A 62,181-nucleotide genomic window follows, 5' to 3' on the forward strand; every position below is an offset into this window, starting at 1 on the left:
ACATCATCGTCCTCCTCTTATACTTGGAGATTCAAAGTCAGAGAGACATATGTCCAAGGCAGCACTCGTTACACTCGCCTAGTTTCTTAGGTTGATTGCGCCCCTACAGGATATAATGCATCTATCTTCCTTCCCCTCTCCTCCCAGAATTCTGAACTTTTAAAAACAGCTGCTAGGCCTTACCTTTGCTTCGTATATGATCAGACAGAGGATTACTGCAAATGGAGGCCCGAAACCTATGGGGGGGGGGTGCCCCTACTGGTCATGCAATATTCATAACCCACGTGCATGCATCGGGAATTCCTCTGTTGGAAATTTCAGATTGATCTCGGGGGGCTATCAATTGTCTATCATGCACCCTAACCATCCATGCTGAACCTCTAGGGTAAATGCTTCCTTCTACTGTGACATATCCTCTCCCACCCCCTGTGGCTCCATCTCCATCTCCTGAGAGCTTCAACCCTCCCAGCCCTCAGTAGCTATAATCTCTACTGATATAAAGCATTCCGAACAGCAGTTGTTAGACTCCATACAGGATCCATATGAGTCTTATGTCGGGAATTCACCACAGTATTCATGGCTACGACTACTTACTGAAACTGTAACCTTCTTAAATCTAACCCTCCCCGCCATTACACCAACTGATTGCTACTTATGCGCCTCTCTGACTCGACCTTTGCTTGCAGTGGTTCCCTTGAACTTCTTGGCTTCTGACCTCTCAAATTTCTCCACTCCATCTGCCCACTGTTCTCTCTGAACCCTTTCACCCAACGCTCCATTATGAGAACCCAAGGAGTCTAACCATACTGTGATTCCCCGGCGCTGCCTCCTGGGCTTGGGTGTCTCCCAGTCAAAGTTTTGCCATTCTAACATCATCTTTAAATTCACCCTCTATGCACCACCTGGCTCATTCTTCTGGTGTAATGATTCTCTCATCACTATCTTATTCACCAACACCTCTACCCCATGTATACTGGTGATGCTTCTCCCTCAATTGACTCTCTATACCCCAGCTGAAGTGCAGGCCCTCTTGTCTCCCCCAGTGCAGAGTAAGCGGGCTGCTTTCCTTCCAATACTGGTGGGTCTCTCACTGGCTGCATCTGCAGTGGGAGCAGGAAATTCTGGTGGAGCTCCAGGACACTCCTTATGGGCTGTACAGGACTTAAGTTCTAAACTTGAACAAGTGCTCACTTCTACGGCAGAATCTCTAGCATCTTTACAAAGGCAGGTCACATCCTTGGCTCAAGTTACTCTTCAAAATCTATGAGCTATAGACTTACTCACAGCCAAAAAAGTGGAACCTGTCTCTTCTTGAGGGAAGAATGCTGTTACTACATCAATGAATCATGCCTTGTGGAAACTATTGTAGTCAAGCTCACCGACTTGGCTACCTCTTTGAAAAAAATCCACCAAACTAAAACCCATTTGCCACCTTCTTTTTAGCCCACATCCAAACATGGCTGTTGCCTCTTTTAGGGTCCATATGTCTCCTTTTCCTGATGTGTCTGTTCCTGCCCTGTCTACTTCCCTTCCTACAGGGCCAATTACGGAAGATCTCTAACCAAACATTCCGCCAGCTTCTGCTTAGGTACTACCAGCCTCTGATGACCAATTAATCCCCAACATCTTCAAGAGAACAGCTCACTCAGTGCTGAAGCTCACTACCAGGCACAATGGAATGCAACGGACATCAGACAGCGGGAGACAATGAGCCCGGAGAATCTCTTAATCTGCCATCCTGGAATCTTGAGCCTTTATGTCCTTTTAAGCCTCTTCATGGCCCTTGGCCTCTTCTCTGTCAGTCCCCCAACATGGAACTTCTGCCAAAAACTGACATTTGCTTTAATTTTTATCTTCATCCTGTTTTTGTTCGCTCTGATCTTCTTCAGGTGCTGGTGACGCTATGTCAAGGCAATGCTTCCAATATTTCCTAGAGTCTCTGTTACAGGACCAGTGGCTGATACCAACAATCTCCTCCATCCAGGACTGGTTCGATGCCATCGATGACTTGCAGTTTCAGGGAACTTTTATAGACTTCACCCTTACGAAAGTAGCTGTCTATAGCCACTGGGTTTTATTTCTGGTTGCCATGATATCCCCAGACCTGCCCCCCGAAAATTCCTCCACTTCCCCTTCTAGGCCCTACGCCGCCCCCGCACAGCCGGAAGCAGCCAGATCTGACCAACAAGGCCTCAATTACTAAGAAAACAAAAAGGGAGGAATGTTGGGAAAACATATAACAGCAGCAGCACCCCAGAGAAAAACCTCAACATGGCGCCTAACGACCCTCTTTCTCCTCTTTTTTCTTTCACTGGCGCAAAATGTTCCCACCGGCACCAATGTTCAAATCCTGCGGGTAGGAAACCTTAGCCACAATAAGAATTAACTTCTTGGGCTCTGGATCTGACATATGGAAGAGCTTGCCAATAAACAGGTGACCAATTATCTACCTCAGCCCTGCCACCTCTCCTTAGGTCTATATAAACCCACAGCCTTTTGTAATAAAGCAGAACCTCTCCGGTGATATGTGTCATGTGGTATCTTCCATTCGTAGTGCGGTGTGGTGTCTTACAATGGTTAACATGTTTTAATTTATTTCATTATTGATTTATATATAGTACTGGAGATTACTGGAACCAGGGCCTCACATACGCGCTGCAATTGCTCTACCACACCATTGAGCTACATACACCCTCATCCCTTTTTGTTTAATTTTCAGACAAATTCTTGTGAAATTGCCCAGGATGGGCTCCAACTGGTGGTCCTCTTACCTCAGCCCCCGAAGTATCTGGGATACAAGTGTGCACCACCATGCCTAGTATACTAGCACCTTTTGTTAGGACAATAGATGCATACATGACAAATGTAGGAGACTGGACGCAAACCTCAGATCAGCAGTCTTTTGTTTATTCAGTATTCAGTGGTGGAGTCAACTGATAGAACCTTAGCATGATATATATATATATATATATATATATATATATATATATATATATATATATATATATAGTGGTTGGACACAATATCTTTATTTATTTTTATATGATGCTGAGGCTCGAACCCAGTGCCTCACAAATGCATGGCAGGCACTCTACCACTGAGCTACAGCCCCAGCCCTGGCATGGCTCGTTTTTAGGGCAGAAAATGGCAGCAGGCTAAAGCAAGGGTCTGGGTTATATAGGTTTTATTTAGGGTGGGACAGAAGGGCAATTCCTGGGATCCATTGTATTGGGGTCCCACTGACCCATTAGGGTGGGACAATAATGTAAATAGAGAATTACCAGGGGCTTATTGTATTGGCACCAGGTGACCCATTAAGTATTAATGGGTATCTAGGTTGGGGATGAGCTGCCAGTCAAGTGGAGTTTCTTTTGAGTTCATTTACTCTGAATGAGGCCTGGTATTTGTGTGTGTGTGTGTGTGTGTGTGTGTGTGTGTGTGGTGCTGGAGATTGAACACAGGGCCTTGTGTATTGGAGGCAAGAACTCCACCAGCTGAGCTGTTTCCCGAGCCACGTCCTGGGATTTTAAATGACAAAAGCTTAGACTTATTTTTCATATCCTTCATTTCAGACTCTGAAAGCTGTATTATAATAAATTGGGATGAATCGGGCATCAATATCAAGTCTGACTGCTTCTTGCTGAGAAGGGGCAAATTCAGCAACCTCTCCTGACTTTGAGTTCTGGGAAGTTTCAGAGTTCTGGAAGAGAACATGGGGACCCTGTTGGTTGAGGTTGAGGAGTCGTATATATGTGAGAGGAGCTTCAGATTGTCATGAGTGAAGTCCTCCTTTTAAAAAAGTCAGGCAATGGGCATGGGAGGACATATGTCCTGGGAGGTGGATTGGGTTGGGCAAGTCATCTTCCTAAGAAACTGTTTCGTGGAATCATATTATCCAGATGTTTTAATCATTTCCATCCTGCTTGACAGGCTCTGCAAAAGAAGAACAGAGACAAGTTTAACAGTATAGTTATAGCTAGTAAGCCAGCTACATGTATAGAAAAGTATTTAAAAGGTTTAATGGAAGAGATTGCTTCAGCCAAATTGCCCCATATTTTTCATTGTTAAAAGCAGGTATGTTTACATCAACCACAATCAGAACCTGAGATTGTAATTTCAACACATCCAAAGGAACATTATGAAAAGGATCAAGTCCCATTAGGTGATTACTTACATTTTGCCATTGAATCTCAATATCATTCTATGGAACTCTAGTAATACAAAATTGGGTAACATTAATGACATTGAAGTCTCTGAGCACATCATAAATCTTGTACTTGTTCTCCTGGCCAAATAATAGAGTCATTTACTTTTTGAATTTTACTTAAAATTTCCTGATCAATATGTACTTGAGTTTGCAGGTCTCAGTAAAATTCTTTTGAAATTGATGAGTGTAGATGCACAAGGTATTATCCCAGCCAACATAACAATTCCAGCTATTATCAATGAGATAAAACATTTAGCACTTTTTCAAGGAGCAGGTAGCAACTGGCCTTTTGAGAATCATAATATTTTGTTCTGATGTTTGCCATATAGTTTGACACATTTTTATAGCACACAATTCTCACATTCAACATAATACATATTTTGTAAGACATTAAAATGTACTTGAATAGGTCTAGGCAATAAAACATAGGATTTAATACATATGCCATGAGATAGAATTCCTTGTGAAAGGAACTATTAAGGTGGGTATCATTTTTTAAATTGTCATATTGAAAATCAACAATCCAGATTCAAAAAGTCTCCTGAGTTCGATCTACTTTTTGTATTCCAGGTGGTTCTGAAGCTTTTTCACCTAGTCTCATACCACTCCCAATTGGTTTTCATAGAAAGAGCATTCATTCTTCCCTGATTTTGTAGGATGTGAGGGAGTCTAACTGATTTGAAAAGTCAGTACCAAATCAGTGATCTCTTAGATATCTGTAATAACCTGTACTTATGATTCTTGTAGTGAATAGAGGTTCCTAATCCTGTTGCTCCTGTACCAATCCCAGCAGATGTTCTTAGCCCTAGGGGTAAGGCAATATTTGGGGGTTTCCCACATCTGGTGTGTGATATTATTGGAAAGGATAGCCTTTTGTTGTGAGGTAAATCATCAGTTTGAGGAGGAGTAAGGAAGATTAGGGTACAGAAGTCAATCTGAATTTGGTAGACAGGGATAATTATGAGCCTCACAAAGGGAAAAAACTCAGAATTTGGGAAGGCATCAGGGATGTGTGATTGACATAAGTGAACATCTTAAATTCTATTAAAAGTATTATCGTTTTTCTTTTTAAATGCCCAGGTATGGCTGCATTTTGGTTACAAGTGTTTTTGCTAGGTGTTTAAGACCAAGCTAGTCAAATTGTCTCTGTTCCTATCTGCTGTTAAGAGTCAGCTGAGTTCCCACAGGGGTTAGTCTTGGGAAAGTTAAAAGCAGCTTCTTAGCTTTTTAGTGCCATCTGTTAGGTAGGGTCTCTGTGATGAGATGGCTTCCCTTGGAAGCATCAGGGATGTTTTTCTTCTCCCATGACCTTCCTCTTTTGCAGAAGGTGCACTATTTGGCTTTCAGTTCTCCAGTGATCTCATTAATCTCCCAGATTGGGAGGGTATTGTGACCCAGAGTTGCAAAGCTCCCTGGAGAAGGTCTCTTATTCCCTGGGGTTAGGCTGACTCAGAGGGCAGAAGCCAAATATTGGTTTTCTTGGCTCCTTTATTAGCCTGTATCTTTAAGCCTTGGCCTTAAACATCCAGCAAGCCAGTCTCACCAGTCTTAAAGTAAGAGAACTAGGCTTTAACTTGAATGTGTATAACCTTACAGTCATTAAATCCTTTTATTTAATTGGGTCTGTATTACTACTGGAAGTTAGCCTTATAGCCCATCTGTCCGGTAGGTGATGGCTTATTACCTCAAATTAACTCAGGTGGTTTGTTCTTGAAAGAGTGCTTCTGCAAAACATTAACATATAGAGTCTTTCTTACATCTGAAATATGAATCAAAGAAAAGCTTAGAGAGATTTCTACCCTTTTCTGTGGGAAAGTGCCAAAATACTTTTATGTTTCACCATGTCTACCTTTAAACAGATCAGGCTCTCATTCTTTCAAAAATGCATTTAAAGGGCTGGGATTGTGGCTCAGTGGTAAAGCGCTCGCCTAGCATGGGCAGGAACCGGGTTCGATCCTCAGCTCCACATAAAAATAAAGACTTTGTGTTGTGTCCATCTACACCTAAAAAAAAAATTAAAAAAAAAAATAAAAATGCATTTAAATTTCTACCCCAGTGTAAAAAGTAACATAAAATTTTACATACATCTTATTGATAACTGGTCCTGTTACAGAACATTAAATGACATAAATAAATTTCCAATTAAATTTCTTATTTCTTTAAGTTTAAAGTTACCATTTCAGACAACTTTAATTTGGGGAACATTCGCTTGGTAAAGTGCTTTTCTAAGCTTTTATTTTAAAACTTCTATACTAGAAGAAATGAGTATACTTAATACACAAAGATTAATAGTTAGCATCACCATTAAACAAGTGTCCTTATATTAACTAGGTTTAATTTTTTACAGTAAAATTCAGAATTCATAGATCATTACAGGTTTGCAGAGTTTAGCAATACCAGCAAAAATCAAAGGATAGCCTTAAATCTCTTATACATTTAGGGAACAGTGTTAATAATCAGAACTAGACTTAGTTAAAGCAGACAGATATAAACCAGTTTCTCAAATGGCACTGTGGTCCTTTTATGTCAGATGCAATATATAAAAGACAGCACTTGTTGGTTAAACCTGTATGAACTTTTGTTTTATAAACTTTTTTAAACATTTAGATAAGGCTCAAACATATTTAGTTTCAGATGTATACATATATGTCACATATATTCTGGTTATTCGTAAAAAAAATAAGCCTGGTCAAAATTGTAAGTTATCTCTTTCTCTGAAAAAGAAAAATCCTAAAGGTAATGGACATCACAATAGTTATAGTTCTCAAGCCTTGCATAAATTGTCAGTGGGAAGTTTTTCTAACAGGCAGACTAGGAGATCTGGAAAAGTTGACTCAATTCACATTTTAAACAACTGGCCAGAAGAGAATGGATTCCCAGAATCCCCATTAATGTCTCTTTGTTAAGGGGTTGTCCCCTTCCCCCTGGAGACAAGTTATTTTCTCCTAAAATAAAATCTTGGTTAAGATAACAGTGATCACTTTTCCCAGTGTCCCTTTGGACTAAAATGCCTTATTCACTACTAGGAGACCTCCAGCAGAGCAGGTTTGGTTTTCTTTTCCTGGGAGGCACTTGCAAATGAAGTTGCTACTTTTTGGGTGAGCATGTTATCTGTGTGCTTAATTTACATAACAAATTTTCTCCCAGGAGAGGAATCAGACTGTCTGGCATTTTTTTAAAAAAAAAAAAAAACTGTGCCTTAAATCATTTTCCCTTCCAGTTTGCACTCAAGGGGTTGGAACAGGTTATTGTTGTTTGACCAGTCCTCCTTGTCATCATCATAATGTCATCAATTTTATGTGAGTTTCCCACTGTCAATTGTACCCAGAGATTCTGTCTTTATTCTGTATGTATCTAGGGCATTCTGTCCAATGAAGGTCACATTGCCCATACAAAGATTCTTAGGGACCTCTCTTTGCAGAAGTCAGCAGAGCCAAGACATAAGTGCTTGAATCGTGTATTTTAGATTTTGGGGACAAGTAGGGCTGCACCCAGAATATCTGGCCAAATAGAGCTACCTGTGAGATCTTTAAAACGGGAGACTATTTTGTCTCTAGGTTATAATTTTTCTTTTTAGTATTGTAACCTTGACCCATTTCTTGTGACTGGCAGCTTTTATTTTTTACCCCCCATTGAGATAGTCTAGTTAGCCGGGCATGGTGGTGCAAGCCTCTTATCCCAGTAGTTCAGGAGGCTGAGACAGGAGGGTCAGGAGTTCAAAGCCAGCCTCAGAAATGGCAAGGCTCAGCAACTCAGTGAGACACTGTCTCTAATAAAATACAAAATAGGGCTGGGGATGTGACTCAGTGGTTGAGTGCACCTGAGTTCAATTCCCGGTACCCTCCCACCCCCCCAAAAAAAAAGAAAAAGGCTAGTTAATCAACAGACAATAAGGTAATAGGCCACAGATAAGGTTTTATTCATTCTTTCATCATTCATTCATTCATTCATGGACTGAAAGCCTTTATTTTTTTAATGTAGTGCTGATGATCTAATCTAATGCCTCAAGCATGCTAGTCAAGAACTCTGCCACTGAGATACAGCCCCAGCCTCCAGATAAGGTATTTTCCAATGTAAAGGCAACCTTTTAGGTTAAGCATCCCAGTCCACTCCTCTGTCCCCAGAGTGACAGGAAAATGGAAACGGGCGTGTACCCAAAAGTCACGGGCCAAGCCAATAGCTTTTGTACCTTCCCAACATCTGTACAGCATAGATTCCAACAATTAGTTTCAATGCTTTTAATGTCCTGTTCAGCATGGATTTTGATCACTGGTTTTATCCAGAAGCCTTAAGTCTGCAGGCTAGTGTACTCAAGTAGAAAACCTTTCCACAAGTTTTACCCTTACATAATAGGGGATTTCATCTTTTATTTTCCTCTCATTCAAAATTAATTTTTTTTTAATTTTCATCCTCTGCCATCATCCATGGATTTCATTCTTTAAACCCATGAGACAAGAACCTAGAAAGAAACTCAGTGAGACCTATAGCGTACATAAAATTCATTTGTCTACAGAAGCAGCAAACTGAGCCTTGTTCTCAAACTCCAAGTTTACTCCCATGGCCAAAGAGCAACTGAAAAGCAGAGTAGAGGTCAGGTCCGTTTTGCCCACTCCTCTACAGACCAGGCAGCTTTCTGAGTTGCTTTGTTGTTTTTGTTTGTTTGTTTTTTCCTTTATCCCAAGACTGGTATCCCTGATCCACAGCAGGATAATTTGCAGTTGCCTGAGGCCAAGCTGAGAAGCAGTGCTCAGACTGTCAGTACTAGGTGGAAAGGGGAAAAAATATTTTTTTCAATCCCCCTTTAGTGTCCTGTTGTGCTCACATATTAGAGGCAGCATCTTCTGTATCCAACTGCGTTTTTGACATTTTTGATGGTTAAGACTATTTATTATGTAATTATATACATGCCTATACATACAGAACACTTATTTTATCTCTAACAAACCAACTCCCAACTGCAAGATTGTAAAATAGTTCAGAAAAATATTCAAAGACCAGATTGTTACAGTAAAACATCATCTTTTTCTTAGACACATTTTTATCTACTGGTGGCCCATTCAGTACCCCTATAGTGTTGAGAGCCACAGCCGAAGGGACCCCAGCAAACTTCCAGCTGCCAGCAAACTTCCAGCTGCCAGCTGATGATTGGCTCACAGCGACCCCAGCAAACTTCTAGCTGCCAACTGATTGGCTCCTCTGTGGTGAGGCTCATTGGGCTGTTTCCCCGCCCTTTCCGACCACGGAGCTGCTCATTGGGGGACTTTTTTTGGCTCTGCCCACCCGACCCAGCCAATCAGCCTCAAGAGCAGGAGGAGTGGGGGAGGTTGAGAGGCTTATGGGAACCAGACTGCGGCACTATAGTACACTCTTTTAAGGGTTTTCAGGGAATAGTCCGAGAAGGGGAATAGCTGGGTCAAATGGTGGTTCCATTCCAGCTTTCCCAGGAATCTCCAAACTGCTTTCCAAATTGGCCGCACCAATTTGCAGTCCCACCAGCAATGTACAAGTGTACCCTTTTCCCCACATCCTAGCCAGCTCTTGTTGTTGTTTGACTTCATAATGGCTGTCAATCTTACTGGAGTGAGATGGTATCTTAGGGTGGTTTTGATTTGCATTTCTCTGACTACTAGAGATGGTGAGCATTTTTTCATGTACTTGTTGATTGATTGTATGTCCTCCTCTGAGAAGTGTCTGCTCAGGTCCTTGGCCCATTTGTTGACTGGGTTATTTGTTTCTTATTGTTTAATTTTTTGAGTTCTTTGTATACTCTGGATATTAGGGCTCTATCTGAAGTGTGAGGAGTAAAAATTTGTTCCCATGATGTAGGCTCCCTATTTACCTCTTATTGTTCTCTTGCTGAGAAAAAACTTTTTAGTTTGAGTAAGTCCCATTTGTTGATTCTTTTTTTTAAATCTTGTGCTATGGGTGTCCTATTAAGGAATTTGGAGCCCAACCCCACAATATGTAGATTGGAGCCAACTTTTTCTTCTATCAGACTCAGAGTCTCTGTTTTGATATCAAACTCTATGACCCATTTTGAGTTAACTTTGTTCATGGCGAGAGAAAGGGATTCAGATTCATTTTGTTGCATATGGATTTCCAGTTTTCCCAGCACCATTTGTTGAAGATGCTATCCTTCCTCCATTGCATGCTTTTAGCCCCTTTGTCAAATATAAGATAATTGTAGTTTTGTGGATTGGTCTCTGTGTCCTCTATTCTGTACCATTGGTCAACCTGCCTGTTTTGGTCCCAGTAAAAATGCTGTTTTTGTTACTATTGCTCTGTAGTATAGTTTGAAGTCTGGTATCGTTATACCACCTGAATCACTCTTCCTGCTTAGAATTGCTTTTGCTATTCTGGGTCTTTTATTTTTCCATATGAATTTCATGATTGCTTTATCTACTTCTACAAGAAATGCCATTGGGATTTTGATTGGCATTGCATTAAACCTATAGAGAACTTTTGGTAATGTCGCCGTTTTGATGATGTTAGTTCTGCCTATCCATGAACAGGGTATATTTTTCCATCTTCTAAGATCTTCTTCTAATTCTGTCTTTAGGGTTCTGTAGTTTTCATTGTATAAATCTTTCACCTCTTTTCTTAGGTTAATTCCCAAGTATTTTATTTTTTTTGAGGATATTGTGAATGGGTGGTTTTCCTCACTTCCATTTCAGAAGATTTGTCACTAATATACAGGAATGCCTTTGATTTATACATGTTGATTTTATATCCTGCCACTTTGCTGAATTCATTTATTAGCTATATTAGTTTCTTTGTAGACCCTTTTGGGTCTTCTAGGTATAAGACCATGTCTTCTGCAAATAGTGATAATTTAAGTTCCTCTTTTCCTATCTTTATGCCTTTAATTTCTTTCTTCTATCTAATTGCTCTGGCCAGTATTTTGAGAACTATATTGAATAGAAGTGGTGCAAGAGGGCATCCCTGTCTTGTTCCAGATTTTATAGGGAATGCCTTCAATTTTTCTCCATTTAGAATGATACTAGCCTGAGGCTTAGCATAGATAGCTTTTACAATGTTGAGGTGAGTTCCTGTTATCCCTAGTTTTTCTAGTGTTTTGAACGTAAAGGGATGCTGTACTTTGTTGAATGCTTTTTCTGCATCTATCGAAATGATCATATGGTTCTTATCTTTAAGTCTATTTGATGTAGTGAATAACATTTATTGACTTCCAAATATTGAACCAGACTTGCATCCCAGGGATGAATCCTACTTGATCATGGTGCACAATTTTTTTGATATGTTTTTGTATCCGATTCAACAGAATTTTATTGAGGATTTTTCCATCTAGGTTCACTAGAGATATTGGTCTGTTGTTTTCTTTCTTTGAAGTGTCTTTGTCTGGTTTTGGGATCAGGGTGATGTTGGCCTCATAGAATGAATTTGGAAGAGCTCCCTCTTTTTCTATTTCCTGAAATAACTTGAAAAGTGTTAGTATTAATTCTTCTTTAAAGGTTTTGTAAAACTCCACTGTATACCCGTCTGGTCCTGGGCTTTTCTTGGTTGATAGTCTTTTGATGGCTTCTTCTATTTCCTCCATTGTTATTGGTCTGTTTAAATTGTGTGTAGCCTCCTGACTCAATCTGGGCAAATCATATGACTTAAGAAATTTATCAATGTCTTCACTATCTTCTATTTTATTGGAATATACGGTTTCAAAATAATTTCTAATTGTCTTCTGTATTTCTGTAGTGTCTGTTGTGATATTGCCTTTTTCATCCTGTATGTTAGTAATTTGAGTTCTCTTTCTTCTTCTCTTCGTTAGCATGGCTAAGGGTCTGTCGATCTTATTTATTTTTTCAAAGAACCAACTTTTAGTTTTGTCAATATTTTTCAATAGTTTTTTTTTGTTTCAATTTCGTTGATTTCCGCTCTGATTTTAATTATTTCTTGCCTTCTGCTACATTTGCTGTTGTTTTGCTCTTCCTTTTCTAGGGTTTTGAGATGAAGTGTGAGCTCATTTATTTGTTGGTTTTTTGTTTTTTTTTTTTTTTAGGAATGAACTCCTGGCAATGAATTTCCCTCTTAAAACTGCTTTCATTGAGTCCCATAGATTCTGATATGTTGTGTCTGTATTTTCATTTATCTCTAAGAATTTTTTTATTTCCTCCTTTATGTCTTCTGTAACCCATTGATCATTCAGTAACATACTGTTCATTTTCCAGGTGGTGCAGGATTTTTCCTTCCTTCTTTCATCATTGATTTCCAGTTTCATTCCATTATGATCAGATAAGATGCATGGTATTATCTCCACACCTTTATATTTACTAAGAGTTGCCCTGTGGCATAATATATGGACTATTTTTGAGAAGGATCCATGTGCTGCTGAGAAAAACGTATATCCACTTGATGATGGTTGATATATTCTATATATGTCGGTTAAGTCTAGGTTATTGATTGTTATTGAGTTCTATAGTTTCTTTATTCAACTTTTGTTTCGAGGATCTGTCTAATGGTGAGAGAGGTGTGTTGAAGTGACCTATAATTATTGTTTTGTGATCTATTTGATTCTTGAACTTGAGGAGAGTTTGTTTTATGAACGTTGTGGCACCATTATTTGGTGCATACATATTGATAATTGTTATGACTTGTTGGTGAATGGTTCCTTTTAACAGTATATAGTGTCCTTCTTTATCCCTTTTGATTAACTTATGTTTGAAGTTGATTTTATTCCATATGAGTATGGCCACTCCTGCTTTCTTCCGAGGACCATGTGAGTGGTATGATTTGTCCCAACCTTTCACCTTCAGCCTGTGTATGTCTTTTCCTATCATATGAGTGTCCTGAAGGCAGCATATTGTAGGATCTGTTTTTTAATCCAAATTTCTAGCCTATGTCACTTAATTGGTGAGTTTAAGCCATTAACGTTTAGGTTACTATTGATATATGGTTTGTACTGCCAGTCATGTTTGTTTGTTTATTTATTTATTTTAATTTGGCTTGTTTTTCCACTTTGATTATTTTCCCCCCTTTACTGAGTTACCTCTTACTGTTGGTTTTGGGTGCTGTTTTTCATTTCCTCTTCTTGTAGTGTTTTGCTCAAAATGCTTTGCAGTGCTGGTTTTCTGGCTGCAAATTCTTTTAACTTTTGTTTATCATGAAATATTTTAATTTCATTGTCAAACCTGAAGCTTAATTTTGCTGGATACAATATTCTTGGTTGGAATCCATTATCTTTCAGCATTTGAAATACGTTGTTCCAGGATCTTCTCGCTTTCAATGTCTGAGATGAAAAATCAGCCATTAACCTAATTGGTTTACCCCTGAATGTAATCTGCCTCCTTTCTCTTGTAGCTTTTCATATTCTCTCCTTGTTCTGTATGTTGGATATCTTCATAATAATGTGTCTTGGAGTTGGTCTATTACGGTTTTGCATGTTTGGGGTCCTGTAGGCTTCCAGGATTTGGCAATCCATTCCATCTTTCATGTCTGGAAAGTTTTCTAAAATTATTTCATTCAACAGATTGCTTATTACTTTGAGTTGGAACTCTATACCTTCCGCTATCCCAATGACTCTTAAGTTTGGTTTTTTTTATGACATCCCATATCTCTTGGGTGTTTTGCTCGTGGTTTCTTACCATCCTTTCTGCATTGACTATACTCTTTTCGAGTTGATATACTTTGTCTTCATTATCTGATGTTCTGTCTTTTACTTGATCTAGTCTACTTGTAATATTCTCACTTGAGTTTTTGATTTGGTTTATGGTTTCCTGCATTTCTAGGATTGCTGTTTGATTTTTTAAAAATCTCTATCTCCTGGTAGAGTTGATTTTTTGCTTCTTGAATCTGTTTATGTAATTCATTTTCAATGTATTCTTTCATTGTTTGGACTTGTGGTCTAATGACTTCTTTAAGATTCCATTCCATTTGAATCAGGTATGCCTTGAGTTCTTTATCTGTCCATTTTTCTGATATCTCTAGGTTCTCCTGTAAATTTAAGTTATCCTGCATTGTTTGTAATCCTTTTTTCCCTTGTTTTTTCATGGTGCTCACGTTACTTTCCAACTCTGTTTGACTGCTGTGTTTCTGTTTTCTCCTATAAATTTGTTTCAGTTTTGTATAGCTCCAAGATCTCTCCTTTGTGTTGGGAGACAATGTTTAGAGATGTTGGATTTAATTGTGATTTAAGGTAAATTCATTAGTTTCATTAAAGGCCTACAGATTTTGATGGCATATAGAGAATTGAGATTTGAACTTAAAATTTTATGTTAAGGTCGGGAGATATGATGGTATGGAGGTTAGTATATCGTAGCTTCCTTGGGGAGTTGCTCAAATGCAGGCAGATATTAACAAGAGAATAGACAGGAGTACTTGGGGGTAGTTGGGGGCTTAGGCAGACTATAGACCGACTCGTCATGTTCATCTATTTGCATTTAGTAAATTACACGTAACCGGAGTGTTCATGCTTGGGAGGAAAGATATGGAAAAGGTAAGAAAGCAATCCAAGAAAGAGAGAAGAAGAGAACAAAGAAAGAAAAAAAATAGAAAAGAAAAGATGAAATGACAAAAAATAATAAAATAAAGTAAAATAAAAATTACAATTTAAAAAATAAGAGAAAAAAAAAGCACTGTTAGGCTTCTATTTTCTTCGCTTCCAGTAGGTGGAGCTGTGCCTTCCAGACCAAGATTTTGCCCTCAGGCTGTAGGAAACAATCCATATAAGGCCACTCCCTCCTCCCCCACCTGCTGTCTCTCCAATCCTGTTCACTTAGGTTTATTTCTGGCGTCCAGTCTCCTCACATCTCCCGCTAGACAGGCCTTCCCCAGTGTGGTGCCTCTCCGCATTTCAAGCTACACTCTGGGGCTGCAGTTTCCAGGATTTGGAGCGCGGCTATTGGGAACCAGCCCCTTATTCTATGGATTCCCTCCGATTGCCACTCTTCCGAGAGCTGGTGAGACAGATTACGTTTTCGCCGCTGGTGGGAGGGGGTCCAAGGGTCCAAGCAGAAGGAGCTGCTTGTTGTGTGGGGGGGTTATAAGAGCAGGATAATACTAGGCATGGGGGTGCACCATAAATGTCTGGAGACAGGCAGTGATGTCACCCCATGAGTTATCTGTGCTCCACAGGAGGGAGATGTCTGCCAGAGTTTCCAGGAAGAGACTATCTCCCAAATTAACAAGTGAATCCCAACACACTATCCAGATGCCCTGAGACCCCCTCTCAGGCACACCTGGAAAGTAGGTTTTGAAGAGATTCTTTATAAGCCCTCTGTTTTCCCTGATGGGCAGAATCACAGCCTCTGGGACAGGATTCCCCTGTGTTTCACTTTCTTAGCAAACAATAAAATGACTTTTCCTTTTTCTCAAAACAGTGTCCTCATCATTAAATTGGCATAGGGGACAAAGACCAAACTTTGGGTTACATTACTAGTTTCATTTGTGCCAACTGGAGGGAAAAGGAGGTGGGACAGCACAAGGTGGACTTGTTGAGGGACCTGCTTGCTTCTGGCCAAGTCCTCACTCCCTTTCTCATTTCCGCAGGGCTCAGCTCACTGAGCCTCCCTCCACTGACAGCCAGGTCATTCCTGCTTGCTCCAGGACCCCAGCCTGGCTGGCCCATTCCCTGCCTCCCTGGAATAAACTGCTTGGAGTCCACCCCAACCCTCCCTGTTCAGAGTATGCCCTAAACAGCAGAAGTGTGTGAGGGCCTCCTGAGCTTGGTGTTCTGTAACCCTTTTAGAAGCCCTCACTCCCCACTTATTTTTGTCACAGGTACTGAGCTACTAACTTGCACAGGAAATACAGTGGTTCACAAGGTAGATGTGCTCTCCAGGGGTGGAATAGGCAATTTTAAAAGAAGTAGAGGATTATTTCAATTGATGCTTACCACATTTTATTTGGTAATTTCATTATTGACTCATGTTCAATACTGGAGATTATTGAACCCAGGGCCTCACACATGCTCTGCCAGTGCTCTACCACACCATTGAGCTACACACACCCACATCCCTTTTTGTTGAATTTTGGGACAAGGTCTGCTAAATTGCCCAGGCTGGACTCCAATTGGAATCCTACTCTCTCAGCCCCCCAAGTAGGTGGGACACAGTATGCACCACCACACCTAGTTTACTAGCAGCTTTTCATCTCAGCCATTCTTTCTGGCTCTTACTTGCAGAATCCTAGTGATGTCACTGAAAACCTTCCTGAAAAATTCTTCCAAATCCCATAGTAAATATTTCTTCAGAGATCTATCTCTCTCAGTCTTTGGGGTGACATGCTCTCCCCTTGTTTGGAAGAAAAATTTCAGAGCTCCTATAGTTTTTTGAAGTATTACATTATTTTATCCATACAGAGTTGCCTAAAAATAATTTAATGAGTACTTGTGGAAAACACACACACACACAGTTTTTTCTCTCTTGTCCTCAAAAGAAGTAACTTCTTGGGCTGGGGGTATGGCTCAGTGGGAGGGGGCTTGCAAAGTATGCAAAAGAGCTTATATTCAAGGATTCCTGTCCTCAAAGAAGTACCACCCTGCCATGTGCAGTGGTGAAAGGCCATAATTCCAGCAATTCAGGAGGGAAGCTGAGGCAGGAGGGTTGCAAGTTTGAGACCAACTTCAACAACTTAGCAAGACCTAAGCAACATAGCAAGACCCTATCTTAAAATAAAAAATGGAATGAGGATATGGCTCAGTAGTTAAACAGCCCTAGGTTCAATCGAAGAAGAAGAAGGAGAAGGAGAAGGAGAAGAAATAGGAGGAGGAGGAGAAGAAGAAGAAGAACCACCATCTCTCAGACTCAGTAGAGATCAACTTGAAGACAAATATGTGGCCTACTCATGGCCTGCTCTTAGTCCATGAAGACCAAGGGCTGAATCCCCTCTTCAGGTCTACATTGGGAAGGCCCACTATTCAGGACAGGACAGTGGCTCTAGTAGCTCAACATTATTTCTAGTGATCCTGCTCTACCTCTCTTCATTTTCACCTCCCACCCATTCACCCCAGGACCCACATTCTCCATCTCTGCCTCCCAGTCCTCATGCTCCTTCCTCCTGCACTCTTCCTGAATGGCACCTCTCTATGCAATACTCTTGCAGCACCTTTGGATCATTTGTAGTTTCTACTGCCTCATGGCTTTTTTCTACTGCCTTCATCATACATTTCTCAGTCTGGGGACTCCCTCTTCTCTAATGTCTCTCTCAGTTTATCTGACAGACATATTTCCCATGAATGAAGATCCAGGTAGTTGCTGAGTGATCATGCACACAGGGTACCTCTGTTCAGCAGGGCTCTCACCTTCAGCAATATCCTAAGTCTCTGGCTACATGCTTTCCTGCCATGGATCAGCTACGTTTATCATTCAGTCAGCTGTGGCCTGCATAGTAGAGTTTGTCCTGGGCAGCTATTTCTGTGTGAGGAAAACTCCCAAACAGTATTAGTAGCATACAAATATAAGCATTTATTTCACTTATCTGTGCATGGATTGGTTGGAGATGGGCTGATATGGGTTGGGATCCAACCTGGACCTTTTCCTTGCATCTTGCACCATTTTTTTTTTAATCAGTGGGTTAACTCAGGCATGTTCTTCTCATGGCCATGATAGTGGCAAGAGGCAACACACAACATCTCCTAAGGCCTAGACTCCGAACCAGTATCTTGTTAATTATGCCCACTTTATTTTCTGCCAATATGGTGGGAGGTGTATTCTACCTCTTACTGAGTGGGGAGGTGGTGGAGGGACAACTAAATTGCTTAGCAAAGGACATGTTTACAGGGAGGATTGAGCACTTGCAATGAGCAATTCCATTTTTACTACAAATCATATGGTCATATGGCTCCAGGCATGATGAAACCCCTCAAAGGAGGCTGTGGAATGAGAGTCTGAGGTTTCTCAGGGAGACACAAGTTAAAAGACACTGTTTGCAATATTTCAAAGTAACCACTAGGGCTGGGGATATACCTCACTGGTAAAGCACTTATCTCACCCTGGTTCAATCCCCAGCACAACATACACACACACACACACACACACGATATAATAAACAAAAATAACTGCTATTTAGATTTAAAATAGGCCTTGTAGGGGCTGGGGTTGTGGCTCAGTGGCAAAGTGCTTGCCTTGCACATGTGAGGTACTGGGGTCAATCCTCAGCACCATGTAAAAATAAATAAACAAAATAAAGATACTGTGTCCCTCTTTAACTAAAAAAAATTTTTTTAACTTCCTTAAAAAATTAAAATAAAAAATAAAATAGACTTTCTAATAGGGGAATGGAAATTTTTTGAAGAAAAAAGATAGTAGATATCAGAAGCAGCATTTTAAAACATTTTAAAAGCATTAAACAAGTCAACAGAAGCAAAACCCAACATCAGTTACCACAGTGATTACCTGTGAGTCAGAGGTAACCTGTCACGCAGTTCAAAGTATTTTCTTTGTTCATGTGTCCTCTTGTGGGGAGCCATTCTCACAGGTGACTGGGCAACTCCTGGTTTGGGTCTGAGGCGCTCTGGCTAAACTGTGTCGGAGCTTTCCCGAAACTCTCCTGGTGCGAGAGCCTGTCCGTGTGGGGGTGTGACTTGACCACTGACCCTGGGGCCAATCACTGACCCTGACCTTGGAGTGTGGCCCCCCTCAACCTTCATTGGATGGAATACTCCCCTGAATTTCTTGTTCCCCAATAAAAGGCTACTCCCTGGCGTGCTCCCTCCCTCTCTCTCCTGCTAGCCTTGAGTAATCCCTGGTGCCCTATCGGGTGGTTCGAGGTGGGAGCCAGAGGGGGAGCCTTCTCGGACCTGGTCATAGAAAAAGGTAACTGAGTCTGTGTGATTATTTCGTTCTCACTAGTTAACTTTTATGCCAAGAACCTCTTTAATGAAACCAGTGCGCTGGTCGCATGGTGGAATCCTCTCATTCTAGAGGTCAATTCTTCATAGTTTTTTCTCCATCCAGCTTCTCTATCTTATAAACAGCAAGAATTCCGCTCAAATTCTGGCATTCAGTTATAGTGGTAAGATTTCTCTACCATCCATGTCTCTCTAATGTTTCAAGTGGGCCTTTGGGAGAAGCTATATCAGTAGTCCCCAAAGGGCTCCCACTTTCCGTGTGGTACCACTTTTTATTGCAAGTACTGTGGGTTCCTGCGGTACTTAGTGCTATCTCATCTCTTCCATGGGCACTACCTCATCACACATGGATGTGGGCTAATTCTGCAGGGGCTGCACACTCCTCTTTCTGCCTGACAATAAGCTGGGTCTCAGCCCTCATCTGTGAATCCTGGTATCTCTACCACAGGTCCTAATGAAGCAAGGTTTTAATGAATTAATCTCTGTATGAAAAAACTACTTTTTATATTGTAGTTGACAGAAACTCAATTCAAACCAATTCACATTATCCAAAGGTTCCACATTGGGCTGGAGTTGTAGCTCAGTGGAAGAGGGCTTGCCTAGCATGTGTGAGGAACTGGGTTTGATTCTCAGCACCATATACAAATAAATAAAAATAAATGTCCATCAACAACTAAAAAATGTTTCTAAATAAAGGTTCCAAGTTTCATATGTGAATACACCACCAATGTAACTCCACATCATGTACAACCACAAAAATGCAAAGTTATACTCTATGTACAATATGTCAAAATACACTCTACTGTCACATAACACTAAAAAGAAGGAATTAAAAAGTAAAGAAAAAATGTTTCCAAGGAGTGCAGAGTGTGGTGGGGTATGCCAGTCATCCCAGCATCTCAGGAAGTTGAGACGAGAGAGTTGTGAGTTCAAAGTCAGCCTCAGCAATTGAGGGAGGCCCTAAGCAACTCAGCGAGACCCTATGTCTAAATAAAATATAAAAAAGGACTGAAGATGTGTCTCAGTGTTTAAGAGACCTTGGGTTCAATCCTTAATAATAAAAAAAAAATGTTCCAAGGAGTGATCAGGTTCCAGGCATGTCTGAATCTGCCAATTCAAATGATGTTGTCACACCTCACTCTCTCTCTTAATGGTTGTTTCCTCTGGATTAACTACCTGCTCTAACAGGAAGGACCTTCCTCAAGGTGAAACAGGCCACAAGCAACCTCATCACCTAAAAAAACCCAGAATTTCCTTGACCTTCTGATGGTGAACAAAAACAAGAACACAAATAAATAAATTTTAAAAATGGATTCTTCATGGAACTGGCTTGGATTATACAAGTATGGCTGAGTGAAATGTTGAGGCCCGAGGATGGTATGTTCTAACAAATCAGGCCACAGTCTCAATTCTACCCTGAGAAACATGTAGTAGTCTCAAAAGGAGAGGGATCAAAAAACAAATATTAATGAGATGAAATGAAGCCAGGCTCAGTGGCACATGCCTGTAATACCAGTGCATGGGAGGCTGAGGCAGGAGGATCATGATTTAAAAACCAGCTTCAGTAACTTAGCAAGGTCTTAAGCAACTCAGTGAGAACCTGTCTCTAAACAAAAGTCAAAATAAAAGGCTGGGGTTGTGCCTCATTTGTTAAGTGCCACTGCGTTCAATGTTCGGTACAAAAAAAAAAAAATTTTTTAAAGAATTTGAAATAAAAACACAGCTGAAGCCTGCTATCATCTTTTTTCATTTCTTTCTGGGAGGAACTCTCTATGTGTGACAAATGGAAATAATAAGCCCACTGTACACCTCCTTGTGCTGCCTAGTTTAACAAACATTCCCCCTGTCCTAAGGAACCCTTACAACCAATCAAGAGGCAAGTGATATCACTCTATCCTTTATAGAGATGAGGCAATTGTGACCTAGAGACATACAATGGCTTGGTTGAGTCTTCAACAGGTAAGGAATTGAAGAGGGATGATGGAGAGGTGTGTGCAGAAAAAAAGACGAAGAAGACATTGGCACCAGTGTGTGACTAGCTCCCCCACCACATCATCGCACATCCACCCCCTCTCCTCACCAGCTGCAGCTGGTGATAGGGCCTCCCTTATCATTCTGATCCTGCCAGTGTCTACCACAGCTTCTCTCTGACCTGTACTCACATTTCAGCCTGTGTTCCTCTGTGGCCAGGAACACTTTCATTTTATTTCAGGCTCACTTTCATTCACTGTTTCACCATGCACCCAAGGAAGTGTGCCCGCTGGGTGGGCCTCTCCCTAATATCTCTCTCCCTAGTGTGCATGATGGCCAATGCTCTCCTATTGGTGCCTGATGGGAAGACCTGGAGCTCAGACCAACTCAGCTTGCAAGTCCTGCTCATGCCTGGCTTCATCGGCGGGGGATTGATGGTGAGGTGTGTATAGAGCACAGGCCAGTCATCAGGGTATGGGCATCACTGAAAAGGATTGTGAATGGGAAGGGAGGGGAGATGAAAAGGACAGTGCTCCAGAGGGGTGGCAAGCGCTTGGTGGGGAGTAGGAATGTACAAGGTGCTCCCCCTATAAACTCAGCACTCTGGAGACAGCCCTGGAGGAGCCCCCAAGGACCTGAGATGAATGTGTAAGGGAAGGAGAAGGCAAGGAGGGGAGGCTCAAATCTCTAAAGAGCTCCCTTTATGGGTCAAAGCTTGTCCCACCTGACCCTCCCTGCACAGGCAACTGAGCAGATGTTGGGGACCCCTCACTACAAGGGTCCAAGCAGAAGGAGCAGCTGGCTGTGTGGGAGGTTATCAGGGAAGAGTAATAATAGGCATGGGGAGGTACAGCAGAAAGGTCTGGAGCCAGGCAGTGATGTCACCCATCAGTCACTCTACCTCTCAGCTCAGTGCTGCCCCTCCCTCCTCCTCTTCCACTCACTCTCAGCCCACATTCTGGATGCCCACTCTGTGCTGGGTGCTAAGGACAAACTCAGAAGCAGGTCAATCAGGCAGAGAAGTTGCCCCCAAGGCTTCCTGGAGATGAGGATCTGCTGGAAGAAGTGAAGGAAGAGGAGACAGATTTCCTGTATCTTCTCCTCCTCTCTTTCCCCGTTTAGGGGAAGTTTAGATGGTCAACCTAGTGTAATATTTGTGGGGGGGCAAAATTGAGAGATCTACCCAGCGGAGTTTCCCTCTTTTCAGGATAGCTGACAGATAACATGCTCTAGAAGAGTTCTCACCTTGTCCCTATTCTGGGTCACATCTCTGTTACCTAAATGAGGATACCGCTCCTTTAACTAGCAACTCCCTCTTACTTTCTGAGGTCTCTTCTACTCCCCATCTCTTGCATCATGGCTGTTGGACTCTACTCCATCTCTCTGACTTCTATTATCTCTGAGATGTCACACTCCTCTAGGCCTACATACTTGCCCATTGTCATATCATGTTCCTTCTTCAACCTAAACTACCTCACACTCCTCCACCCAATCTAACTAATCATCTGTAGAGGCCACCTTCAACACTATGCTCCCAATATTCTAATTCACAGCCCTCTTCCTTCCCCTCTACTACTCGAGTCACTCTCAGGAAGTACCATATTATGCCACGGAGACACAAACAAGGTTCCTGCTCTCCTGGAAAACTGGTACCTTTTAGGGGGCAATGGTATGAGGAATCAAAACCAGAAACCCCATGAGAGCAAGTATTGCTTGTTTTGTTGGTTGCTGTGTGCCTGAAGCCTAGACCAGTGCCTTCACCTAATAGGAACTTGGTTAATAGTCACTGAATGAATGAAGTAATCCATAAGATGATTTCAGACAGTAGTAGGTACCATCAAAAATAAAATAATTAGGACTGAAGGTATAGGTCAGATACTTACCTAACATGTGTGACACCTGGGTTTGATCCCTAGCACTACTGCAAAGTGTGTGTGTGGGAGAGAGAGAGAGAGAGAGAGAGAGAGAGAGAGAGAGAGAGAGAGAGCTATGCATATTAGCACATGCCTGAGAGACAGAAAGAGCACTATGTATAGTAACACATGTCTGCAATCCCAGTTAATTCAAAAGGAAGATAATGCAAGGTGCAGGGGCACATGCCTATAATCCCAGCAACTCAGGAGTCTGAGGCAGGAGGATCACAAGTTTGAGACCAGCCTGGGCAAGAAAAAATTGAAAGGACTGGAATATGCCTCAATGGAGAGAGCCTTAAGGTACAATTGTCACTACCAGAAGAAAAACGGGGGGGGGGGGGAGAAAAATATAAATTTTATTGAGGCCAACCTAGTAAAATTAGAATATATACAAATATGTGTGTGTGTGTATGTGTGTGTGTGCATGTGTGTGTGTGTGTATTTGTGTGTGTGATTACACTGCAGTACAGCTCAGGGGCAGAGTGCATGGGTTGATCAATCCCTAGTACCACAATAAATAAATAAGTAAATAAATAAACAAATTGATTTATCATATAGAGCTCCTAGCACAAGATGTTTGGGGATTTTAGGGTTTGGGTTGTTTGTATGTGTGTGCATGCATGCTCACTGGGTATGAACTCAGGGCCCTGTGGAAGCTCAACACATGCCCTATTATTGAGCTAGATCCCTAGCCCCAGCTCATTTTACAAAGTGGACATACCCACATATCCACTACCCAGATCAAAAAACAGTTAATTTACATATCTGCATTGGAATGACTCAGGAGGCTAAAGCAGGAGGATCTTGAGGCTAAGGCTAGGAGTTTCAGGTCAACATGAGTAAAATAGCAAAACCCCATCTCATAAAACAAACTAACAAAAAACAGATCATTATTACCAGAATCTCAAACATGCCTCTTACCAGGTACTACTCCTCAACAACAAGGTTAATTCTATCTTCCAACCTCCAGAAACTGGTTTGGTTTCTTCAGTACTCTATTTAAAATGAAACCATACACTATGTGTTATTTCATGTCTGGCTTCTTTAACATAATATTATATTTATAACCCATCCATAATATTTTATGTAGCTATAGCTTTTCTTATGCATTCCATTGTATAACTATAATTTAAACATTCTACCATTGATGGACATTTGGATAGTTTGTAGTTTGGGTTTATTGCAAATAATATTCTTATTATATTTCTGTAGCTGTCTTAGGTAAATATATGCATTTATTTCCTGTCTACAGTTAGAGAGGAGTACGATTGCTGATTCTTTTTTTTTTTTTTAGTTGTTGATGGACCTTTATTCTATTCATTTATTTATATGTGGTGCTGAGAATCAAACCCATGCCTCACACATGTGAAGCCAGCACTCTACCAGGGAGCCACAACCCCAGCCCAACACTGCTGATTCTTATGGTTGGCAAATATTCAGTGCTAATACTGACAAATAGTTTTCTATAGTTTCTGTATCAATTTGATTCTGATCAGCACAGTGTGAGAGTTCTAGTCACTACCCACCCCACTGGATAAGTAGATCCCCTGGCTATTGTGTGGAGAATGGATAGTAGGAGGTCAGCCATAGATGCAGGAAGAGGAGACTAATGTCACGGAGGAAAGAGTATCTTGAAATAAGCCCGTGACCATGATGATAGACAGAAGTCAGCAGATTCGAGCTATAAACAGTGTTGTCTCTTGAATTTATGATAACTCTTCTCTTTTTGTGAAGATAATTAGAGGGCTAGGAGCAAGACAGGGAAGCTTAGACCACAGACAAAAACAAAAACAAAAACTTTGACCAAAAGTAAAATTCTGAAGGAGGTGGGTCATTTAAAATTGACAAAATGTGTTGGGGGTATAACTCAGTGATACAACACTTGCATAGTATGGCAAGGCCCTGGATTAGATTGCTAGCTACTCAACACACACACACACACACACACACACACACACACACACACGTAAAGCCAGAGGCAGTTCTAGATATCTGTGGATCCTGGAGCCTCCCAGTAAGTGACCTCACCAGTGAGGGTAAGCAATGGGTGGAGAATGGCCCTGAATTGCCCTGAAACAGGAAGAGGGGCATGAGAGTGCTGGTAGAAATTTGGTTCCACTCATCAGGTGTTTCTCTGCAATGGCCCTCCTGAGTCACTGGGTTTAAGGTGTGTACCATCACACCTAGGCAAGACCAAGTTTAATCTGGTGGTGGCATGTGAATGAACTGTGGTGTGGCAAAGGGCAAGAGCAATGAGACTTTGAAGGGAGGCTGAGAACTAAAACTCTCAGCCCCTTCCCTGGAAAAGAACAAAATGCTGCCTTGTATGGTGTATGCCAGACCAGACCAACAGGGAAGGAAGGATCAAAACAGCTGTGGAATTACAGGGATGGGAGATGAACCTGGCCTGTGCTATGATCACAATGACAAGGCTGGAGGCAGAGTGAGGAGCCTCAAAATTCTTCCTAGGATTTAGAAACCTCCTCCCACCAGAAGGAAGGCTAAGAACATCTTCCTAATGGAACTTAATTAGGAATTGAATGGGGGAAGAAGGAGAAAGGACTGATTGATTCAGGAACCATTGAAGAAAGAGACAAGAAGAGTTGAAATCTGACTGGGTGCAAAAGGATTAGAGTTGTTAAGCCTAAGGGACCTGATGGGTGATATTTTTCAAATACAAGAATGAGGAAATCAAAGGGAGATTTATTTGGGAAATATTTTGAGGTCACCTCTGAAACTGAATCTGAGCTAAAATCAAGACATTTGAGTGAACTGCCTTCAGGCAGTTGGGTTTCGATCTCCAGGCATGTGGAGGTGACTATTAGCAGAGGGAATTACCTGGGAGAGGATGGACTTTGTGAGAAAAGTCACAGGAAGAAAAAAGATCAGGGGCTGGATCTTAGGAAATCCCACAACCCACATCACAGCATTCGTGAACACACTCTACCATACCCTAGCTCACCAGACCTTCAACACCACTACCTCTTCCCACTGCTGAAGACATTTATAGCTAAGGAGAACTTACTGTAAATCAGCCTTGACATCAGGCCCACCAGTTATCTCTTTCATTCCTAATCACTGAGAGCTAGGTTTTACAAACCCATTTTACATTGGACACAACTGAGACACAGAGAAAGCAATGAGTTCATTGAGTGTGAAGTAGTGTGTCCCTGGCCTTCCACTCAGAGCCTCCAGATTCCCATTCAGATATGCACCTACTAGGTGCCAAGATTCACAGGGAATGTTTAATACTAAACCCAAACCCTAAGTAATATACAATATGGACAGAGTTTAGATAGGCAGGCAAATAAAGTATTGTAGAGCCCAACCATGCTCCAGGACAGGTAGAGATAAGGTCTTCCCATAGTCCAAAGGCCTGAGGACAAAATAGCCAGCTTCTGGAAAAGATGGAGACCTTCAGGATCTGGGTTGGGGTGGAGGGTTCACACTATCACACTGACTCTTGTCCCACAGGTGCTGTGTCTGGGAATTGCACTGGTTCGGGAAGCTAATGACTATGACTGCCCGGTGAGATCCCAATTAAGAAGAGATTTGGCCAGGCATGGTGGTGCACACTTGTAATCCAAGCTACTCAGGGGTTGAGGCAGAAGGAACTCAAGTTTGAGGCCAGCCTTAGAAATTTAGTGAGACCCCGTCTCCTAAATAAAAAATATAAAGTGCTGGGGATGTATCTCATTGGTAGAGCACTCACGGGTTCAATCCCCAGTAACACCTGCATCCCCTCCAAAAAGGAGAAAAAGATTGAGGATTCTGTCCCTGAACCAGTCTTTCATGGAGCCACAGCATCCTCTGCAGAATTTCCAGCACTCTGTTACAGGACTACATCCCCAGCCCAAAAATGTATCTTCCACCTGGCTCCAGAGGAGTTGGGCAGTGTGGGGGGTGGAGCTAGCCTTGGCTGGCCCAGGAGTGGGGAGGGGACAGCCCTATCCAGCCCACCTTCCACACCCCTGTCCAGTTGATGTCCTTACGCTTCTGCGTTATCATCGGACTACTTGGGGCCATCTACTGCCTCACAGTTTCAGCAGAAGGACTCAGAATTGGACCCAAATGCTCAATGAATGGCGTGTGGGGCTATTACTTCCAACGGTAAGGCTTAACTTGTATTCGTGACCCCCCACTCCCCATTTTCCCAAGCCCTTCCCTCGTGGGCCAGGAAACCTGGGTGCCACAGAGCTTCAGGAGAATTCCCTCCTGTGGGCCTAACTAGCCCTTTGAAAATCCCATTCAAAGCGGGGAGCCTGTAATCCCAGTGGCTTGGGAGGCTGAGGCAGGAGGACCAAGAGTTCCAAAACAACCACAGAAAAAGCAAGGCACTGAGCAACTCAGTCTCTAAATAAAATACAAAATAGGTCTGGGGATGTGGCTCTGTGGTCAAATGCCCCTAGTTCAATCCCCAGGAAAGAAAAGAAAGAAAGAAAATACCATTAGGTGTGTGCTCAGAAGATGGGGTGGGGGAAGGGTGCTGCATTTCCTCCTCAGATCTCTTTACCCTACTCATTCACAGAGATGAATACTTGAGCTACCCTGATGACTGGAATTTCTGTGAGGAGCCATCCAATGTGGTATCCTGGAATGTGACACTCTTCTCCTTGCTGGTGGTTGCATCCAGCCTGGAGATCCTCCTGAGTTGCAGCTACTGTTTTTGGCTTTTATGAACCCAGCTAATTCTATCTTAAGATTGGGAGCCATCTCCTCACAAAGTCATAAAAAATTTAATTTCTGTTTTACTATAAATTACTATGCTTTCTAAACTGGTTTGGCATTCCAGCCTGTGCCTGAACTCACAAATGCCTGGCTTTCCCTGATCAGATAACAACCCTCTCTGAAACCTCAGCGGTGCCTCATAAATTCTGATGTTGTGATCTGAATTTACTCCCTAAATTGAACCATCATGCCCTGTAGATCATTAACCTAATATCTGCCTTTATATATGCTTGTCAAAATCCTGTTGGACACCCCCCTTTGTAACTTTTTGTGCTATAAAACCTTGTACCTGGAAAGCTGGGGGGCTGCTATCTAGCCCATGTTAGAAGAGACAGCCACTGATCAGTTCTTTATGTGTACACAAATACAAACTTGTTTTAATTCGATTTAAAATTGGAGTTGGTGGGTCTTTTCTTTGCATCAGGGTTCAACAGATTGAATAATTGTAACAGTGCTCCATTTCTCCATTTTATTATACTTCTCCTTGTTCTGAGGTTTATTCTCTAAAGCAAACTTATTTTCTTTTCTCCTTCCTGACTCCCTAACCTGGAGTCAGGGAACAAGATTACCCTGAGTTCTCAGTGCTCCACAGGAAGAAGGTATCTACCAGAGGATCTAGGAAATGAATAGCTCCAGGGCACACCTGGAAAGTAACCTTTGAAAACCTTCTTTAAAAGCCCTCTGTTTTCCCTATGGGCAGAACCCAGCCTCTGGGACACTAGTCCCCTGTGTTTCTCATTTCATTGCAAAGTAATAAAACTACTTTCACTTTTTTCTCAAAACCATGTCTTCATTATTAAATTGGCATGAATTGGCATTGGTGACAAAGACCCAGCTTTCAGTAACATTACTTTGTTATTTGTGAAGATTACAAGAAAAACTGAAGCCAAAATCAGACAGGCAGTCAGTAGAGATATGTAAATGGAGTCAGGTCAGATCTAGGAGGCCAATTTTGAGTCGGGAAGTTAGAGACTGTCCCCTCATGGGTTGAAATGTTAATTCCTTCAGAGCCCTTCCTCCACCCTTATCAAGAACCTGCCTCTGCTCCAACCTGTTGTTAAGGTAACCTGTCCCAAGAATTGACCCTCCCTACAGGGATCTCTAAGGTTGTTGATTAAGGTGTGCTGGACTCTGCCATCCTGCCCTTCCCCACCTCTTTTCCACCTTTGACCATCCCACAGAAAGAGAATGCTATTTCTCCTTCCCTTACTTGGGAAGGAGAAAGATAAGAGGAAGAGGGCAGGAGAACAAAGAAAGCCTAGGACAAATAAAAAGGGCAGAATACCTTGCTTCTTGGGATACCAAGATACCAGCTATGGCCCCCTTCTCCCCCCCAGGAGAAGTCTCTGTTACCCCTTTTTAAATAAACCCTGCTTTATATGCTTGCCTCAGTATGATTCTCTAATGTTCAAACTTCAACTTGTGAGGAAGCAGGAGTCTTCACCAATAACCAGCAGTATCCAAGGGACAGGACAGTGTGAGGTGGAGATGTGGAGGGACCTGCTATGTCCTGGATAAGTCCTTGCTCACACTGTCTTTTCTGCTGGGCTCAGCTCACTGAGGCTCCACTTATACCTTCTTATACCTGCTTGCTCCTGGACCCGTGCCTGGCCTGCCCATGGACCTCTGGAATAAACTGTTTTGAGTCCACTCACAACACTGCCCATTCAGATAATGCCCTACACCAGCAGCAGTGTGTGACAGCCTCCTGAGCTTGGTGTTCTTCTGACCCTGTTTGGAGGCCCCACATCCTACTTACTATTTTTTTTTTCAGACTTGCTGAGCTATTAAGTTGCTCAGGAAATACATTGGTAAACAAGGCAGATAAGTTTGTGCCCTCAAAGAATTTAACATTCCCTTTGTGGAAAAGGAAATTTTAAAAGAAGCAAAGGATGGTCTGGGGCTGTTGCTCAGTGGTAGAGTGCTTGCCTCGCACATGCAAGACCCTGGGTTCAATTCTCAGCACCACATAAAAATATTATGTAGTTGTCTAACTACAACTAAAAAATGAATATTTTTTTTAAAAAAAGAAAGACCAAATTATAAAAAATAAAAGAAGCAAAGGATTAATTCAATTCATGGTTAACATGTTTTAATTTATTTTATTATTGGTTTATGTTTAGTACTGGAGATTACTGAAACCAGGGCCTCACATACTCTCTGCATTTGCTCTACCACACCATTGAGCTACATGCACCCTCATCCCTTTGTGTTTAATTTTCAGACAAATTCTTGTTAAATTGCCCAGGCTGGGCTCCAACTCATGGTCCTCTTACCTCAGCCTCCCAAGTATCTGGGATACAAGTGTGCACCACCATGCCTAGTATACTAGCACCTTTTGTTAGGACAAAAGATGCATATGTGACAAATGTAGGAGACTGGAAGCAAATCTCAGATCAGCAGTCTTTTCTTTATTCAGTATTCAGTGGTGGAGACAATTGATAGAACCTTGGTGTGATATATATATATATATATATATATATATATATATATATATATATATACATACATACATACACACACATATATATAGTTGTGGTTGGACACAATATCTTTATTTATTTTTATATGATGCTGAGGCTCCAACCCAGTGCCTCACACATGCATGGGAGGTGCTCTACCACTGAGCTACAGCCCCATCCCTGGCATGGCTCATTTTTAGGGCAGAAAATGGCAGCAGGCTAAAGCAAGGGTCTGGGTTATATAGGCTTTACTTAGGGTGGGACAGAAGGGCAATACCTGGGGTTCATTGTATTGGGGCCCTGCTGATCCATTAGGGTGGGACAATAATGTAAATGGGGAATTACCTGGGGCTTATTATGTTGGCACCAGGTAACCCATTATGTATTAATGGGTATCTAGGATGGAGTTTCTTTTGAGTTCATTCACTCTGGATGAGGTCTGGGATGTGTGTGTGTGTGTGTGTGTGTGTGTGTGTTGCTGGGGATTGGACCCAGGGCCTTGTGTATTGGAGGTAAGAACTCCACCAGCTGAGCTGTATCCCCAGCCCAAGTCCTGGGAATTTAAATGACAAACGCTTAGGGTAAATGTTCTTGAACTTATTTTTCATATCCTTCATTTCAGACTCTGAAAGGGGTATGATAAATTGGGGCATCAATATCAAGTCTGGCTGCTTCCTCCTGAGAAGGCACAAAGTCAGTAACCTCCCCTGACTTTGAGTTCTGGGAAGTTTCAGAGTTCTGGAAGAGAACATGGAGACCCTGTTGGTTGAGGTTGAAGAGTGGTATATATGTGGGAGGAGCTTCAAGATTGTCATGAGTGAAGTCCTCCTTTTCAAAAAGTCAGCAATGGGCATGGGAGGACATGTGTCCTGGGAGGTGGATTGGGTTGGGCAAGTCATCTCCCTAAGAAACTATTTCTTGGAATTATATTATCCTGATGTTTTAATCATTTCCATCCTGCTTCACAGACTATGCAAAACAAGAACAGAGACAAGTTTAACAGTATAGTTATAGCTAGTAACCCAGCTACATGTATAGAAAAGTATTTAAAAGGTTTAAGGGAAGAGATTGCTTCAGCCAAATTGCCCCATATTTTTCATTGTTAAAAGCAGGTGCCTTTACATCAACCACGACCAGAACCTGAGATTGTAATTTCAACACATCCAAAGGAACATTATGAAAAGAATCAAGTCCCATTAGGTGATTACTTACATTTTGCCATTGAATCTCAATATCATTCTATGGAACTCTAGTAATACAAAATTGGGTAACATTAATGACATTAAAGTCTCTGAAGCCATCATGAATCTTGTACTTGTTCTCCTGGCCAAATAATAGAGTCATTTACTTGTTGAATTTCACTTAAAATTTTCTATTCAATATGAACTTGAGTTTGCCAGGTCTTAGTAAAATTCTTTTGAAATTGCTGAATATAGATGCACAAGCAGGAATCCAACATGGCGGCGGGCGCGGAGAGATCAAGTCTCTGACCTCTCCAGCTGCGCGGGCATAGGGAGTCATAAATTGTCTAAATGCTGTTTGCTCAGGATCACTAGGCAATGCTGAGCTGACGTGGATCTGGGGTGAACAGTCTGGGCCCCTCAGAACACACACACGGAGCCCGGATCGGCTGCATTCAAACTCCGGTTCGCCTGCTTCTCGTGACTCAGCACTAACGATCCCGCTGAAATAACTGGTCGGCCCGTCTGAACTTACAGAGGTAAAAGCCAACCGAGCCTGCATAGGCAGTGGCCACAGGTTTGAAACAGGGCTTGGGAGAGACAGTCAGGACCCACCCGCTGCATTGGTCACCTGGCAAAGGGAACGAATGGTCACCATTTGCACGGGATACCACCATGGCAGAGAACTGATGTCACAGCCGGAGGAGATAACTTCATTGAAACCAGCGCGACAGGTGTGTAATCCCCTAGCATTCTCTCTCCACACAGCGGGGAAACCTTAAGAGCCCCTCCCAGCTCTCCCGTAAGGGCCCCTCCTAGCTCTCCTGTGAGCTCCATAGCCAGGCCAAGGGAATCAGGAGTGGCGCAGGACTCACGGCGCGGAACTCCCAGCTACCGCTCCCACCAGTGCTGAAAACTGAGGTCTCTTGCACCAGCTACCGGGGGCGTGGCTACCGGAGGGCAAGCAAATTCGCTGGGGGTTCTCAGCGCCAAGCTCTAAAAACTTAGGGTCTGAGGGAGGCAAACAGGGAGAGTGTGCCCAGGCATTCATGAAAACAGGGCTCCCAGGAGCAGCAGACCTGGCGTGTAGCCAGTATTGTGGTGAGCGTCACAGGTGAGCGGGCCTGGCTTGAGGAAACACAAGAGAAGGCCCTAGGCACTCAGGATTAGAGACCCACCCAGTCTGGGATGAAGAGCTGCTGCACAGTGAATGGTTCCCACCTATTGAGAGGTGAAGCTTGGCCCAGTGGGCACAGCTCCACCTACTGGAAGAGAAGTTAATCGAACTCTATGACTGCATTTATTATTTTTTTTCTTTTTCTTTCATTTTCAATTTTTTGTGGGTGTTGTTGTTCTTTAACTTTTTTTAATGTTCTTAATTTTTTTAATTTTTTAATTTTACTATTATTATTATTATTTTAAATTTTAATTTTCATTTTTTTATTATTATCATTATTATTTAAAATTTTTTTCTTCTTTCTTTATTTTCTATTTTTTTCTTTTGTCTTTTCATTTCTTTTCAATTTTCTTATTCCCCCTTCCTTGAATTCTACCTGCCTACTCTCATTCTCTTTAGTTACTTCTTCCCTTCCCTTCTAATATCTTTCCTCCCAAGCATCAAATAAATTTATAAGAGTAAACAGTAACTCAGCAGTCAAACAGAACAAGAAGTAACATGAGCAGCATAAAAAAGCAAGGAAGAAAAGGAGTACAAACAATGAAGGACAGCCTAAATATTCAGGAGGATCTAGAGTCAGCAGAAAAATGGTCATACAAAGAACTCAAGGAATACCTTAGACAGATGGAATGGAACCTTAAAGAGGATACGAGACAGCAAATCCAAACAGTAAAAGAACACTTTGAAAATGAATTACAGAAACAGATAAAAGAAGAAGTTAAGCATCTTTATCAGGAGATAGAGATTATAAAAAAAATCAAACAATAATTCTAGAAATGAAGGAAACGATAAACCAAATTAAAAACTCAATTGAGAGTATCACTAACAGAGTGGAGCAAGTAGAAGCCAGAACATCAGATAATGAAGACAAAATATATCATCTTGAAAAGAGTCTAGCCAACTCAGAAAAGCTGGTAAAAAAGCACGAGTAAAACATCCAAGAGTTATGTGATAACATAAAAAAACCAAACTTACGAGTCATCGGGATAGAGGAAGGTACAGAGATTCAAACCAAGGGAATGAGTAACCTGCTGAATGAAATAATTACAGACAACTTTCCAGAAATAAAAAAGGAAACAGATATACAAATTATAGATGCATACAGGACACCAAGCACACAAAATCACAGTAGACCAACACCAAGACACATTGTTATGAAGATATCCAATATACAGAACAAAGAGAAAATATTAAAAGCTACAAGAGAAAGGAGGCAGATTACATTCAGGGGTAAACCAATAAGGTTAACAACGGAATTTTCATCACAGACACTGAAAGCGAGAAGATCCTGGAACAACGTATTTCAAACACTGAAAGACAATGGATGCCAACCAAGAATTCTGTATCCACCAAAATTAAGCTTCAGGTACGACAACGAAATAAAAATCTTTCATGATAAACAAAAGCTAAAAGAATTTGCAGCCAGAAAACAAGCATTGCAAAGCATCTTGAGCAAAACACTACACGAGGAAGAAATGAAAAACAATAACCAAAACCATCAGTGGGAAGTGCCTCTGTAAAGACAGAGGGCAGGGGAAAGCTAATCATGGAGAAACAAACTAAATTTAAAAAAAAAGAAGAAGAAGATAAATAATCAAACATGGCTGGAAGTACAAACCATATATCAATAGTAACTCTAAATGTTAATGGCTTAAACTCTCCAATAAAGCGACATAGGCTGGTAACATGGATTAAAAAAACAAATCCAACAATATGCTGCCTCCAGGAGACACATCTGATTGGAAAAGACATACACAGGCTGAAGGTGAAAGGTTGGGAAAAAATATACCACGCACATGGTCCTCGTAAGCAAGCAGGGGTGGCCATCCTCATATCGAATAAAATCGACTTCAAGACTAAGTTAATCAAAAGGGATAAGGAAGGACATTATATACTGTTAAAAGGAACCATTCACCAACAAGACATAACAATTATCAATATTTATGCACCAAATAATGGTGCTGCGACGTTCATAAAACAAATTCTCCTCAAGTTCAAGAATCAAATAGACCACAACACAATAATTATGGGTGACTTCAACACGCCTCTCTCACCATTGGACAGATCCTCCAAACAAAAGTTGAATGAAGAAACTATAGAACTCAATATCACAATCAATAACCTAGACTTAACTGACATATATAGAATATATCAACCATCATCAAGTGGATATACTTTTTTCTCAGCAGCACATGGATTCTTCTCAAAAATAGACCATATATTATGCCATAGGGCAACCCTCAGTAAATATAAAGGGGTGGAGATAATACCATGCATTTTATCTGATCATAATGGAATGAAACTGGAAATCAATGATAAAAGAAGGAAAGAAAAATCCTACACCACATGGAAAATGAACAATATGTTACTGAATGATCAATGGGTTACAGAAGACATAAAGGAGGAAATCAAAAAATTCTTTGAGATAAATGAAAATACAGACACAACATATCGGAATCTATGGGACACAATGAAAGCAGTTTTAAGAGGGAAATTCATCGCCTGGAGGTCATTCCTCAAAAAAAGGAAAAACCAACAAATAAATGAGCTCACACTTCACCTCAAAGCCCTAGAAAAGGAAGAGCCAAACAACAGCAAATGTAGCAGAAGGCAAGAAATAATTAAAATCAGAGCGGAAATCAACGAAATTCAAACAAAAGAAACTATTGAAAAAATTAACAAAACTAAAAGTTGGTTCTTCGAAAAAATAAATAAGATCGACAGACCCTTAGCCATGCTAACGAAGAGAAGAAGAGAGAGAACTCAAATTACTAACATACAGGATGAAAAAGGCAATATCACAACAGATCCTACAGAAATACAGAAGACAATTAGAAATTATTTTGAAAACCTATATTTCAATAAAATAGAAGATAGTGAAGACATCGATAAATTTCTTAAGTCATATGATTTGCCCAGACTCAGTCAGGAGGATACTCACAACTTAAACAGACCTATATCAATGGATGAAATAGAAGAAGCAATCAAAGGACTACCAACCAAGAAAAGCCCAGGACCCGATGGGTATACAGCGGAGTTTTACAAAACCTTTAAAGAAGAATTAATACCAATACTTTTCAAGTTATGTCAGGAAATAGAAAAAGAGGGAGCTCTGCCAAATTCATTCTATGAGGCCAACATCACCCTGATTCTGAAACCAGACAAAGACACCTCAAAGAAAGAAAACTACAGACCAATATCTCTGATGAACCTAGATGCAAAAATCCTCAATAAAATTCTGGTGAATCAGATACAAAGGCACATCAAAAAAATTGTGCACCATGATCAAGTAGGATTCATCCCTGGGATGCAAGGATGTTTCAATATACGGAAATCAATAAATGTTATTCACCACATCAATAGACTTAAAGATAAGAACCATATGATCATCTCGATAGACGCAGAAAAAGCATTCGACAAAGTACAGCATCCCTTTATGTTCAAAACTCTAGAAAAACTAGGGATAACAGGAACTTACCTCAACATAGTAAAAGCTATCTATACTAAGCCGCAGGCTAGCATCATTCTGAATGGAGAAAAATTGAAGGCATTCCCTCTAAAATCTGGAACAAAACAGGGATGCCCTCTATCACTACTTCTATTCAATATAGTTCTCGAAACACTGGCCAGAGCAATTAGACAGACGAAAGAAATTAAAGGCATAAAAATAGGAAAAGAAGAACTTAAATTATCACTATTTGCAGGTGACATGATTCTATACCTAGAAGACCCAAAAGGGTCTACAAAAAAACTACTAGAACTAATAAATGAATTCAGCAAAGTGGCAGGATATAAAATCAACATGCATAAATCAAAGGCATTTCTGTATATCAGCGACAAAACTTCTGAAACGGAAATGAGGACAACCACCCCATTCACAATATCCTCAAAAAAAAATAAAATACTGGGGAATCAACCTAACAAAAGAGGTAAAAGATTTATACAATGAAAACTACAGAACCCTAAAAAGAGAAGTAGAAGAAGATCTTAGAAGATGGAAAAATATACCCTGTTCATGGATAGGCAGAACTAACATCATCAAAATGGCGATATTACCAAAAGTTCTTTATAGGTTTAATGCAATGCCAATCAAAATCCCAACGGCATTTCTTGTAGAAATAGATAAAGCAATCATGAAATTCATATGGAAAAATAAAAGACCCAGAATAGCAAAAGCAATTCTAAGCAGGAAGTGTGAATCAGGCGGTATACCGATACCAGATTTCAAACTATATTACAGAGCAATAGTAACAAAAACAGCATGGTACTGGTACCAAAACAGGCGGGTGGACCAATGGTACAGAATAGAGGACACAAGAGACTAATCCACAAAGCTACAGCTATCTTATATTTGATAAAGGAGCTAAAAGCATGCAATGGAGGAAGGATAGCATCTTCAACAAATGGTGTTGGGAAAACTGGAAATTCATATGCAACAAAATGAAACTGAATCCCCTCCTCTCGCCATGCACAAAAGTTAACTCAAAGTGGATCAAGGAGCTAGATATCAAATCAGAGACTCTGCGTCTGATAGAAGAAAAAGTTGGCTCCGATCTACATATTGTGGAGTCGGGCTCCAAATTCCTTAATAGGACACCCATAGCACAAGAGTTAAAAACAAGAATCAACAAATGGGACTTACTTAAACTGAAAAGTTTTTTTCTCAGCAAGAGAAACAATAAGAGAGGTAAATAGGGAACCTACATCATGGGAACAAAGTTTTACTCCTCACACTTCAGATAGAGCCCTAATATCCAGAGTATACAAAGAACTCAAAAAATTAGACAATAAGATAACAAATAACTCAATCAACAAATGGGCCAAGGACCTGAACAGACACTTCTCAGAGGAGGACATACAATCAATCAACAAGTACATGAAAAAATGCTCACCATCTCTAGCAGTCAGAGAAATGCAAATCAAAACCACCCTAAGATACCATCTCACTCCAGTAAGATTGGCAGCCATTATGAAATCAAACAACAAGTGCTGGAGAGGATGTGGGGAAAAGAGCACCCTTGTACATTGCTGGTGGGACTGCAAACTGGTGCGGCCAATTTGGAAAGCAGTATGGAGATTCCTGGGAAAGCTGGGAATGGAACCACCATTTGACCCAGCTATTGCACTTCTCAGACTATTCCCTGAAGACCTTAAAAGAGCGTACTACAGGGATACTGCCACATCGATGTTCATAGCAGCACAATTCACAATTGCTAGATTGTGGAACCAACCCAGATGCCCTTCAATAGATGAATGGATAAAAAAAAAAATGTGGCATTTATACACCATGGAGTATTTCGCAGCACTAAAAAATGACAAAATCCTGGAATTTGCAGGGAAATGGATGGCACTAGAGCAGATTATGCTTAGTGAAGCTAGCCAATCCCTAAAAAACAAATACCAAATGTCTTCGTTGATATAAAGAGAGCAACTAAGAACAGAGCAGGGAGGAAGAGCACGAAGAAAAGATTAACATTAAACAGAGTCATGAGGTGGGAGGGAAAGGGAGAGAAAAGGGAAATTGCATGGTAATGGAGGGAGACCCTCATTGTTATACAAAATTACATATAAGAGGTTGTGAGGGGAATGGGAAAATAAACAAGGAGAGAAATGAATTACAGTAGATGGAGTAGAGAGAGAAGATGGGAGGGGAGGGGAGGGGGGATAGTAGAGGATAGGAAAGGTAGCAGAATACAACAGTTACTAATAGGGCATTATGTAAAAATGTGGATGTGTAACCTATGTGATTCTGCAATCTGTATATGGGGTAAAATTGGGAGTTCATAACCAACTTGAATCTAATGTATGAAATATGATATGTCAAGAGCTTTGTAATGTTTTGAACAACCAATAAAAAAATAATAAATAAAAAAAGACCTAAATGGGTCTTCATAAAGGCCAAATAAATGCGGGAATCAGTCTCACCTGAATGAAGAAAAAGATAACAGGGGGATGGTCTATAATGAGAAATGATGTTTGTCACTATGTCATATACAGTGTCAGTTTAAGAATAAAGATATTGGCATTAGGCTACTTGAAAAAAAAAATAGATGCACAAGCAATTTTCCCAGCCAACGTAACAATGCCAGCTATTATCAATCAGATAAAACATTTAGCACTTTTTCAAGGAGCAGGTGGCTACTGGCCTTTTGAGAATCATAATACTTTGTTCTGAACTTGGCCATATAGTTTGACACATTTTCATAGCACACAATTCTCACATTCAACATAATACATATTTTGTAAGACATTAAAGTGTACTTGAATAGGTCTAGGCAATAAAACATAGGATTTAATACATATGCCATGAGATAGAATTCCTTGTGAAAGGAACTATTAAAGTGGGTAACATTTTTTAACTTATCATATAGAAAATCACCAATCCAGATTCAAAAAGGCTCCTGAGTCAGATCTATTTTTTGTATTCCAGGTGGTTCTGAAGCTGTTTAACCTAGTCTCATACCACTCCCAATTTGTTTTCATAGAAAGAGCATTCATTCTTCCCTGATTTTGCAGGATGTCAGGGAGTCCAACAGATTTGAAAAGTCAGTACCAAATCAGTGATCTCTTAGATATCTGTAATAACCTGTACTTATGATTCTTGTAGTGAATAGAGGTTCCTAATCCTGCTGCTCCTGTACCAATCCCAGTAGATGTTCTTAGCCCTAGGGGTAAGGCAATAATTTAAGGGGTTTCCCACATCTGGTGTGTGCTATTATTGGAAAGGATAGCCTTTTGTTGTGAGGTAAATCATCAGTTTGAGGAGGAGTAAGGAAGATTAGGGTACAGAGGTCAATCTAAATTTGGTAGGCAGGGATAATTATGAGCCTCACAAAGTGAAAAAAACTCAGAATTTAAGAAGGCATCAGGGATGTGTAATTGACATAAGTGAACATCTTAAATTCTATTAAAAGTATTATCGTTTTTCTTTTTAAATGCCCAGGTATGGCTGCATTTTGGTTATAAATGTTTTTGCTAGGTGTTTAAGACCAAGCTCGGTTCCTATCTGCAGTTCAGAGTCAGCTGAGATCCCACAGGGGTTAGTCTTGGGAAAGTTAAAAGCAAGTTCTTAGCTTTTTAGTGCCATCTGCTAGGTATGGTCTCTGTGATGAGATGGCTTCCCTTGGAAGCATCAGGGATGTTTTTCTTCTCCAATGACCTTCCTCTTTTGCAGCAGGTGCACTATTTAGCTTTCAGTTCTCCAGCAGATTCATTAATCTCCCAGATTGGGAGGTCATGTGACCCAGAGTTGCAAAGCTCCTTAGAGAAGGTCTCTTGTTCCCTGGGTTTAGGCTGACTCAGAAGGCAGAAGCCAAATATAGTTTTCTTGGCTCCTTTATTAGCCTGTATCTTTAAGCCTTGGCCTTAAACATCCAGCAAGCCAGTTTCACCAGTCTTAAAGTAAGAGAAGTGGGCTTTAACTTGAATGTGTATAACCTTAAAGTCATTAAATCCTTTTATTTAATTGGGGTCTATATTACTACTGGAAATTAGCCTTATATCCCATCTGTCCTGTAGGGGATGGCTTATTAAGTCAAATTAACTCAGGTGGTTTATTCTTGAAGGAGTGCTTCTGCAAAACATTAACATATAGAGTCTTCACAAGTAACATATTATATCTGAAATACGAATCAAAGGAAAGCTTAGAGAGATTTTTACCCTTTTCTGTGGGAAAGTGCCAAATGTTTTCATGTTTTACAATGTCCACCTTTAAACAGATCAGGTCTCATTCTTTTAAAAAGACATTTAAATTTCTACCCCAGTGTAAAAAGTAACATAATATTTTATATACATGTTATTGATAACTGGTCCTGTTACATTAATTGATATAAATAAATCTCCAATTAAATTTGTTATTTCTTTAAGTTTAAAGTTACCATTTCAGACAACTTTATTTGGGCAACATTCACGTGGTAAAGTGCTTTTCTAAGCTTTACATTTTAAAACTTCTATACTACAAGAAATGAGTATACTTAATACACAAAGATTAATAGTTAGCATCACCTTTAAACAGATGTCCTTATATTAACTTGTTGTTGTTTGACTTCATAATGGCTGCCAATCTTACTGGAGTGAGATGGTATCTTAGGGTGGTTTTGATTTGCATTTCTCTGACTGCTAGAGATGGTGAGCATTTTTTCATGTACTTGTTGATTGATTGTATGTCCTCCTCTGAGAAGTGTCTGTTCAGGTCCTTGGCCCATTTGTTGATTGGATTATTTGTTTTCTTATTGTTTAATTTTTTGAGTTCTTTGTATACTCTGGATATTAGGGCTCTATATGAAGTGTGAGGAGTAAAAATTTGTTCCCATGATGTAGGCTCCCTATTTGCCTCTCTTATTGTTTTTCTTGCTGAGAAAAAAACTTTTTAGTTTGAGTAACTCCCATTTGTTGATTCTTGTTATTAACTCTTGTGCTATGGGTGTCCTATTAAGGAATTTGGAGCCCGACCCCACAATATGTAGATCGGAGCCAACTTTTTCTTCTGTCAGACGCAGAGTCTCTGTTTTGATATCAAGCTCCTTGATCCATTTTGAGTTAACTTTTGTGCATGGCGAGAGAAAGGGATTCAGATTCATTTTGTTGCATATGGATTTCCTGTTTTCCCAGCACCATTTGTTGAAGATGCTATCCTTTCCCCATTGCATGCTTTTAGCCCCTTTGTCAAATATAAGATAACTATAATTTTGTGGATTGGTCTCTGTGTCCTCTATTCTGTACCATTGGTCCACCTGCCTGTTTTGGTACCAGTACAATGCTGTTTTTGTTACTATTGCTCTGTAATATAGTTTGAAGTCTGGTATCGCTATACCACCTGAATCACTCTTCCTGCTAAGAATTGCTTTTGCTAATCTGGGTCTTTTATTTTTCCATATGAATTTCATGATTGCTTTATCTGTTTCTACAAGAAATGCCGTTGGGATTTTGATTGACATTGCATTAAATCTATAGACAACTTTTGGTAATGTCGCCATTTTGATGATGTTAGTTCTGCCTATCCATGAACAGGGTATATTTTTCCATCTTCTAAGATCTTCTTCTATTTCTCTCTTTAGGGTTCTATAGTTTTCATTGTATAAATCTTTCACCTCTTTTGTTAGGTTAATTCCCAAGTATTTTATTTTTTTTTAAGATATTGTGAATGCGGTGGTTTTCCTCATTTCCATTTAGGAAGATTTGTCGCTGATATACAGGAATGCCTTAGATTTATGCATGTTGATTTTATATCCTGCCACTTGCTGAATTCATTTATTAGCTCTAGTACTTTCTTTGTAGACCCTTTTGGGTCTTCTAGGTATAAGATCATATCACCCGCAAATAGTGATAATTTAAGTTCTTCTTTTCCTATCTTTATGCCTTTAATTTCTTTCGTCTGTCTAATAGCTCTGGCCAGTATTTCGAGAACTATATTGAATAGAAGTGGTGAGAGAGGACATCCCTGTCTTGTTCCAGATTTTAGAGGAAATGCCTTCAATTTTTCTCCATTTAGAATGATGCTAGCCTGAGGCTTAGCATAGATAGCTTTTACAATGTTGAGGTAAGTTCCTGTTATCCCTAGTTTTTCTAATGTTTTGAACATAAAGGGATGCTGTACTTTGTCAAATGCTTTTTCTGTGTCTATCGAAATGATCATATGGTTCTTATCTTTAAGTCTATTGATGTGGTGAATAACATTTATTGAATTCCGTATATTGAACCAGCCTTGCATCCCAGAGTTGAATCCTACTTGATCATGGTGTACAATTTATTTGATATGTTTTTGTATCCAATTCGCCAGAATTTTGTTGAGGATTTTTGCATCTAGGTTCATTAGAGATATTGGTCTGTAGTTTTCTTTCTTTGAAGTGTCTTTGTCTGGTATCGGCTTGGTCTCATAGAATGAATTTGGAAGAGCTCCCTCTTTCTCTATTTCCTGAAATAACTTGAAAAGTGTTGGTATTAATTCTTCTTTAAAGGTTTTGTAAAACTCTGCTGTATACCCGTCCTGTTCTGGGATTTTCGTGGTTGGTAGTCTTTTGATGGCTTCTTCTAGTTCCTCCATTGTTATTGGTCTGTTTAAATTGTGTGTATCTTCCTGACTCAATCTAGGCAAATCATATGACTTAAGAAATTTATCAATGTCTTCACTATCTTCTATTTTATTGGAATATAGGGTTTCAAAATAATTTCTAATTATCTTCTGTATTTCTGTAGTGTCTGTTGTGATATTGCCTTTTTCATCCCGTATGTTAGTAATTTGAGTTCTCTCTCTTCTTCTCTTCGTTAGCATGGCTAAGGGTCTGTCGATCTTATTTATTTTTTCAAAGAACCAACTTTTAGTTTTGTCAATTTTTTCAATAGTTTCTTTTGTTTCAATGTTGTTGATTTCCGCTCTGATTTTAATTATTTCTTGCCTTCTGCTACATTTGCTGTTGTTTGGCTCTTCCTTTTCTAGGGTTTTGAGATAAAGTGTGAGCTCATTTATTTGTTGGTTTTTGTCTTTTTTTGAGGAATGAACTCCAGGCAATGAATTTCCCCCTTAAAACTGCTTTCATTGTGTCGCATAGATTCCAATATGTTGTGTCTGTATTTTCATTTATCTCTAAGAATTTTTTGATTTCCTCCTTTATGTCTTCTGTAACCCATTGATCATTCAGTAACATATTGTTCATTTTCCAGGTGATGTAGGATTTTTCCTTCCTTCTTTTATCATTGATTTCCAGTTTCATTCCATTATGATCAGATAAGGTGCATGGTATTATCTCCACACCTTTATATTTACTAAGGGTTGCCCTATGGCATAATATATGGTCTATCTTTGAGAAGGATCCATGTGCTGCTGAGAAAAACATATATCCATTGATGATGGTTGATATATTCTATATATGTCAGTTAAGTCTAGGATATTGATTGTATTATTGATTTCTATACTTTCTTTATTCAACTTTTGTTTGGAGGATCTGTCCATTGGTGAGAGAGGTGTGTTGAAGTCACCCATAATTATTGTGTTGTGGTCTATTTGATTCTTGAACTTGAGGATAGTTTGTTTTATGAATGTTGCAGCACCATTACTTGGTGCATACATATTGATAATTGTTATGTCTTGTTGGTGAATGGTTCCTTTTAACAGTATATAGTGTCCTTTTTATCCCTTTTGATTAACTTAGGTTTGAAGTTGATTTTATTCTATATGAGTATGACCATTCCTGCTTGCTTCCGAAGACCATGTGAGTGGTATGATTTTTCCCAACCTTACCCCTTCAGCCTGTGTATGTCTTTTCCTATCATATGAGTCTCCTAAAGGCAGCATATTAGTGGATATGTTTTTTTAATCCAAGTTTCTAGCCTATGTTGCTTAATTGGTGATTTTAAGCCATTAATGTTTAGGGTTACTATTGATATATGGTTTGTTCCTCCAGTCATGTTTTTTGTTTGTTTATTTATCTATCTATTTATTTATTTATTTATTTATTTATTTATTTATTTTAATTTGGCTTGTTTTTCCTCTTTGATTATTTTCCCTCTTTACTGAGTTACCTCCCACTGTTGGTTTTGGGTGCTGTTTTTCATTTCCTCTTCTTGTAGTGTTTTGCCCAAAATGCTTTGCAGTGCTGGTTTTCTGACTGCGAATTCTTTTAACTTTTGTTTATCATGAAATATTTTAATTTCATTGTCAAACCTGAAGCTTAATTTTGCTGGATACAATATTCTTGGTTGGAATCCATTATCTCTCAGCATTTAAAATACGTTGGTCCAGGATCTTCATGCGTTCAACGTCTGTGATGAAAAATCAGCTGTTAACCTAATTGTTTTACCCCTGAATGTAATCTGGCTCCTTTTTCTTGTAGCTTTTAATATTCTCTCCTTGTTCTGTATGTTGGATATCTTCATAATAATGTGTCTTGGAGTTGGTCTATTACAGTTTTGTATGTTTGGGGTCCTGTAGGCTTCCAGAATTTGGCAATCCATTCCATCTTTCATGTCTGGAAAGTTTTCTAAAATTATTTCATTCAACACCTTGCTCATTCCTTTGGTTTGGACCTCTATACCTTCCTCTATCCAAATGACTCTTAAGTTTAGATTTTTAATGACATCCCATATATATTGGATGTTTTGCCCGTGGTTTCTTACCAGCCTTTCTGCGTTGACTATACTCTTTTCGAGTTGATATACTTTGTCTTCATTATCTGATGTTCTGACTTCCACTTGATCTGGTCTACTTGTAATATTCTCATTTGAGTTTTTGATTTGGTTTATGGTTTCCTGCATTTCTAGGATTACTGTTTGATTTTTTTTTAATCTCTATCTCCTGGTAGAATTGATTTTTGGCTTCTTGAATCTGTTTATGTAATTCATTTTCAATGTATTCTTTCATTGTTTGGTCTTGCTGTCTAATGACTTCTTTAAGATTCCATTCCATCTGAGTCAGGTATGCCTTGAGTTCTTTATCTGTCCATTTTTCTGATATCTCTAGGTTCTCCTGTAAATTTAAGTTATCCTGCATTGTTTGTAATCCTTTTTTCCCTTGTTTTTTCAGGGTACTCACGTTACTTTCCAACTCTGACTGCTGTGTTTCTGTTTTCTCCTATAAATTTGTTTTGGTTTTGTATAGCTCCAAGATCTCTCCTTTGTGTTGGGAGACAATGTTTAGAGATGTTGGATTTAATTGTGATTTAAGGTAAATTCATTAGTTTCATTAAAGGCCTACAGATTTTGATGGCATATAGAGAATTGAGGTTTGAACTTAGGATTTTATGTTAAGCTCGGCAGATATGATAGTATGGAGGTTAGTATATCTTAGTTTATTTGGGGGGTTGCTCAAATGCAGGTGGATATTAACAAGAGCATAGATAGGAGTACTTGGGGGTAGTTAGGGGCTTAGGCGGACTATAGACCATCTTGTAATATTCATCTATTTGCATTTAGTAAATTACACATAATTGGAATGTTCATGCTTGGAAGGAAAGATAGGGAAAAGGTAAGGAAGCAAACCAAGAAAGAGAGAGGGAGAGAAGAAAGAAAGAGAAAAAATAGAAAAGAAAAAGAAGAAATGATTAAAAAGTAATAAAATAAAGTAAAATAAAAATTACAACTTATAAAAAATAGAGAGGGAGAAAAAAAAAAAAGCACTGTTAGGCTTCTATTTTCTTCACTTCCAGTAGGTGGAGCTGTGCCTTCCGGACCAAGATTTTGTGCTCGGTCTGTAGGAAACAATCCTATGAGGCCGCTCCCTCCTCCCCCACCTGGTGTCTCTCCAATCCCGTTCACTTAGGTTTATTCCTGGCCTCTAGTCTCCACGCTTCTCCCGCCAGACAGGCCTTCCCCAGTGTGGTACCTCTCTGCAGATCAAGCTACGCTCTGGGCCTGCAGTTTCCTGGATGTGGAGCTAGGCTATTGGGAACCGGCTCCCTATTGTTTTGATTCCGTCCGATAGACACTCCTCCAAGAGCTGGCTAGACAGTTTTCATTTTAGCCACTGGTGGGAGGGGGGAGTTGGAGGTCAGGTACCATTACCTTTCCCCACGCCTCTATTCACGCTCACTCTAATAATCATGCCCACGGAAAGCCGGGGAGAGATTTTATGTGATTTCCCCGCTGTATGGGAGAAGGACTAAATGTCACACACCTGTTCTATCACTGAACTTGCTGCAATGGGGTCGGATCTGTTGGAAACTGGCAATGGTGACGTCAGCTCTCCAATATGGTGGCCGCTGGCTTCCTCAGTGGGGTGTCCAGTGTGGAGGGCAGATCTGGACTATTTCTTTCCCCCATCTCAAACCCAGAACTCAGCCTGGAGCACTGTGAGGGCACAGTTGGCAGGACCCCATAGAATCCGTAGCACCGTTTCTCTGCTTTGCTGGCACATCGGTGCACAGGCTCCGGCTGTGGGGCGGGCCGCTGATCAATCAGCCTGAATCTCCAGGCGCAAGGTTCACTGCAGTAACTGATCCTCGGGTGTTGAAATTCCTCCTCTAGGTTTCAGTGAACCCCAATTTTGCTGGAAATTCCTAACAAGATAGCTTCTGGCCGTTCTAAACTCACTAATCACCTGCGCAGTGACGCGGTACACGGGGGTGTCACACTATATTCGCCGCCATCTTCCCTAAAATATATTTTAAATAAAAGGGTGGGGGTGGCTTGGGAAGTGCCTCAGTGCTTGAGTGGCCCTGAGTTCATTCCCTGGTACAAAAAAAAAAAAAAGAACTTATTTGACCTCCAATTGATGAACGAAAACAAGAACACAAATAAATTTTAAAAATGGATTCTTCATGAAACTTCCTTGGATTGTACAGTCATCACTGAGTCAAATGTTGAGGCCAAATGATGCAATGTTCTAACAAATCAGGCCTCAATCTCGAGTCTATTCTGAGAAACAGGTAGTTATCTCTAAAGGAGAGAGGATCAATAAACAAATATTAGGAATATAAAATGAAGCCAGGCATGGTGGCATATGCCTATAATCCCAGACCTTGGGAGTCTGAGGCAGGAGGATCATGAGTTCAAAGACAGCTTCAGCAATTTAGTGATGCCCTAAGTAACTCACTAAGACTCTGTCTTAAATAAAATGAAAAAAAAGGGCTGGAGATATTCAGTGGTTAAATGCTCCTGGGTTCAATCCCCAGTTAAACTTTTTTTTTTAAAAATTATATATATATATATATATATATATATATATATATATATATATATATATATGAAATAAACTGACAACTGAAGCCTGCTATCATCTTTTTCATTTCTTTCTGGGAGGAAATCTCTCAATGTGACAAAGAAAAATGATGAGGCCACTGTACATAATTTTTGAACTGCCTAGTTTACCAAATATTCCCCTTGTCCTAAGGAATCCTTACAACCAGCTCAGAAGGCAAGTGGTATCACACGCTACCCTTTATAGAGATGAGGCAATTGTGACTCAGCCTGGAGCACTGTGAGAGCACAGTTGGCAGGACCCCACAGAATCCGTAGCACCATTTCTCTGCTTTGCTGGCACATGAGATGGCTTGGTGATATGTTCAAACAGGTAAGGAATCAAAGACTGTGAGCACATGGATGCAGAAAAAGAAGACATGGACACCAGGCAGCTTGCAGTGTGTGACTAACTCCACCAACTGCTCCATCAGCACATCCACCCCTACTCTTCACAAGCTGCAGCTGGTGATAGGGCCTCTCTCCCTTATCATTGTGATCCTGCCAGTTTCTACCACATCCTTTCACCAACCTTTACTCATGCTCTAAACTGTGTTCCTCTGGACCCAGGAACCTCAGGCTCACTTTCACTTACTGCCCACCATGTGCCTGAAGAAGTGTGCTTGCTATGTGGGGCTCTCCCTTATACCCTTTTCCCTAATTTGCATCGTGGCCAATGCCCTCCTACTGGTTCCTGATGGGAAGACCTGGAGCACTGACCAACTCAGCTTGCATGTCTTACTCTTGCCTGGCTTCATCAGCGGGGGATTGATGGTGAGGAGTCTAGAGCACAGGCCAGTGACCAGGGCTGTGAGCACAACCATAAGGGGATCTGGATGTGAAGGGAAAGTAGAGGGAAGAGTACAGAGTTCCAGAGGGGATGGAAAGTGCTTGGTGGGGACAAGGAATGTGCCCAATCCTCCACACATACACTCAGTACTCTGTAGACAGTCCTGGAGGAGCCACCAAGAGATAAACGTCTAAGGGAAGGGGAAGGCAGGGATGGGAGGCTCAAGTCTCTACAGAGCTTTGCTTCTGAGTCAAAGCATGTCCCACCAGACCCTCCCTGCCTTCGTAGCTGAGCAGATGTTGGGGACACATCACTACAAAGGTCCAAGCAGAAGGAGCAGCTGATTGTGTGGGGGGTTATCAGAGCAGGATAATAATAGGCATGGGGGTGCAGAATAAATGTCTGGAGCCAGGCAGTGATGTCACCCCTTGAGTTATCTGTGCTCCATAGGAAGCAGATGTCTGCCAGAGTTTCCAGGAAGAGACTATCTCCCAAATTAACAAGTGAATCCTAACACACTATCCAGATTCCCTGAGACACCCTCTCAGGCACACCTGGAAAGTAGGTTTTAAAGAGCTTCTTTATAAGCCCTATGTTTTCCCTGATGAGCAGAATCACAGCCTCCGGGACAGGATTCCCCTGTGTTTCACCTTCCTAGCAAACAATAAAATGACTTTTCCTTTTTCTCAAAACTGTGTCCTCATTATTAAATTGGCATGAATTGGCATAGGAGACAAGGACCAAGCTTTGGGTTACATTATTAGTTTCATTTGTGCCAACTGGAGGAAAAAGGAGGTGGGACGGCATAAGGTGGACTTGTTGAGGGACCTGCTTGCTTCTGGCGAAGTCCTCACTCCCTTTCTCATTTCCGCAGGGCTCAGCTCACTGAGCCTCCCTCCACTGATGGGCAGGTCATTCCTGCTGGCTCCAGGACCCCAGCCTGGCTGGCCCACCCCCTGCCTCCTTGGAATAAACTGCTTGAAGTCCACCCCAACCCTCCCTGTTCAGAGTATGCCCTAAACAGCAGCAGTGTGTGAGGGCCTCCTGAGCTTGGTGTTCTGTGACCCTGTTTGGAGCCCTCACTCCCCACTTATTTTTGTCACAGGTACTGAGCTACTAACTTGCACAGGAAATACAGTGGTTAACAAGGTAGATGTGATCTCTAGGGGTGGAATAGGCAATTTTAAAAGAAGTAAAGGATTATTTCAATTGATGCTTACCACATTTTATTTGGTAATTTCATTATTGACTCATGTTCGACACTGGAGATTATTGAACCCAGGGCCTCACACATGTTCTGCCAGTGCTGTACCACACCATTGAGTTACACACACCCACATCCCTTTTTGTTTGATTTTGGGACAAGGTTTGCTAAATTACACAGGCTGGACTCCAATTGGGATCCTACTCTCCCAGCCCCCCAAGTAGGTGGGACCCAGTATGCACCACCACACCTAGTTTACTAGCACCTTTTCATCTCAGCCATTCTTTCTGGCTCTTACTTGCAGAATCCTAGTGATGTCACTGAAAACCTTCCTGAAAAATTCTTCCAAATCCCACGGTAAATATTTCTTCAGAGATCTGTCTCAGTCTTTGGGGTGACATGCTCTCCCCTTGTTTGGAAGAAAAATTTCAGAACTCCTACAATGTTTTGAAGTATTACATTATTTTATCCATACAGAGTTGCATAAAAATAATTTAATGAGTACTTGTGGAACACACACACACACACACACACACACAGTTTTTTCTCTCTTGTCCTCAAAAGAAGTAACTTCTTGGGCTGGGGGTATGGCTCAGTGGGAGGAGGCTTGCAAAGTATGCAAAAGAGCTTATATTTAAGGATTTTTGTTCTCAAAGAAGTACCATGTTGCCGGGTGCAGTGGTGTAAGCCCATAATTCTAGCAATTTGGGAGGGAGACTGAGGCAGGAGGGTTGCAAGTTTGAGACCAACTTCAACAACTTAGCAAGAACTAAGCAACATAGCAAGACCCTATCTCAAAATAAAAAATGGAATGAGGATATGGCTCAGTAGTTAAACAGCCCTAGGTTCAATCTGAAGAAGAAGAACCATCTCTCAGACTCAGTAGAAATCAACTTGAAGACAAATATGTGGACTACTCATGGCCTGCTTTTAGTCCATGAAGACCAAAGGCTGAATCCTATCTTCAGGTCTACATTGGGAAGGCCCACTTTCGGGATAGGACAGTTGCTCTATAGCTCAACATTATTTCTAGTGATCCTGCTCTACCTCTCATCATTTTCACCTCCCACCCATTCACTCCAGAACCCACATTCTCCATTTCTGCATCCCAGTCCTCATGCTCCTTCCTCCTGCACTCTTCCTGAATGGCACTTATCTATGCAATACTCTTGCAGCACCCTTCTGATCATTGGTGGTTTCTACTGCCTCGTGGCTTTTTTCTACTGTCTTCTTCATACATTTCTCAGTCTGGGGACTCCCTCTTCTCTAATGTCTCTCTCAGGTTGTGTCACAGACATATTTCCCATGAATGAATATCCAGGTAGTTGCTGAGTGATCATGCAGACAGGGTATCTCTGTTCAGCAGGGCTCTCACCTTCAGCCATCTCCTAAGTCTCTGGCTACATGCTGTCCTGCCTTGGATCAGCTACATTTATCACTCAGTCTGCTGTGTCCTGCATAATAGAGTTTGTGCTGGGCAGCTATTTCTGTGTAAGGAAAACTCCCACACAGTCTTAGTAGCATACCAACATAAGCATTTATTTCACTTATCTGTGCATGGATTGGTTGGAGATGGGCTGATATGGGTTGAGATCCAACCTGGACCTTTTCCTTGCATCTTGCACCTTTTTCTATCAGTGGGTTAACTCAGGCATGTTCTTCTCATGGCCATGATAGTGGCAAGAGGCAACACACAACATCTCCTAAGGCCTAGACTCCGAACCAGTATCTTGTTAATTATGCCCATTTTATTTTCTGCCAATATGGTTTGGAGGTGTATTCTACCTCTTACTGAGTGGGGAGGTGGTGGAGGGACAACTAAATTGCTTAGTAAAGGACATGTTTACAGGGAGGATTGAGCACTTGCAATGAGCAATTCCATTTTTACTACAGATCATACGGTCATATGGCTCCAGGCATGATGAAACCCCTCAAAGGAGGCTATGGAATGAGAGTCTGAGGTTTCTCAGGGAGACACAAGTTAAAAGACTCTGTTTGCAATATTTCAAAGTAACCACTAGGGCTGGGGATATACCTCACTAGTAAAGCACTTATCTCACCCTGGTTCAATCCCCAGCACAACACACACACACACACACACACACACACACACGATAATAATAAACAAAAATAACTGCTACTTAGATTTAAAATAGGCCTTCTAGGGGTTGGGGTTGTGGCTCAGTTGCAAAGTGCTTGCCTTGCACATGGGAGGCACTGGGTTCAATCCTCAGCACCATGAAAAACTAAATAAATAAAATAAAGATACTGTGTCCCTCTATAACTAAAAAAAATTTTTAAACATCCTTAAAAAATTAAAATAAAAAATAAAATAGGCCTTCTAATAGGGGAATGCAAAATTTTTGAAGGAAAAGGACAGTATATATCAGAAGCAGCATTTTAAAACATCTTAAAAGCATTAAACAAGTCAACAGAAGCAAAACCCAACATCAGTTACCACACTGATTGCCTGTGAGTCAGAGGTAACCTGTCGGGCAGTTCAAAGTATTTTCTTTGTTCATGTGTCCTCTCGTTCTAGAGGTCAATTCGTCATAGCTTTTTCTCCATCCAGCTTCTCTATCTTATAAACAGCAAGAATTCCGCTCAAATTCTGGCATTCCGTTTTAGTGGTAAGATTTCTCCACCATCCATGTTCTCTCTATTGTTTCAAGTGGGCCTTTGGGAGAAGCTATATCAGTAGTCCCCAACTGGCTCCCACTTTCCGTGTGGTACCGCTTTTTATTGCAAGCACTGTGGGGTCCTTTGGTACTTAGTGCTATCTCATCTCTTCCATGGGCACTACCACATCACACATGGATGTGGGCTAATTCTGCCAGGCCTGCACACTCCTCTTTCTGCCTGACAATAAGCTGGGTCTCAGCCCTCACTGTGAATCCTGGTATCTCTACCACAGGTCCTAATGAAGCCAGGTTTTAATAAATTAATCTCTGTATGAAAAAACTACTTTTTATATTGTAGTTGACAGAAACACAATTCAAACCAATTCACATTATCCAAAGGTTCCACATTGGGCTGCAGTTGTAGCTCAGTGGAAGAGGGCTTGCATAGCATGTGTGAGGAACTGGGTTTGATTCTCAGCACCATATACAAATAAATAAAAATAAATGTCCATCAACAACTAAAAAATGTTTTTAAAAAAAGGTTCCAAGTTTCACATGTGAATACACCACCAATGTACAACCACAAAAATGCAAAGTTATACTCTATGTACAATATGTCAAAATATACTCTACCATCACATAAAACTAAAAAGAAGAAATTAAAAAGTGAAAAAAAAATGTTTCCAAGGAGTGCAGAGTGTGGTGGGGCATGCCAGTAATCCCAGCATCTCAGGAAGTTGAGACGAGAGGATTGTGAGTTCAAAGTCAGCCTCAGCAATTGAGGGAGGCCCTAAGCAACTCAGCGAGACCCTATGTCTAAATAAAATATAAAAAAAGGACTGAAGATGTGTCTTAGTGGTTAAGAGACCTTGGGTTCAATCCCTAATAAAAAAAAAAATGTTCCAAGGAGTGATCAGGTTCCAGGCATGGCTGAATCTGCCAATTCAAATGATGTTGTCACACCTCACTCTCTCTCTCAATGGTTGTTTCCTCTGGATTAACTTCCTGCTCTAACAGGAAGGACCTTCCCCAAGGTGAAACAGGCCACAAGCAACCTCATCACCTCAACAAAATCAGAATCTCCTTGACCTCCAGATGGTGAACAAAAACAAGAACACAAATAATTAAATTTTAAAAATAGACTCTTCATGGAACTGGCTTGGATTGTACAAGTATGGCTGAGTCAAATGTTGAGGCCTGAGGATGCTATGTTCTAACAAATAAGGCCTCAGTCTCAATTCTACCCTGAGAAACACGTAGTAGTCTCAAAAGGAGAGAGGATCAATAAACAAATATTAATGAGATGAAATGAAGCCAGGCTCAGTGGCACATGCCTGTAATACCAGTGCATGGGAGGCTGAGGCAGGAGGATCATGACTTAAAAACCAGCCTCAGTAACTTAGCAAGGTCTTAAGCAACTCAGTGAGACCCTGTCTCTAAACAAAAGTCAAAAATAAAAGGCTGGGGTTGTTCCTCATTTGTTAAGTGCCACTGCGTTCAATGCTCGGTACAAAAAAAAAAAAAAAAAAATTTTTTTAAAGAATTTGAAATAAAAACACAGCTGAAGCCTGCTGTCAATCTTTTTTCATTTCTTTCTGGGAGGAACTCTCTATGTGTGACAAATGGAAATGATAAGCCCACTGTACACCTCCTTGTGCTGCCTAGTTTAACAAACATCCCCCTGTCCTAAGGAACCCTTACAACCAGTGAAGAGGCAAGTGGTACCACTCTACCCTTTACAGAGATGAGGCAATTGTGACCTAGAGACATACAATGGCTTGGTTGAGTCTTCAACAGGTAAGGAATTGAAAAGGGATGATGGAGAGGTGTGTGCAGAAAGACGAAGAAGACATTGGCACCAGTGTGTGACTAGCTCCCCCACCACATCATCGCACATCCACCCCCTCTCCTCACCAGCTGCAGCTGGTGATAGGGCCTCCCCTTATCATTCTGATCCTGCCAGTTTCTACCACAGCTTTTCTCTGACCTGTACTCACATTTCAGCCTGTGTTCCTCTGTGGCCAGGAACACTTTCATTTTATTTCAGGCTCACGTTTATACACTGTCTCACCATGAACCCAAGGAAGTGTGCCCGCTGGGTGGGCCTTTCCCTAATATCTCTCTCCCTAGTGTGCATCGTGGCCAATGCCCTCCTATTGGTGCCTGATGGGAAGACCTGGAGCAGTGACCAACTCAGCTTGCAAGTCCTGCTCATGCCTGGCTTCATCGGCGGGGGACTGATGGTGAGGAGTCTATAGAGTACAGGCCAGTCATCAGGGTATGGGCACCACTGAAAAGGATTGTGAATGGGAAGGGAGGGGAGATGAAAAGGACCATGCTCCAGAGGGGTGGCAAGTGCTTGGTGGGGAGTAGGAATGTACAAGGTGCTCCCCCTATAAACTCAGCACTCTGGAGACAGCCCTGGAAGAGCCCCCAAGGACCTGAGATGAATGTCTAAAGGAAGGGGAAGGCACAGAGGGGAGGCTCAAATCTCTAAAGAGCTTCCTTTATGGGTCAAAGCTTGTCCCACCTGACCCTCCCTGCCCACGCAGCTCAGCAGATGTTGGGGACCCCTCACTACAAGGGTCCAAGCAGAAGGAGCAGCTGGCTGTGTGGGAGGTTATCAGGGAAGAGTAATAATAGGCATGGGGAGGTACAGCAGAAAGGTCTGGAGCCAGGCAGTGATGTCACCCATCAGTCACTCTACCTCTCAGCTCAGTGCTGCCCCTCCCTCCTCCTCTTCCACTCACTCTCAGCCCACATTGTGGATGCCCACTCTGTGCTGGGTGCTAAGAACAAACTCAGAAACAGGTCAGTCAGGCAGAGAAGTTGCCCCCAAGGCTTCCTGGAGATGAGGATCTGCTGGAAGAAGTGGAGCAAGACGGGACACAGATTTCTTGTATCTCCTCCTCTTCTCTTTCCCCGTTTAGGGGAAGTTTTAGATGGTTAACCTAGTATAATATTTGTGGGGGGCAAAGTTGAGAGATCTACCCAGCAGAGTTTCCCTCTATTCTGGAGTTGTTTTTTTTTTTTTTAATCAATTCATTCCTATCAGCACAGTGTGAGAGTTCTAGTTGTTTCAAACCTCAGTGGATTGAAGAGATCCCTCTGGTTCTTGTGTGGAGAATGGATAGTCAGACCTTGCCAGCCATAGATGCACAGAGATGAGATTAATATCATGGAGGGAAGACAGTACCTTCAAATAGCCCAGTGGCCATGGTGATGGAGAAAAGTGAGGAGATTTGAGCTATAAACAGTGTTGCCTTCTGAATTTATGGTGACTCTTCTCTTTTCAGGAAGATAGTTAGATGGCAGGAAAGAGGACAGGGAAGCTGACTATACAAAAGGAAACAAATACTTTGACCAAAAGTAAAATTCTCAAGGAGGTGGGTGATTTGTAATTTGTAAATGTGGTGTGGGTGTGTAACTCAGTTGTAGAGCACTTTCCTAGCATGGCAAGATCCTGGATTAGACCTTCACCAACACAATACACACATACACTAGTAAATCCAGAAGGCTATTCTAGGTATCTGTGGATCCTGAATCCTCCCAGTAAGTGACCTCACCAGAGAAGGTAAACAGTGGGGTCAGCATTGGCCCTGAAACTGCCCTGACACAGGAGGAGGAAAGCAAGAGTGCTGGTGGAAATTTGGTTCCACTCATCAGGTGCTTCTCTGAGGTTGCTGGGGATGATATAACAGAACTAAAACTCGCAGCCCCTTCCCTGGAAAAGAACAAAATGCTGCCTTGTATGGTGTATGCCAGACAAGACCAACAGGGAGGGAAGGATCAAAACAGCTGTGGAATTCCAGGGATGGGAGATGAACAAAGAACCTGGCCTGGGCTATGAAGACAAAGACAGGGGTGGAGGCAGAGTGAGGAGCCTCAAAGGATTAAGAAACTCTCCTCACAGTAGACTGTGTGGCACATACCTGTATTCCTAGTGGCTCAGGAGACTGTGACAGGAGGATCACAAGTTCAAACCCAGCCTCAGCAACTTAAGAAGGCCATAAGCAACTCATTGAGACCCTGTGTCTAAATACAAATACAAAAAAGAGCTGTGGGGCTGGGGGTGTGGCTTAAGCGGTTGCGCGCTCACCTGGCATGCGTGCGGCCCGGGTTCGATCCTCAGCACCACATACAAAGATGTTGTGTCCGCCCATAACTAAAAAATAAATATTAAAAAAAATTCACTCTCTCTCTCTAAAAAAAAAAAAAGCGCTGTGAATGTGGCTCAGTGGTTAAGTGCTCTTGGGTTCTTTGGTACCCAGTACCAAAACAATACAAAAAAGAAAAAGAAAATCCTTCCTGCCCCCACCCCCACCAACAATTGAACCCAGCAACATTTTCCCACTGAGCTACAATCCCAGCCCTTTATTTTTTATTTTGAGATAAGGTCTCCTTGTGTTGCCATGGTTGCTCTTGAACTTGCATCCTCCTGCCCCAATCTCCTGGATCTCTGGGCTCACAGGTGTGCCCTATCCCACTTTGGCAACACCAAGGTTAATCTGGTGGGGCATGTATGATGAACTGTGGGGTGCCATGAGCAAGAGCTAAGGGGACTGAGTAGGGAGGCTAAGAACATCTTCCTCATGGAACGTGATTAGGAATTGAATGAGAGAAGAAGGAGAAAGGACTGATAGATTCAGGAGCCATTGAAGCAAAAGTCAAGAAGACTTGAGTTTGGCAAGGTGCAAAAGGGTTTAAGTTTTCCAGCCTAGGTGACCTCGTGGATTATATTTTTCAATTAAAAGGATGAGGAAATCAAAGGGAGATGAATTTGGAAAATATTATGAGGTCACCTCTTATACAGGCTGAATCTGAGCTATAACCAAGACATTTGAGTGAACACATCCTTTGGGCAGTTAGATTTGGTTCTCTAGGCATGTACAGGTAACAGTTGGCAGGGGAATAGCTGATTCCCTGGCAGGAGTGATCTTTCTGTGGGAAAAGTCACAGGAAAAAAAAGTTCAGGGGCTGGATCTTAGGAAATCCCACAACCCACATCACAGCATTTGTGAGCATACTCGAGCATATCCTAGATCACCAGACCTTCCAACACCTCTACCTCTTCCCACTGCTGAAAGCATTTATAGTTAAGGAGCATTTACTCTGAAGCAGACTTGATACCATGCCCACCAGTTTCCATTAAATCCTAAGAACAACTGTATGAGGTAGGTTTTACAAACCAATTTTACCTAGGACAAACTGAGACCCAGAGAAACCAATTAGTTCATTGAGTGAAGTAGTGTGGTCCTGACCTTCAACCAGGCCTCCTGATTCCCAATCAGAAAGGAACCTACCATGTGCCAAGGTTTATGGGGAATGTTTAATATTGAACCCAATCCTCAAGGAAGCTAAAATATGGACAGAGATAAGGTAGGCACATAAATAATGATAAAGTAAGGTAGGGCCCAGCCATGCTCCAGGAGAGGTAGAGGTAAGGTCTTCTTCATATAGTCTAAAGGGCTGAGGACATCATAGGCAACTTCCAGAGGAGGTGGAGACTTTGAGGATCTGGGTTTGGTGCTGGGTTCACAGTATTACAATGAATCTTGTCTCACAGGTTCTGTGTCCGGGAATCACTGTGGTTCTGGCGGCAGGTGGACATCCCAAATGGGTGAGAACCAAATTGAAAAGAGATTCGGCAGGGCATGGTACATACCCCTGTGATCCCAGTCACTCAGGAGGTTGAAGCAGGAGCTTCTCAAGTTCAAGGACAGCCTCAGCAATTTAGGGGATCCTCTCTCATTAATAAGAAATCAAAAGGGCTGTGGATCCCATCCTGGGTTAAATCCCCAGTGAGCCTCCACCCCACAGAAAAGAAAGCAAGAGATTGAGGATTTGGTCTCTAAACTAGTCTCTCCCAGAGCCACAGCAGACTCTACAGAATCCCTAACCACCACGAGTCTCTACTGGCCCTTAGTTTTGCTTAACTCCAAGCCACGGAGATATAGGAAAATGTATTTTCAAGTGCAATTCCACCATACGACCAGCGCACTGGTTTCATTAAAGAGGTTCTTGGCATAAAAGTTAGCTAGTGAGATTGAAATAAACACACAGACTCAGTTACCTTTTTCTATGACCAGGTCGCAGACGGCTCCCCCTCTGGCTCCCACCTCGAAACACCTGGTAGGGCAGCAAGGATTACTCAGGGCTAGCAGGAGAGAGAGAGAGGGAGCATACCAGGGAGTGGCCTTTTATTGGGGAACAAGAAATTCAGGGGAGAATTCCATCCAATGACGGTTGAGGGGGGCAGCACTCCAAGGTCAGGGTCAGTGATTGGCCCCCGGGGTCAGTAGTCAGTCACACCCCCACAAGGACAGGCTCTCGCACCAGGAGAAGGTCGGGAAAGCTCTGACAGAGTTTAGCCAGAGCGCCTCAGACCCAAACCGGGAGTTGCCCAGTCACGTGTGAGAATGGCTCCCCACAGTGCACTGTTTCGGGACGGCTTCCCCAGGCCCCGGAATCTCTATTTAACCTGGCTCCAGAGGAGCTTGGTCAGGTGGGGGGACAGAACTAGGCGTGGTGGGGCCATGAGTGGGGAGGGGGCAGCACTATTCAGCCCACCTTGCACACCCGGTCCAGATTCTGCGTTCCTTCTCCTTCTCGGCCTTGGGAATGCTTGGTGCCATCTACTGCCTCTTCGTCTCAGCAGCTGGACTCCGAATGGGACCCAAGTGCTCAAAGAATGCCAAGTGGGCCTACCACTTACAAGAAAGCTCGTAAGGCTTAGCCTGGATTCATGACCCCCATTCTCTGCATCTTGGTGTTCTCATGCCCTTCCCACGTAGGGCGGGGAAACTGGGTGCCACGTTCCTTCACATGGGTCTAACTAACTCTTTGAAAATCCCGTTCTGCCTGTGCAGGGGACTGAGGGTGGAGTAGGGCACCGCATTAACTCTTCTCACTTGACCCTTCCTGTCCACAGAGGGGCTTACTTGAGCAACCATGAGTACTGGAACTTGTGTGAAAAGCCACCCAATGTGGTGCCCTGGAATGTGACGCTCTTCTCCTTGCTGATGGTTGCCTCATGCCTGGAGATCTTGCTGTGTAGCATACACCTGGTGAACCCTATAATTTTACCCTTTGTCTGAAAGCACATGAAAGTCAATACAAAAATAAAAAGGAAACTGGCGAGACTGATGTTTTATTCAGCACCAGAGGGGCACATCTTCAGGGTAAAAGTGGTGACCCATCATCAGGAGGGACTGGGTTTTATAGGATTTAGACAAACCATGTCATGAGAGGAGTTAGTTTTGGCAGGCCCTTTTGGTGGGAGGGGCCATGTCATGACAGGGGTTTAGGTTGGGGCGGGAGGACAGGTAGGCAAACTTATCCTTCATTCCCAGACTCTGAAAGGGGATAATGAGTTGGGGTGCAATGTCCTCATATCTGGTTACTTCTTGCTGGAAAGGGCGCAGTAGGGGATCCCATGTCAGATATCTGGAAGAGGATAAGGAGGTGGGGGGTATTTTAGTCTCCTACATTGTCCTGGTGATTGTGGATTGAGGTGGGGTGAGTAGAAGGAGGGAACTTACACATATTTGTTGGTGATTCCTTCCTCATGGGGCTCAGGAGTGTCAGTGAGTGAAAGAGAATGACTTTTGCATGTTCGTGGGAGGTGGTCTCGGTTAGACAAGTCACTTTGTCCAGAAGTTGCTTCTGTATAAAGTTTTAAAATCAGGGGAAAAGTTTATTACAAGAACAGTGAGTATTGCAGTAGTTAAAAGAGGGAGAAGCCAGGAAGTCCACCGTTTTAGGAATCAGGTAGTTCTTGCCTCCATTGTTCCAATCTGCTCTGTTGTTATCTAACCTTATCCCTTATCGATCCTGAATGATTGACACAGAAGCAACATTCTTCCAGAGGAAGAAGCAGAGACAATCTCATTTGGTAGTAGAGAAATCTAGGCCCTGATGATTCTACAGGATGATAGATGCAGGGAATATAATTGATTTTGTAAATTTAGTACCAATTCAACAACCTGTTGGATATCTTAAATAACCTGTACTTACAATTTTTGTAGTAGTGAATAAAGGTTTCTAATCCCGGTGCTCCTGTGTCAATTTTGGCAGATTTTCTATAGCCCTATGAGTAAGGGAATAAACTGAAGGGTTTTCTTGTGTCTGGTGTGTGCCATTATCAGGGTAGGCAAACTATTGGTTGTTAGTTTAAATGTCAATTTGAGGAGTAAGGAAGACAAAGGTACAAAGGTCAGTCCAATTTTTCATAGGCAGGGGTAAATATGAGCCTCACAAAGGAAAAAAATGCCTCAGAATTTGGGAGGCACCAGGGCTGTGGGGGCTGCCACAAGTATACATCTTAAGTTCTAGTAAAATAGCTGTTGTTTTATGTTTTAAATTCCCACACATGGCTGTACCTTGGTTATAATTTTTTCTAGGTGTTCAAGACCAAGCTGGTCAAATTGACCTTGTTCCTGTCTATTGTTAATAGTCAGCTGAGTCCACTCAGAGAGTCACTCTTGGAAGCTTGTGAGCGGCCTCTTAGCTCTATTAGTGCCATCTGCAGGATAGGGCAAGGATCTTCCTGATCATTTGACTTCTCTTGGAAGCATCAGGGATGTCTCCCTTTTCTAATGACCCTTCTCTTTTGCAGCATTGCACTGGTCAGCTTTTTGTTCTCCAGAGTCTCAGTGATGCCCCTGATCAGGGGGTCATGTGGCCCAGAGTTACAAAGCTCTAGAGAAGTTCTCTTACTCCCTAGGTTCAAGCTGACTCAGAGGGTAAGAACCAAATATTTATTGGCTATGTTTCTTTCTTGGCCCTTTTACTTTTTAAAATTTAATCTCCAAGCTTTGGTCTTAAACATCCAGGAAGGCAGTCTCATCAGTCTTAAGTAAGATTCCTGGGTGTTTACTTTAATGTCTTTAAATTTACAGTCATTTACCCCTACCATTTAATTGGGGTCCGTATTAGTACTAGAAGTTAGCCTTACATCCTGTCTATAGATGGTGGCCTATTTATCTCAAATTAATTTAGGTTGTTATATTGAAAGATGTATTTCTATAAGGCACTAACAGATGACATTTTAAAGTTGTCAAAGAAAACACAAAAATAAAATTAACTAGAGTAAAAACATATTGAGTTTGTATAATAACTAGGAAGTAAGAACCATAATTTTCATAGTCTTAACCTTAGTTAAATATTATATCTCCTGTTTACCATAGTAATCTTTATAACAAAAATTTTTCCTTTGAACATACCTTTAAATTAACTTAAGTGTGAAATTATCTTAACAAGGAGTACGGTAAGAGGCAGAGTCTTAACTCAGGTGAAGTGAGACAAACCTTGGGTAGCTTGTTTTATTTCTGAAGCTGATCTTTGTCTCTTAAATATAATTTTACAAAGTTTACATGAATTTTTCCTGAGTTTATATGAATATTAGCTAACACAATATCATGTTTCACAATATTAACCTTTAAACAGATCAAGCTCATTGTCTTTTAAAAACAGATTTAAATTTCTACCCTAATTGTAAAAAGTAACATAAAATTATATATATATATATATATATATATATACACACACACACACACATATATGTATATATGCATATACCTTATTGATAGCAGATCCAGACACGGAACATTAAATTACATAAATAAATCCCCAGTAAAATTTGTTTTTTTTTTTTTAATATTTAAGTCTAAAATTACCATTACTTTAATTTGGGAAAAAAAAAAAAAACAAGTCCTGGGGGGAAAATGAAGCAGCCATTATTTACTCTAGTAAAGCAGGATGCAATTTACTTTTGGGCTCAGATTAGTCAGTTCAGATATTGAAAGAATAGAGAGAGCTCTGAAATATCTGGGTAAAGATTCTCAGGTAAAAAAGACAAGTGGCTTGGATTTAAAGTGGCGCATTTTCCCCCCTCTGGTCCCAAGTTCTGTAAACTGGACAGGTCTCCACCATTTACATTTCAATGTAAGCCTTGGGGAGATCTGGCAGAAACCCAGGGAATCTGCTGTTTGAGTTGCACCTCATGCCTAGTGCATTTAAACATTTTTTATTCCCCAGTTGGTAATCAGGCCAAGTTTGAAGCAAAAAATTATTCGCATCTCCTTTATCTCAACTGTGATTAGATCATCCCCTACTATCATTTTTGAGGATGAGGCTTCTTGCTGAACAGAAATATTGGTGCCTTTGCTGACAAATCTCTCTCTCTCTCTCTCTCTCTCTCTCTATCTATCTATCTATCTATCTCTATCTCTCTTTTGTAGTTGTAGAAGGGCAGCATGCCTTTATTTATTGATTGATTTCTATGCAGTGCCAAGGATTGAACCCAGTGCCTCACACATGCCAGGCAAGTGCTCTGCCACTAAGCTACACCTCCCACCCCTGTGTTTTTGTCTTTGCTTCCATGACCTCTGACTGGGCCCTCACGCAGACCTCACTTCAATCTTTACATCTAGGGAAATGAAACTCTTTTTGAATGATTT

General features: G+C 41.3%; 2 protein-coding genes across 3 annotated transcripts; both read left to right on the forward strand.

Annotated features, from left to right (window-relative positions):
• Nucleotides 1-21,157: 21,157 nt before the first annotated feature.
• Nucleotides 21,158-28,012, forward strand: LOC114081077 (transmembrane 4 L6 family member 5-like). Of its 2 annotated transcripts, none has more exons than XR_011704985.1 (4): nucleotides 21,158-21,420; nucleotides 26,366-26,419; nucleotides 26,871-27,001; nucleotides 27,420-28,012. XR_011704985.1 is itself a non-coding variant. In XM_071603333.1 (4 exons), the coding sequence occupies exons 1-4, from the start codon at nucleotides 21,245-21,247 to the stop codon at nucleotides 27,568-27,570; spliced, it is 507 nt and encodes a 168-aa protein (XP_071459434.1). In that variant the 5' UTR covers nucleotides 21,158-21,244; the 3' UTR covers nucleotides 27,571-28,012. The 2 variants fall into 2 exon arrangements, 1 of the variants encoding a protein (XP_071459434.1); XM_071603333.1 differs by having other exon boundaries at nucleotides 21,158-21,415.
• Nucleotides 28,013-53,692: 25,680 nt separating this feature from the next.
• Nucleotides 53,693-58,859, forward strand: LOC114081038 (transmembrane 4 L6 family member 5-like). Its single transcript, XM_071603260.1, has 4 exons — nucleotides 53,693-53,964; nucleotides 57,288-57,341; nucleotides 58,310-58,446; nucleotides 58,653-58,859. The coding sequence occupies exons 1-4, from the start codon at nucleotides 53,794-53,796 to the stop codon at nucleotides 58,816-58,818; spliced, it is 528 nt and encodes a 175-aa protein (XP_071459361.1). The 5' UTR covers nucleotides 53,693-53,793; the 3' UTR covers nucleotides 58,819-58,859.
• The last annotated feature ends 3,322 nt before the right edge of the window (nucleotides 58,860-62,181 follow it).

The sequence above is a fragment of the Marmota flaviventris genome, chromosome 17 (genome assembly GCF_047511675.1).
Source record: "Marmota flaviventris isolate mMarFla1 chromosome 17, mMarFla1.hap1, whole genome shotgun sequence".
In the NCBI taxonomy this organism is placed as follows: Eukaryota; Metazoa; Chordata; class Mammalia; order Rodentia; family Sciuridae; genus Marmota; species Marmota flaviventris.

What these genes read in the sequence shown, in the direction of transcription:
- LOC114081038 (XM_071603260.1), top strand. Translation starts at nt 53,794, where the DNA reads ATGAACCCAAGGAAGTGTGCCCGCTGGGTGGGCCTTTCCCTAATATCT. An exon ending in TCATCGGCGGGGGACTGATG is followed by an intron (nt 53,965 to 57,287) that starts GTGAGGAGTCTA and finishes CTTGTCTCACAG; the next exon opens with GTTCTGTGTCCGGGAATCAC. An exon ending in CAGGTGGACATCCCAAATGG is followed by an intron (nt 57,342 to 58,309) that starts GTGAGAACCAAA and finishes CACCCGGTCCAG; the next exon opens with ATTCTGCGTTCCTTCTCCTT.
- LOC114081077 (XM_071603333.1), top strand. Translation starts at nt 21,245, where the DNA reads ATGCACCCAAGGAAGTGTGCCCGCTGGGTGGGCCTCTCCCTAATATCT. An exon ending in TCATCGGCGGGGGATTGATG is followed by an intron (nt 21,416 to 26,365) that starts GTGAGGTGTGTA and finishes CTTGTCCCACAG; the next exon opens with GTGCTGTGTCTGGGAATTGC. An exon ending in CTAATGACTATGACTGCCCG is followed by an intron (nt 26,420 to 26,870) that starts GTGAGATCCCAA and finishes ACCCCTGTCCAG; the next exon opens with TTGATGTCCTTACGCTTCTG.